Here is a 71306-nt window from a genome sequence, read left to right on the forward strand (position 1 = left end):
TTTGCACAAGCTTAACTTCTCTTTATATCAATATTAGTTGGTGAATGTAGGTGGAGTCGCACAAGCTTCTTTGGGATGAGTTTGCAATAGCTGGTGCTGTGCGTGAGTTTGGTGGGCTGGAAGTTATTTTGGACATGATCCAGGTAAAATTTTTTTTGCAACAGCGAGTCCTGTACTGCAATATCTTCTATTTCCTGCTTACCGAAGATGTCCTTGTGCGGGGATCTGTGAAGTGTAGATATGTGCTTACGGATTTGCATTTTTTAGCAAAATGAAAACTTTCCCTTTTGTGGATATGTACAGAGTGTTTTTTAGATTCTCTGGACATCTGCTGATAATAGTGTGCATTCTGATTTTGTATTCTGCTATTCTATTCATTTCATATTCCAGAACTTGGCTTTGGACATTGAAACATTAGTTTTTTGTTAGCTTACGGAAATAGTGTAGGAATTAGAGTATGGCTGTGGGGAATTTTATGCTTACTTGTGTATTCATATCACTAGAGGACTCTGAGGTACTCCATTTGGTCATCTAAAGTTTCAATTGAATGGTTCTTTGAACCAAAAAATTTGACTTAAGAAAGGAAAGAGCTTCTTGTGCTACAGTTGTTAGCAAGGATCGTTCTGAATGTAGATTTGGCTAAGTTGGCATTCCACATTCTTAAATCCTGCAAAAAGGGTCTCTAGAATCAAATTTTCAGCTAAGCAAGGAGAAGCCCACTTTGCTAGCGATGTATTGTTGTTATCTGCAGTATGGACTACCATTGAAAATTGTTTCATATAAAGATTTGTATGGATGGACAATGGATGAAATAGTAAAGATTATCGGATTGAAGAATAACTGCACATTTTGTGGGGTCTTCCGCCGTCAGGTATAGAAGCCATCTTCTACTCTATCTAGGGGAATGGGGATGTGCACATCCTTTTATTTGCAGCCCTTGGAATATGAATCGCTAAAAAGTTCTGTTGACAACAGCATGTTAAATGGGATACCGTGCCATTGCACACTTCCTACCATCCCCCCAACATTAAAAAGACTACTTCACCTAATCAGGGCCAAATCTAATTATGCCTGCTGAATTGCTTTACCTTTAAGGCTCTTGACCGAGGCGCTGCGCTGCTGAAAGTAGACAAGCTTGCTACTGGACATAATGCCGATGATATTGCTGAAACAGTTCTTTTAAATATTTTGCGGGGTGACATTGCCCGGTAAGTAGTTATTTATCAGAGCTTACCTCTGGTTTCTTTTTTTTTTCTTTCAAGACTTATTGCCCTTCTATTGATATTGTAGATTGAGTAGGTGTACTGCAATTACAACTGGTGAAGACGGACCAATTCCTAGGTGTAAACCTTTTAAGTACACGTACGAGAAAGAGATCGTCATATATCCTAATAGTTAAATTCTTCTGCATTTTACCTTTAAAGAACATATATGAGAAGGAGATTGTGATATGTGTACTGGAGTATTCACAACTGTTACTTTCTTTATTGGTGCCATTGATTGCAACCCTTAACCTACTCAACACGTATGCATATTTCAAGAGGCTGGATTATTTCTCAACTGAATGTAAGTGTCCTCTGCCAACTCCCACTTCCCTACATTGTGCTTGATGTCACTTGTGCAGAACTTATCTGGAATTTCGACCTTCCATTTGTCCTGTATGGGTTCACTTGTTAGTTCATCATGTTTGTGTTATGGTTATATAATCTGCAACCTAGTCACGTGAAGTTCAAGAGCTTTACTTGGGTATGTTGTTTCATATTAGATGAAACATATTGTTGCTGTATTGCGTCCACTCCACAGATCCTCTTTGTTTGCTGATTCACATCAATATATTCCCAGCAGTAGACTGGATGCACTTGATAAATATTTCTGTGCTCACGTGTGAGGTGTCATTCTAGGATATGCACTTTAATGGGGATGTAAAGTTTCAAAGATTTTTCCCTTCTAAATGGTTTGGCTGTATCTTCTAGAGTTTTAGCATACTCTGTGTGCGCTGGGCTAGATGTAGAAGTATTCTCATATTGCACCATGATTATATTATATGATCACTGCTTGGACTTTGCTGAATTAGTTTACCGAAATGGCAGGCATCTATTCTCCTAATGCATATCGGGGTTTTGCTCGTGAGTTTATTAAGGACTTGGAAAGAATAAGGTCTTGTTAACCTCTTTCTTACAATGCTGCAGTATGATGTGATTTATTATTCTTTTGCATTCTTTTGCTTACTACTCGATTTATAAGATTGCAGACCTAGAGCCATACTCGACATTATAAAATCAGGTGAAAATTTCAGAATATCTGCTTCGACAAAAATGCCAGAGCAGGGGACGTGTGAATGCTGTGGTTACATTTCAAGCCAGGTAAAGTGGACTTCTCTTCCTCGGGTCTGACTTTAAAATGTAAGAAAGGAATTGACACAGCTTCTCTCATCAGCTATCTATGCTGAGTAAAATTTGAACTTTAATATATTTTGTTGGTCTTGTTGGAACATAATTCACTTATTGTGTGTTATCTGGCAGAAATGGTGTAAAGCCTGTGTTTTGCTGGAAGGACTGAACAGGGGGTTGCCAAAACTAGGAATAGGGCGGACTCGAGTCTCATATATCCCAAAAGCAGATGCTAAGTTTCGTCTTTACTACTGATTGATGGTAAATCTTCCAGATGCTCCAAATAGAGCAAAAATTTTGAAAGTCATACTGGCAAAGGAAGACTTCTGCAGATGTCGACTTGGACGGAATTGCAAGCATGACAGATGGTAACTCAGGAAGTGACCTAAAGGTGACACCGTAGAATCTTAACTCACACTATTCACTAGTGGAGAATTCACTCTCACCTATTACAGTAAGTTGCAGAATTTATGTGTAATCGAAGCGCACAGGCCAATTAAAGAGATATTGCAAAAGGAGAAAAAGTTCCACATCTTCTCATAATTTGATATGGCTACTTTACTCGTACTTTGATTATGGCTGATAATATGTGCAACTCATGGCAGGAACGCGCTGCAGCTCTAGCAGAAGGCAAACCTGCTCCAGCTTTGAGAGGGAGTGCTGATATACGGTCTCTCAATATGGAAGATTTCAAATATGCACATGAACGGGTAAAAATATTCAAAAATGGCACTTTTTTCTCACCATAGCGTGATTGTCCACAAACCTATAGCTATTTTACAACTTAGTAGCATTTCATTTTCCGTATTGTTGGTGCAGCTTCAATTGATTTCGTATCTGTGTTGTTAACATGGAAACAGGTATGTGCGAGCGTATCATCCGAGTCTATTAACATGACCGAGCTTCTGCAGTGGAATGAACTCTACGGTGAAGGCGGTTCAAGAAGAAAGAAGGCACTCAGCTATTTCATGTGAAGTATCATTGTTCACTAATTCACAATTACAATTTTTGACCCGCTGCTCGTCCTCCGAAAAGCTACTGCATAATTAATCCATTTTGTTTTTGTAACCTGGGAAGCCCCTTGTTTTAGTTTCTCCTTGTAATGTTTTCTTGCCAAGTTTTATTTTTTTTTCCATTTTTCTTGGATTGTTGGTATAAAAGAGAGAGAGAGAGGAAAGCCTTCAATGGCTTTTAATTTGGCTCCGCATCATATCTGTCCTCTTTTGCTTTCTATTATGCTATTACGATTTACTGATTCTCATATAATTTGAACTTTTGTTCATCTCTTTTAGGTGAAGTCCTTACTGTCACTATGTTGATAGTGGTTAGATAAGATCTCTCTCTCTCTCTCTCTCACACACACACACACACACATAAAAGCACACCTGCGCTTGCGCACTTGAAACAATAGAAATGTGCGTTTATTTTGTAGAAGAAAACAAGAATCATCACATATCATGATCTTGAAAAGCAAATCACTGTCTCCATCCGCTTGGCCTGCTTGGTATTCTATTCAAGCTTTTAGGTGGTTATGAACCCACCACAGCCATCAGAATCTTACATACCAAAATCCTCTCTCAACTCGGTTGCCTTCTCTTCTCCTCCTTTTATTTAATTCAACAAAATTCGATCAACTGATTTAATTGATTCAGCAAATTGCCCTTCCCCGTCAAGCTTAATCGTAGCCTTAATTCCATAGCTATGGAAGATGTTCGAGTTCAGAGACAAAAGAAAATAGAATGGTCTTTGTCAAAGTGAACACAAGAATAAAAGGACCCCACGATTCTAATTATTGTTGCGCCAATCATGTACAAATGATTAGCCTCCCTCAAGTAGTATGAGTAATCCTCCACATGTTAGCAAAAAGGAGAATTGGAGTAAACATACTAGGTTTTACATGTAATCGAAAATAAGATTTGGTTGGTGTATTGATTAATTCGGGGTGATGAATAGAAGAAAAACCATGGTGGGGCCCTAGAAATTCCCATGGCTACCATCCTATAAAATTGGATGTTAGAAGAAGCCCTCTTTTGTAATCATTAAATGTTTGGGAATTTCAAAACTGTGCTTAAGTCACTCACTAGGACAGAGAAAGTGCCTCATCCACAATGTTCGTTGAATCTATCGAGCTCGTTCACAAATCAATGCATGCCATGCAACACAGCTAGGGAAGCTAAATGAGGCACATATACAAATAACTACCGCAGGCAAGCATATTGGGCAACCTTATAGTAACACCATCATGGTTTCAACACACACCTACATATACTTGGAGAGACATTAAGATTCACATTGTTAGTCTCTAATCCCCAATTTCAACTGATTAGAAAGACTTCTCAAAAGATGGTTAATGTCCTGAGCACTACAACTAGTACAATACAAGTCTTTTGGCACGGTTGTGGTTACATCTTTTCCCCAACAGGGAACACCCCAAAACTTACAACCTCTATGGAATTGGGAACAAAAACACAAGCTCCCGTTTTAGTACAGTCACTATGTCAAGCTTCCACAGAATGTCCAGGAAACCACGGAAGTCTTGGCTGAATGCATTGTTTCGAGTCAGGAACTGGGACAATTGGTCCGAGGAAAATACACCACAAGTCAAGTATGATTGTCACCAGCATGGCTGCACCCAAAGCATCGACGGCTACTCTTGGCAGGTCCCAAGGACTGCTTCTCATCAATCCTGCAGGCATAAGTTCATTTTCAGCTGACAATGTTGCATGAGCTCCAATGATTGACCAAGTACAAAACGTTTGACTAGAAAAGACAAAGCTACAACTGGCACATATCCTCTTCCATATTCTCCAATTCTTCCACTTTATATCAAAAAGAAAAAAAGGGAAAAAAAGGGTGCAATTGTATTTTTCTAATGAGTAGAAGCATTATTCCTTTTAATTTGGATATATGAAACATAATGTATGAAAAGCAACCACATAATTGAATATATGCTAGAGAACATGAAGAAAATGGCGCGTACAATGCAGATCAACCTTGTCAGAATTTATGGCTCGTTAACCAGATAATGTTTTCATCTGTTTAGATGATTGCATCTACATTTTTCCATTGCCTTCATTCTGGCATATGGTTTCACTATTATGAAAACGCAATACTGGTCAATGTAGTTATTTATCAATGAAATCACTGTCCGAATTGATAAAGTACAGACCGTGCATTTATACAAGCTGGAACCTATAATTCTCTCAGTTACAATTTAAATTCATTCTAAGACAAGTACATCCACATCACTCCACATGATTGCGCAGCCGTGATGTGCGTGTGTTACTGCTGAATCATGCATTTTTTGAAACAAAGAGGATAAGAACCCATAAAATAGGTGTTGGGCACATAAAGTTCTCACCTCAGAAACATCGGAAAGCTCACAATGAAGTATATGGCATAAAACAAGGACCCCACTTTATACATGGATGCCCGGTCTACAAATTCATAATAAGGAAACTGCAAACATTGAACGAAACGAATTAGGTTTGCATAATCCCTGCATATCATATTACTATTTAAGCATCTGTAATTAACTAAATGAAATAGCGACAATTGCAATGTAAAATGTCTTGGGTTTGTTTCACAGCAAAGACCTGCCTGGCATAAAAAGAAAGAACAGATTTCACAAGAAATGCTCCATGCAAAGTCGAAAGCTTGCAAAAAAATGTGACGTGACATGGCAGGCAGAAAGATGTTGAACTGTCATTCTCATTACTGAAACTACAGAAACATGCTGAGGAATATACATTTGAAGAGGAAAAGAATCAGCATTCACCCGGGATATTACAAAACAGATAACAATTGATATTCTTAATCTAACGAAATTTCATTTCAAGCTTGACTGAATATGTCTTGTCACTAATTAACTGATTCTTTTCATGATAAGGCTGTGGATAAAGGAGAATGGCCAGAATAAGCAATCTTTGAGACAATGCATTGACAAATATGCACCACTCCAGTTCAAACAGGCAATAAAATCAGCATGCCATCTATATAAAAAAAAAGTTGGTTATAGTTATGATGGATAGTAGAACAATTGGTCTGGACATACATTAGAAATAGCTACAGTCTCCAGGTATGCTATGAAATAGGAAAGAACCAGAATCCATGCCGCCTCAGTAACCCACTGGATTTTTTCAGGCAAGTCAGCAATGGCATGCCTTAGCCTGCGGAGGGTCATGTTTGACGTAACATGGTAAAACAAAAAGCAAACATGAGTCAGGAGGAAAGTAAAATGTCTGTACCTGCACAAAAAAGTTAACCAGACCACATGATAAGAAACAGACAGATGATTAAGAAAAGCATAACTAGTCAATGTCTCAAATTTATGGCTCACATTATTCATTTTCCACGATGTAAATGTTTCAGAAGCTCCCAAAACTGTGAAGAAGTAGTGTGTCCAGAAGTAGTTCCCAACGTAACTGAAGATTATTATCCAGAGACTCGCTTGCCAAAGCATGGTTAAGTGTTAGGGTGGAAGAGCAGCTCTTCTTTCTGATCCTAATATCTAGCTATATAATGTCCACACAAAGGCCAGCTTCATAACGTAGTGGATGAGTAAAACGTCACATATACAGTCTTCTTTAACTCAAAAGGAGAGATACACAGTGTAGTCAAAATGACTGAAAATGCATAACCATTGGTTTCTAAATGCCAGATAGGAAATGTCATTTCAAGCCCAAGGACCACTACAAGCTAGAGATTTCCACCTATGGCCACATTGCATTGCACGATTTGTCTATCTATTCCACTTATAGGGCAAATAAAATCTAGCAACAAGTTGTCCAAACCAAAATACCAATATATCAATCCAGGCAAACTTACACACTCGAAAATTTTTCCAGCTTTAGCAAGGGGTAACCAAGTAGCTTAATTCGTAACACCAAGTCTAATCACGTATCTTGACGTTCATTTGTGGAAATACCATATCTTGATTACCTAAAAAATTGAAAATGAAGAATAGAAGAAGCCCTTATACACCTTCAAGCATGAAGACTTTGGCCGCAGACAATACCTTCATAGAGAATGTCCCTAGTGGTCCAACAACAGAGTCAATGGCTCACTCCTCCATTGTACCTCGAATCATATTACTTGACAAAGAATTCATGAAAACTGGTTACTTCGGCCAATTGGTATGTGTTCGTTTAGAATCGTTCAACTCATGCACCCTAGGATGCTGAAAAGAGTTTGATGACCCCTGCACAAAAGAATAACTAATTTATTTACATTTTACTAAACAAATGCCAAGATAAATAGATAAATATGTCTCAAATAATCCCATGAGTAAAAAAAGCAAGTTGTACCTGACTTAAAATGGTTCCGTGAGATCTATTATGATACTCCAACATCTATCCAGAAGAAACCAGTAACAATAAATATTACAATCGTAACAATAAGATGCAATAACACTAGGGTCTAAAATGATTTAATAATAAGCACCTGACTTGTGAATGGGGAAATTCCATTCATAATCCCTGGCGGCATGATGTATGGAGATTGCATCTACATATAATAAATTCATCACTAATTTGCTTTCCAAGATTATTCACATTCATGTATATGATAAGTTCAATCCTTTGTATGGTAATACACCAAGCTATTAAATACCTGACTAGGGATAGGGCAAAATCCACTCATAATCCCCGGCGGCATGATGTATGGTGGCTGCTGCATCCAGATTAAAAAAATGACGAAATTAGTAAAATGTAAATTCAAATGGAAGATTAAGAGTGACATACCTGATTATGAAAATTTAGATTTACTGTAGGACCACTATTGTTGCTAGGATAAAAGGCATTTTGAAACTGATTGGAATTATTCGAATAATCCGGGAGATGAGTTTCATCACGTGTTGCTTGAACAACCAACTCTGCATTACAAAGTAATAAATATGTTAATTGGCATCATGTAACATAAGCAAAAAATTTAACTTATCATATTAAGTAGAATAATATGTTACTCACCTCGACTTTCTATTCGCGTTGGAGATGTTCCTTTCTTAGCTTTTTTCTTCCTTTTCTCACTTGAGCTTTTAAGTCTTCCATAACTCATTCCCTTTCCTTTCCTTCGATGGGGGTCCAATACCGGATTCTTGCATAAAGAAGCCCCGTTATCATCATCATCACTAGCATCATCAGTCACAACCAAACCTGATTTGTATGACATAATTTGAGCCTTCGTTTTTTCCATACCCTTCCTCACTATTTTTATAGTATTTTCATCCTCGGCTCCCAAACTATTCAATTCGATGGATTCATGCATTAACGTGGAATATCGATTAAATTTAGATGAATTCGGTGCCATTTCACGAGGTTCATCATTCACAATCCCTTCTTTGGCACCCTTAGTCCATCTTTTCAAAATATAAGCAGATGGAATACCCGTAATCGATGATTTCTGACTCAACACTTTCAAGGCATGGCGACACAACCACCCTTTTAATTCAAATAATTTGCAATCACAAGAAACTGAAGAGTCTGCAGGGTCAAATTTGACAACATATTCACTCCCATTTAACTTCCCCTTTAACTTGAGAGTAAAAAAATAAACCGATCCATCAAATACTTCACTTGAAATATGTTGAGAGACACTTTGCAAGAATTCATGATCGAACCGTTTAAAAATGGTACGCGTATACACTGAACCAGCATGCGTCAAGATGTCATTATCCAAAATGGCATATTTAGGATCGCCTCGACTACTGAAATCATCTTGAGTTTCAATTTCTCTCATGTGCTTCACTTGTTCTTCATAGTGGTGAACAAACTCTACAAGAGTCAATGTCTTCGTCGACATGCGTTGGAAGACATTATTGGTGCTCTCACTCCTTTGGCTGGATCTTATACCACATGTAAAAGTGTCGCGACCAAAAGCTGAACTCCATTTGTGTCTAATGTCATATAATCTCCGAAGCCAAGTGTTATTCGCAGTATCCCACTCCTTTTCCATTTCCCTCCAAGTAGATTCAAATTCTTCCTCCGATGTACATCCATACATAAGCACTAAGAAATATTTATCCTTAAAACTCGGCTTATGGTAAAGATGTGGGATGTTTTGGTTGGCATTTTTCCCGATGTGCCAAGTGCATAAACGGTGTTGTGTATTCGGAAACACCGTTCTAATAGCTTTTTCCATGGCTTGGTCTTGATCAGTGAACATGGTTTTTGGAGCCTTATTTCCCATAGACTTCAAAAAAGCCTCAAACAACCAAATAAATGATTCTGCAGTCTCGTCCAACAAAAATGCACAACCGAACAAAACATTCTTCCAATGGTGATTAATCTCGACAAATGGTGCACATATCATATTATATTTGTTGGTACGATATGTGGTATCAAACACTAGCACATCACCAAAACAGTCGTAATCAAATTTCGACATACTATCTCTCCAAAATAAATTTGTCATTCTACCATCTTGATCTACCTGTACAGCGTATGAAAACATTGGATTTTGCATTTGCATCAAATGAAAATGATTTAGAACACTTTGACAATCTCCCCCACTTATACCATCGGCTCTTTTCGTCTGCAAATAATTTTGACAATCACGGAGGTTGAAACCCAAATTTTTGCTTCCTCCTGCTTCATTTGCTAGAAATTTATATGCTGTTGTTCCCCCAATGCCGGCTTTAATCATATCAACTAATACACCCTTACAAGTTTCAGACATGATTCTTCCACATCTAATCAAATGCTTTTGATCATCCGGAATAAATGCATGATTATGCTCAGAAATATACTCAATGACTTCATAGACACCATTGTCAACCTTAAATTTGATACGAGCAAGACAACCACATCTAACTTCATACCTCTCATATTTCTCTTCTTTATCAGAAGAGCTAAGAGAATGCCCCTCACAATTGCACACAAAAGTCCGTCGAGTTAATTCTCCTTTGCTATTTTTAAACATATGACCCTTCCTCACCCCAAATCCTTTGCCGATTGCATAGGCCACATACTTATGGTATGCTTCGAGTTCATTTGAAAACACCATTCCTACAGCAAACTCATAATCTTTTTCTATATCACGCATTACATGTGCAAGATGGGAAATTTCATGCTGCAACCGAAAGAACAAAAAGTTATCAACATAGTGCTTTTACATGCAAAATAACATTTCATCCATTACTTAAGAAAGAAAAAGATATTTCACATAGTGCGCATGACAAAATTACCTCTGATTCAGCCATTCGAGAGATTTGCACCCAAATTGGGATTAAAATGACACCAAATCAGTCCCGACGAGCAAGCTTCAAACATAATTCCAGCAGGTTTAAGTTTAGTAATGACACTACTTAACGAGAAATAGATATATATCAATTGTTACGGATGTCCATACTCATGTATATGCTCACAAAACTATAATGTGGAGTTCATTATCAGAAAAGATATCCAAAACAGACAAAATTCAGTACCTTTCGAGGCGGACTGTGTCAGCTTTGATGGAGTTCAGCAAGTCTTCGTGTCAATCTCACTCTATAAACTAGAGAATAAGCATACAGTTAACAATAGACATTAGCCAGGCATCAAGCATCACCAATGTAGGCACTAAAAATTTAACCACAATGTAGTTCACATGAAACTCGATTTCAATCTCAACCTAGTTTTAGCACCTCATGGCAGCATCACAGCACCGAAATACTGATATGATGAACTATACAGAGGAGCTTAAATGGAGATTGGAGTGCTGTTCTTCCTAGTTTTTTTCGCTTTGAAAGTTTTGTCTCAAGGTACTTTAGCTTTCATTAATGGTTGACTTTCAACATATTTGTGTCCATTGTGGGCTAATCTCGCCTTCTTTTTTGATGCTCTTCATCTCTTTAGATCTAGATTAGATTACCGAAATCATTTGTTAAGAAGAAAAAGATACGCACGAAAGTGCATGAACCATTCAAAAGTAATAGGACTTCCACCGAATTATATGAAGGTAGACATAGAGTTACATCTGAGTACAGCAAGTCCGTTGCAAATGATAAGACATAAAGTTACGTTTGAGCTCCTTAAGAGTGCACTACTAGAATAGAGCCAAAGTCACAAGAGGAAAGTTTTCTCGGCAGATACAGATTCCTTGGAGAGCTAATTATATAGGAAAAAGCTCTAGTAAGAAAAGAAACAAGTAGGATATTCGTTTTAAAAATTAATTCCATGGACTTGTAGAGAATGCCATTTGATAAGCTTTGTAATTCATGCAAGTGCATGAAGTTTGCGAGAATACAATTATTCAAATATCATTATTAAAAAGGTCTACAAATCTAATACACAAGTATTCAAGAGCATGCTTTTCTTACCACAGGGTGAACAATTCCATTTACAAAGCCAAGGACCATTGTCATAACAAGGAAGAAGACATTAAGGCCATAGTCCTCACCAGAAGGATTAAACCATATGAACAAAATCCCAGAGAGAGTGTAGGCTGCAATATAGCACCCAACTGATATCACCAGCAAAGCAACATACCTAAACAAGTCCAATGAGCCATCAGAACTCAAATATCAAAGAAGCCTAACATACAAAGAAGGAAGAAAGATAGAATAGAATATTTAAAGACTCCAACTAACCATTTCTGTTCATCTTTTGCAACCCATGCATCATTCCACGAATGAGTGAAGTCTAGCAGGATAATTACTTGGACCAACAGAAACAGTCCTGCTCCAAATTTCGATATAGTTTCTGTAGATCCAAGGCATATTCTTGGGTCAATTACAAATCGTGGCAATGTCAATCAATGAGAATTCAGTAAGCAAAGTCAAGATTCCAAATTAAGCAACCCTTTCCTCCTTCCCTCCAACCCTTACACTAGCCACTTGTGACCAAACTTATCCAACTGGTGAGAAAATTACACAAAGGGAAAAAAAAAAGAGAGTAAATTTTAATATAGATATTAAGCAAACAAAATACATCGCTAGCAAAGCGGGCTTCTTCTTGCTTAGCTGAAAATTTGATTCTAGAGACCCTTTTTGCAGGATTTAAGAATGTGGAATGCCAACTTAGCCAAATCTACATTCAGAACGATCCTTGCTAACAACTGTAGCACAAGAAGCTCTTTCCTTTCTTAAGTCAAATTTTTTGGTTCAAAGAACCATTCAATTGAAACTTTAGATGACCAAATGGAGTACCTCAGAGTCCTCTAGTGATATGAATACACAAGTAAGCATAAAATTCCCCACAGCCATACTCTAATTCCTACACTATTTCCGTAAGCTAACAAAAAACTAATGTTTCAATGTCCAAAGCCAAGTTCTGGAATATGAAATGAATAGAATAGCAGAATACAAAATCAGAATGCACACTATTATCAGCAGATGTCCAGAGAATCTAAAAAACACTCTGTACATATCCACAAAAGGGAAAGTTTTCATTTTGCTAAAAAATGCAAATCCGTAAGCACATATCTACACTTCACAGATCCCCGCACAAGGACATCTTCGGTAGATAGGAAATAGAAGATATTGCAGTACAGGACTTGCTGTTGCAAAATTTTTTTTACCTGGATCATGTCCAAAATAACTTCCAGCCCACCAAACTCACGCACAGCACCAGCTATTGCAAACTCATCCCAAAGAAGCTTGTGCGACTCCACCTACATTCACCAACTAATATTGATATAAAGAGAAGTTAAGCTTGTGCAAAACAGCGAACAGAGAAATAGGAGGCCTTTGAAGTACCGGCAAGAGAGAGAACGCCAGAGGAGGTTGTGGTTGGCCAGCCAGTCGTAGAGGACGGGGACGAGGGACTTCCGCCGGGTGTACTTCTCGTCGACCGCGTGCTGCTGCTGCGATCTCTTCTCCCTAGTCGTCCGCCAACGACGACGACGAAGACTTGGCCGCCGCCGCCAGCTGCGGCTGGTGGTGGTGGAGCTCCTCCTTTGGCTACGGCTTCGCCTTCCACCGTCGCTTCTTCGGGGCTTGCGGACGCAGAGCGTCGAGGCAGAGGCTAGGGCTAGGGCATGGCCGACGCGGAGGCGTCGGCATGGGCGTCGGAGGCGGTGTCGGAGGGAGCGCGAGTTCTCAGAGTGCAGAAGGCGTCGGCGTCGGAGGCGGCACGTCTGTGAGAAGAGAGAAGTTGGGAGCGCGAGCGCGTAGAGGAGCGTCGGCGTCGGCGTCGGCATCGGCGTCGGCGGAGGCGGAGGCGCCGGCGTCGGAAGAGTCGGAGGGAGCGCCAAGTTCTGAGCCGGGAGGACAGAGAGGGGTTGGGGCGCGAGAGTGTGAGAGATGAGAGGAGAGAGGCGCTATATCTTCAAAATATTGGAGGTTATCTGACCGGGTGGGGCCTGGCAACACGTGTCGCACGTTGAGATACTCATTTTTTGCCACGGTGGAATGCGAGTCCTACCTAATATTTTCTCATTACATTATAGGTTCCCGTCCAGGGGCGTCAGCCGACACTTGCTCGGAAAAAAAAAAAAAATCTAGGAAGCTACACTTGAGTCTGTGCAAGAGCTATATATCATTGGAAAATACACTCGGAAATGCTCCTTTTGACACCTAGCTTGTAATTTCCTAAGCTCGTTTGGACCTTTAATCAATGAGGGAAATACAAGTCAAAATTGTTAGAGAGACGATTGACCCTAATTGTTAATCAAGGCGGTCGAGGCCAAAATTTAGCCGTCGAGCATGAGGTTCTAATACTATAATGTCTATAATTTAAATATCTAGAAAAAAGATTAGAAGCTAATGAAATACTATTTTTTTTTTAGAAAATCGAGTCTCGCCACGATCGGGGATCTCGAATCTTGAATCTCGAACTTTCTAACTTAAAATGTTGGGAAAATTCGGGTGTCAACAGTCCATTTAAATAATTTTAGGTTCTTAAATGGATTTTGGACCCATTTTGACAGGTCCAGTGACAATAATAAAATGACAGTTCGGAACCCCTATGACTGTGTTTGGGCCCTCGGCGCCCACTCAGGTCTGTCGAGGCTAGGCCCAAAGTCCCGGTGCCCATACTCGATGCCCCGACACCTGAGCCCGGGTCACAAAGGCCATGCCCAGCTATTGACACTTGATTTTGCCGATCATATAAGTTGTCAAAAAAACGAAAATAACAAAAATGAAAATTGGGTAAATTAGAAAATAGTAAAAAAAAAAGAAAAAAGAAAGCAAAACCGGGCCTCCCCTTCCCAGCATCACCTTCCCTGGTAACTTCCTTGTTTTTGCCGTTTGCTTTGATTTAACCCTCTTTCCCAAGGATCCCGATGAGAGGCGACCGGACAAAGTCCAATTGATCGAGCTCGCACTTTATTCACCGCCGCCGAGCCGGGTAGGGACCCGCAGTCGTGCGCTCCAAGCCTACAACGCCTCTATTATGCCTTATCTATGGACCCAGGCCGGCTCCGGTTTTCGCGCATTCTGAGCTCCTCGTGCCTTCTTTTGTTTACGCTGAGCGTCATTTATTGATTATGAATGGATTTTGGCTTGAGCACGCATCCTAAATGTCTGTTGTGGCTCCCCTCAGTCGATGCCCGCCGGGTGTGTAGTGATAGGAGTCACTCGAAAACAATCATTCATTAGCCGCGGCTGCTTATGCTTTTCTCCTTTTTTGTGCTTTGTGCGGTACTTCCGTGATGTTTTCATGGTGAATATCGATGAGGGAATGAACCAAAAACTCTTGATAAGTGCTGACTTCCTGTGATGTTTGACTAAAGTTTTGCTAGTACGTGCCATTCGACATGGTATGCTTCAGCGTGGCACCATAAGTGAGAATAGATCGGCGATCAGAGTGATTGCCGATGGTGGCCGTTAACACGGCGGGGGTGGTACGGTGGCTGGAGGTGGTTGATGTTGAAGTGTATCATTATTGGACTTGGGATAGAATGGGTTTGGATTGCCGTTGAAGTGCCGGCGTTTTATGAGTAATATGTGATCTCGAGTATTCTGGACGTGCTCGAAGAAGACGACGTTGAGGAGCAGTTCTGGGGCTGGAAAGTCGGTGAAGGAGGGGCCGAGAGTAATGAGCTTCGTGGGCTTAGCTAAGTATAGGGGACTTCGGAGCTCGTTTAGGCTTAGTGAACTTTGGGCTTGAAGTGTTTGTTTTTGCATATTTGGGCTTAGTTTTGTTGTAAGGTTAGTGAAAGCCGGGCTTTGCTTAAGTTGTTTGATTTTGGACTTGTTTTGGTTTGGATTGAATGAGGCCCGTTTTATTGGCCCAATCTTTGCTTGTGTCCATGAGTCCAGATTCGTGGCACCAGTTGCAGCCCATTTTCTGGCCCTAGAGCCCAGCTCGAGTCCTTATTTTCGGAATAACAAAATTATTTTTATAATAAAAATTAAAAATTTATTTTTTATAAAAAAAATATAATTTCAAAATTAAAAAAAAAACTTCGGATATTAAAAAATTAGAAGTTGGGTTGGGAAAATGTCTTTTCTCGTCTTTTAGTGCAATTAGTACCCTTGCTTGTTTGCACGATGGTTTTATGTGCCAATTGCATGTCTTACTCGACTTTGTATGTGAATGCCTAGATGAATGTTAGGACCTCGGAGCATGCCGTTCTGCGGGTATATTAAGAGGGTAATTAGTGTTCAATTAGGGGTTGATGACGTTAGTCTACTACCTTGTGAACGCAAGCGGGGGCTAATAATCATCAACGTTATTCAATAAATCCATGGTTCAACAGGAGGGTGCTTGGGAAAAATCAAAACGTGTGTTTCACTTCAAAGCTGACCCCGAGGCAATTAGTGATTGAATGAACTTTGCTGATCGTTTGCTTTGATCGTTGGTATATTTTGATTGATGGTGAATGCAAAGGACGAGAACTGACACCCATGGCGGTCCAAGGTCACTATAGCTTAGCATAATTGAGCTTAGGATAGTTAAACTAGCTAGTCATAACTTTAGGTCCAGATTAGATGAGACTTTAAGCCATAAAATCAGATAGACTTAGAATCACTCTTTTAGGATAATGGTTAGTTTAGCTTAGGTTAGTCTAATCATATTTTAAAATGAGTAAAATTAGGCCTGCCATAGTCTAGCCCAACTTTTGGGATTTTTTTTAATGTTAAGCTCACGAGGGTTGTTATCTTGAGGCTTATAACAAAGTCATGTATATTATTTGCCCGATTTGGATTGGGTTTTCTTTTCCGCATTTACTTTGAAGTCATTTAAATAATTGAGTGTTTATTTCTCGAACCACTTTTCAATAAATTGGATGTTTTCTTTCCTAGAATATGTTAGGATTAGTTTAAACATGGATGAAAAACAACCCTACAAAACAATGGCATGGACACTTAGCGGCTTTAATACCTCTAGGCTCATAATTGATAATCAAGATTGCATGACCACGTTTGATAACACACTCTCAAGTTAGGAATCGAGAGGGTACTAATAGAAATGTTGATGTAAATAAGTTCCCAAACTTAGAATCTCTGGATGTATAGGAATTGGTATGAAATTTCCGCATTTCGATTGGGTGTTCTAGCCTACCCTCAACAATTGCTAGTGGCGACTCTTGGCAAATATATAGGTTGGTTGAGAACTTGAAAGTGATCTTGTATCACGCGAGGTATGGGCTTAGGAGAGTCCGCGTTTGTGATCAATGGCGCTTGTAGTGTTATCAAGTGATAGTCCATTCGAGACCGTTACTTGTACATACCATTCGGACCGTCTCATAAACAATTACCTCAAAACCCATCCGAGAGGGCATGACCCTCGAAGGGTAGGTCACAACACCCTAGTCTTCGACACTCGAGCTCTAGTCTTTGGCACTCGGGCCTATGTCACAAGGCTGCGATCGGTCCTCAACACTTGAGCTTGGGTCCTTGGTGCCCGAACCAAGGTCTATCGAGGCCGAGCTCGGTGCCCACACTTAGGTCCATCTATATTGGGCCTGGGACCCATGTGCCCGTGCCCTGATCCCCAACGCCTGGGTCGGGGTCCATTAAGGCCCGATCCCCCATGACTCTACTGCCCATACTTCGTGCCCATACTCCGTTCCCCAGTTGCCCATTTGTAAGTTACTAGCGTTCAAATAGTATATGTTTATTGAGAAAAATCAAATCAGATTTTTCATACCAAACAACGGAAAATATTTTCCAGTTCGATTTCAAGTTTCAGCCAAACGCCAAAAAATATTGTTGTTTTCTTGGAAAATGAGGAAAATAATTTCTTGGAAAATATTTTTTAGAAATGTCACATTTTTCGTTAAACAAACCTGAAAATCTTATTTGATTTTCTTTGATAAACATATACTCCTTAGGCATTTGTAACTTGCGCATGGGTAACTAGAGAACCGGATTCTAGCATTAGAGTCCCGGGTTCGGCCTCGATGGACCACGACCTAGCTGCAGGGATTTGGGCACAAGCACCTAGGTCCTGGGCCCAGCCTTGTGGACTGAGCCACAGGCGCCAAGGTATCGAGCCCGGCTTGGTGGACCCAAGCACGAGCATGGGGTTCCGAGCTCGGCCTCGATGGACTCGAGCACGAGCACTATGGTCCCGAGCCTCGACCTTAAAGATTGGCTCGGGCACTAAGGAATAAGCCCGAGCGCTAAGGACCCGGGCATAGCCTTTGTGGATTTGCACCTGAGTATTAAGGATCTGAGCTTGAGTATCAGGATCCCACGCTCGACCTTGGTGGACCCAGGCTTGGGCACCGGGGCTTTGGGCCTGAACTTAATAGACCCAAGCAACACCCGGGGCCTAGGTTGACGTCGATGGACTCAGGCGCAGATGCCGGAGTCTTGAGCATGGACATTGAGGTCACGAGCCCGGCCTCAATGGACTTGGGCCCGGGCACCTGAGGCCTAGTCCTAGATGGTGGGGACCCGAAGACTAACGTTGGGGTTTTCGTGCTACAGCGTAGAGTTTCGGGTCCAAGTATCAATACCTAATCATATTTTGGAAAATGATTTTCGATTTTTATAGAGGAAATTAATTTATTGAATTTAAGCATGGGTCTTCCATTGATTAGGAAAACATTTTTCATTGACTTGTCTTCCTAAGCAAACTAAATATTGAGAAAATGAGGAAAATGTTTTCCGTGAAATAAACGGAGTCAAGATTTTTAAAGTTGAAATGCTTTTCATTAGGCATACTCGATAGGTATCCCGAAGACTCGTTAATAAACCGATGAGCCTTGGGATAATTAATTTTAGAAATAGGGCATGAGATTCCTTTGACCGTGCGGGTAGTGCATCATCATAGTATGTGTTAGGGGTGAACATGGTCCGAGTGAGCGGTTCCCACCCTAGAACCGAGAACCGCCCACTAAGGACTGGTTCCTAAAAATTGGAATTGGGAACCATTCGTTGGTTCCATGGATCCACCCAGGAACTAGACTGCCGGTCCGGTTCGATTTCCGGGTGAGTCCATAGAACCGGTTCCACTAGCTAAGGACGGAGACGGAAAGATAGAGACGGAAACGGAGACGGAGATGGAGAGTCGGGGACGGTGAGGTGAGCATCGATTGAGAAGAGTGAGAGAGTGAGAGTGAGCATGAGGTGAAAGCGAAAGAAGGTGTTTCTCGGCTCAATGTGAGGTTGTGAGCGTCGAGCAAGTTAGGTTTAATTTAGGGATTTATGATTTTTCTTTTTTAAAAAAATAAAAAATAAATAAAAATATTATATTATATATTATATTACCAGTCTAATCTGGGTAGGCGGGTGGGCGATTCCACACCTAGAATCGGGAACCGGACCGGTACCCATCGGTTCCCGAAAATTAGAACCGGGAACCGGAATGGTTCCCTTAGGAACCACTGGTTTCGGGCAGTCCCGGGCGGTCTGGATGGTTTTCGGTTCTTTTGCACACCCATAATATGTGTAATTCTAACGCTAATCATCCACCAAGTTACAATCATCTCGTCAATATAAAAAAATTTTGGGATTGTCAGAGGAAACGAGAGAAATGCCTAGGAAAGAACCCAAAACGTGTGCAGCCCCAATAGCCCCAGACATGCAAATCCGCACTTTCCCTAGCTTTGGAAACCCAGCTGAATACCAGCAAAGTTTTATGAAAATTACTAGTTTCCCTAATTCATTTTAAAATCTTAAATCATTATTAGGGAATCATAATAATATATGTATAACTTTTTAGTAATCTTTGATTAACAAATGGAAGGCTCATGACAATAATTTAAATTTTAGAGTAAACATTGAAAATCGACTCCACCCAAATTGAGCTAATCATAAATATCCATAGACATGAATCCAATCAAACTTGAATCCAAAACTACGAGCCACCACCCAAATACTAACTAATTTAGACATGAGCACTCATCAAAAGAGTAGAAATTGAAAGAGGAATTGAATTTGGTATTTAGCTTTAGGAAACTAAATCCCAAATAACTCAAACCCAATAAGCAAGACATGTCGCAACATTTAGTATCGACCCTATAGAGTTCACAGTTTCATGAAGAAAAAAAAAAGAACCCAAATCATTTGAAATTCATGTAAAATTTTAACCTATTATCTAATCAATCCTCGAATGTTCCCTCGGGAAATGAAACCCGGCCCAATCCGGTCCACAAGTTTATTACCTTGATCTGATTGTGGCATTACTTATGCACATTGTCTACTTGTTAGTTTTCAAAATCTTTACTGTCCATTCTCATCTACGAAGCCAGTTGCACAATCAATTGCATGGTGGAGTTGCTTGTGTAAAACATTATTCATGCTCCGCCTTTCGGTCTAAAAGTTAAACTATGCAAGAGATTAGATCGACAGAAGGGTGTAATAATGGCAGATGCGACCCTCCTCTTATACTCTCTTTCCAAGTTCTCGTGATCCCTGGCAATACTTTCATCAGCGAAGCTGCCAAGGAAACCCCCCCATTTAACACCTTCCCACACACTCAAACAGCCCCGGTTCATGAACTTCTCCTCCCTATATATACTCTCTCCTGCTCCTCCATTCTTACTCACTCTCCACACTACAGTTCAAATCGAACTCATACCCTCTCTCTCTCTCTCTCTCTCTCTCTCTCTCTCTCTCTCTCTCTCTCTCTCTCCGTCACATCATCCTCTGACCAATCTCCGAAAATGGGATTTCCTCACTCGCTCCAGTGGCTCGTCCTCTACCTTCTTCTTCTCCAGCTGAGTTTAGCCCATCTCTGTTTGGGATTGAGGAAGCTCGCTGCCCTGTACCAACCGCCTCCCATGGTGGCGAAGTACCACTACGGCCTCTTGCTCGACGGCGACCTCCGCGTCTCCATCCTCTGGTACGGCAAGTTCACGCCCGCCCATAAATCGATCGTCTCCGACTTCCTCCTCTCTCTCACTCCGCAGCAGACCCAACAACAGTCCCCGTCATCGGTCCCCTCCGCCGCCAAGTGGTGGAGCACCATCCAAGTCTACCTGCATAAGGCCGGCAAGCAACAGACCCGCGTCGTGTTGGCGAGCCAGCTCGACGATGAGAGCTGCTCCATGGGCAAATTGCTGAAGCGGGATCAGATCACCGTGTTGGCTCAGAAGCTCAGCTCGAGGCCGGGGGCCGGCGAGCTGGTCCTCGTCCTCACAGCCGAGGACGTCGCCGTCGAGGGGTTCTGCGTCAGCGGCACCCAAGGCTAGGTCGGACAGCAGGCGTATATCTGGGTCAGCAACTCGGCGAGCCAGTGCCCGGGGCAGTGCGCGTGGCCTCTCCACCAGCCAATCTACGACCCGCAGTCGGCGCGCCGAACGGCGATGTGGGGGTCGACGAGATGGTGATCAACGTCGCCAGCCTTCTAGCCGGGATGGTGACGAACCCGTTCGGGGACGGATACACGGTGGGCGCGGCCGAGGCACCGACGGACGTGGCGTCGGCTTGCACGGGGAGCTTCGGGAAGGGGTCGTGCCCGGGTTACGCCGGGGAGCTGCTGGTGGACTCAGGGACGGGCGCCAGCTACAACGCGGAGGGGTTGAACTGGAGGAAGTATCTTTTGCCTGCGCTATTTGACCCGACGACATCGCAGTGTTCTCCGGTTGCGTGAGAGACCCCTCTTGAGCTGACACGTGTCTTCCTGTTGTACATCTGTACACTGTACATAATGATGTCATAACTTGATTTAATTTGACCATATCCAGTTTTCGCCAATATCAGGGAATTGCCAATGCTCATTTGCTATAATTTGCCATTTTACGGTGGGATCATTTGGCGGTGAATTTTGATGAATCGCTAGTTTGGCAAACTAAGGACTGATGGCGTTCTTTCAAGTGGCGGGTTCCGATATCGGAAGTAAATTGACACAAGAGGATCTTTGTTGGATAATAACCATTTTATTCAAAACATTCTACGACCGATTGCTTACATTCAAACGAAAACAAAGATTAGTCGGCAAAAATTTGAACTGCTATTCTAACTTTGGATACTATGAAAAAAATCATTTGATGAAATCTTGAATGAAGGTAAATATATCATATAGATACAAGTTTGAGGTTTTTTATGTCACCAGAAAAAGTTTAGGGTAAATGAGTTACGGTGAGCATAATATGGGATTTTTGATGTAACAAAAAAACTCATGATAATTATGTCACAGTAGACATAATCTGGAGTTTTATGTGACTTTTTTCCTAATAAAAACTTAGAGTTGGAAAAATTCTCAGGTGGTGAATTGGACTTTTGAGAGTTGGTAAAAATTCTGCTATTACACCACCTTTTTCTTGGAGAGTTAAGGCCATTTCTCAAGTCCGAGGTTATTTTTGCCAAGTCCATACGTAATGTCATGGCCCGGGTCAAGACCGTGGCACTCGGCCTTGGCTTGGTCGTGATTCATTTTTGTTCCGGGGATTTATATAGCGGTGTCCCGTTACGTTATTTTTTGGTTACGCACAAGCGGAAACTATTATACTCAACAACAATGACAAGAACAACAACAAGAGCTAGAAAGCATATTATACAAGCACACTTAATTTACATGATAGATGTTTATATTACAGGCCCTATTTCCTACGGGCCTTCTCGATTATTTGTTTGCATCCGGATCACGTCCGGTCCTTCACATACTAGTTGGGGTCTGCATAGTTGGGGTCATCCTAACTTTACTACCACCGTCCCCTTCACAAAAAGCAAAAGTTAGCTTCTTCCCAAGCTCGATCGACTAGCTACGGTCCTCCCGTATTCCCGTTGGGCATGTTATCACTAGTAGCCCCGAGTGGCCCGTTGAAATCAGCAAGGGATCCCAGAAGGTCTCCATCAAACCACACAAACCACGTTTCATAATGACGGGGAACCAGCTCATCAACACTTTCTTGAACCCAAATCATGGTACTACATTTACGGTATGTGATCTCAAACCCGACATCAACTATGTCAGCAACGGAAACATGCATTTCTATTGGAAGACTGTGACGAACAAGGGGTGGCAAGGCCATACCTACAAAGCTGAAAATAAAAAAAGCGAGTCACACAACTCAGTAAGTTAAATTCACTATGTTTCGGCTAAGAGATAGCCTCGCATTGAACAAGAGAACGACCGTTATCGTTGGCTTGTCAATGGTAGATCAATAGCAAATGCTTCTTACCTTACTTATTTGCTAATTATGCCATGCGCACCAAGTAAGAGAACATCAAGCATGGTATTTACACGTTGCATGCGAAGATCGACACACGAGATTCCTTATTTCTCAACCAAAATCCATCGGTTCCTCCGATGTTCACCGGGCATCCGACACTCCATCGGGCATCGCCTCGAAATCCATCGATGGCGGCATTGTCTCGAAATCCATCGATGACGGCATCCCCCCGAAATCCGTTAGCGGCGGCAACGTCCCAAAATCCATCAGTGACGGCGTTAGTCTCTCGTGTGATCATGCAACAAGCAACAAAAAATCCGGTTTCTTATATTGATAACATTAACCCATGCATTCAAGCCTGAAGGCGTGCGGTGCTCGTGTAATCCATGATCTATAGGGCGAAATAGCCATCGTGCGGGGCACGGTCTGGGGCATATGGCTCGGTCCACCATGCTGAGCGCCGGTTTGGAGCCTAACTTGATCCGGGTTTACACGCCTCAATATAAACCTGCACCCGGCCGAGCTCCTCCTGTGACGCCACAACATGAGTACGAGACCATACGACACCCCGTTTCGCACCTCGGTTTTGCCTTGACTCATAGCCATAATGCAAAACAACAAGCACACGTGCAAGCTTCAAGCATCACAAACAAGGTCACCACTCGAGCTCAAACGCGCAACACCACATCCAAAGCAAATGATAGGGAATTCACTTACTACACGGGTGATCCTAGGGTATTCGGTGATGGTGAGACGAGCGAGGGGGAGTGACCGAGAGAGAAGCCGAGAGAATGGCTGAGAGAGAGAAATACCGAGAAAGGAAGAGATACCGAGAGAGTGATGGTGTGTTTGTTTTGAGGAAAGAAAAGGAATGAATGGTGGTCCTCCTATTTATAGGCCAAGTTATAATGATTGACTTGCCAAATGGTCCAATCATCTCCATGGAAGTAGAGCCTATAATTAGAGGAAAATCTTGTCCAATCTTTAGACCCAATTATTGATGATCTAATTGGCTCACAAGTGTCATATTAGTGTTATTATGCCCTAAGTTTAGGGTATATGACTCACCATTTATGACCATAGGGACACATAAATCTCTAATGATGGCTTCCTTCATAATTAGCCTTGACTTGGTCTTCATTCTTATCCTCCAAGCTCCTTGGGCATGTGGCTCTCTTTAGAACACTCAAGATCACCCAATTATTGGAGATCTTATAAGATAAGATGCTCCCTAATGATTAGCCCTCAATTATCGGTTCAATGTTGACTTGGTCTATTTGGCCTCTTGCTCTCCAAGCTTGGCCGTGTAAGGTTTGATCTTGTCCTTCAAGGGCACCAAATAATTCACTAAGGACAACCTAATTATTGTTCGCCTTCTTCATTAAATGCAACCTCCAAAATCAATAATGATACTTAGCAAAGATGCCTAAGTAAATGGGAATTTACGAATCTAAAACGATCGACTAACCTATTTGAATTGAGGTTCGGTGTAAAATATGTCTAAATATGACCAGATATAACCAAGCTAAAGTCTGGGTTAAATGGTGCAAGTTCAGATCAGTCGGATTGACCAGGCGCGCAGCCTGTTTGGTCGGGTTTGACCGGGAGCAGGGCCTGGCACATAGCCGGGCCACACGGGCACAATACTGGGCACACGGCCGGGCACGAAGCCGAGTGCACGGGCGCAGTGCCGGGCCGCACAAGCGGTGCGCCAAGCGCAAGGCTAGGCTGCATGAGCGAGGGGCCAGTTCTTGGACCGAACACATGCATTGGCTCACGAATAGGCACAATGTATGGCTTGTGGCCAAGTCTGTTGGGCACGGAATTAGGTCGGAGCCTAATTTGATGGGTACAAAGTCTAGCACAATGACTAGCACAGGGCCGGTCCGTGACCTAACTGACGGGCACAAGGGCTGGTCCATGACCTGGCACAAGGCCTGGCCGACGCGGCCGGCACAAAGCCTGGTCCACGACCAAGCCACAAGGCTCTTGGCCTAGCACTTGGCATGTCCATGGTCTACCCGACACAATGCAACAATTAATGATCAATTCGTGACCGATCCACTTTCAAGTATCAACGACTCATGGTCGACCCTCAGTTGTCATGTAGCCGCGTGAAATCCAGTACTGCGGAATTAATCCATGGTCACCCGCGACCGACACATGCCCGCATAGCACCGATCCATGGTTGTCCCGAACTGTTCCAGTAGCGGCCATTATGATCGAAATGGTCAATCCATGGTCATATTACTCTAATCGATTTGCGTGATCAGGGAGTCATTCCATTATCGATCCCTAGGCCAATTCATGGACAATCCTACGATCGAGCCATGATCAACCCTCAGTACATTCATTCCGATCATACTGTCCGTTCCATTATCGACTCTCGGATTGGACCGCTTGCCCATTTCCCTTACCATTTAACTTTGGTCGTCTTGGCCCTAAATTGGGGATGTCACACGTAATGAGTGCAAATTGGGGCTTCGATAATGCTTAAGGCCTAATCATGTTTTCTTAATTATTTTGCATGACAGATCCGTTTTTATGAAATGAGTGTATGCTTGACGCTATTGATGCTCTATTGATGCTCCTTATTGTCTAGATTTGGTTTTGTTTTGTAGTATTCTGGGTTTTGTTATGCTTCGATTTTACTTTGTTATGAAAGTCTATGTACTTTTCATAACTCCTTTTGAACAATGAATATATATTTATTTTGACAAAAAATAGAAAAGAAAGAAAGTCAAAATTAATCATAATATCGAGAAAAAAGCTATGTTGCTATGATTAATTTGGATAAACATAAGATTCCCTTAATTGCCATTCACTACTTGATCTATAAATATAAGTCAAGTCGATAAGCATCGATCATCTCGTTCAATCGCAACGGATCTTGAGTCTTGTGGGCTGTTACCGCTTGTCACCAGGTTGCCGCCAGCCCGTGAGCAATGCTAATTAATACACGGACGCCCACATAATTGAAAAAGGCGATGATGTCGCTTTTTCAAAGGTTTGTCGCCGATGCTTTGTTCTTTCAGAAGAGCAAGTGGCCTATTATAAAACATTAGCCGGTTTTCACTAAAGAAAGAGGGCCCCCCATCAACTACTTCCTCAGCTAGCTATGAATCTACCCATTTGATCGTATTAAACTAGGCATAATTAGTTCACGAGCTTAATCGTGTGAGATCGAATAGTTTAATCATCGAGCTTATCTGAAACTCCTAACATTCACGAGACATGCAAGCTCAGATTGTTCTATCCTTGCGTGCGAATCAACTGATACAAGAAATAATTTGGCAAGAAACCCGCATGCAATGACCTAAATACCCGCTCAGAAGGTACTAAACTTAATCTTTTGGGCAACGTTCGTGTTTAGTGGCGTTTTGTTTCACTGGATATGCCTGTCTTGCTTCGCACTAGCAGACAACACAGGACTTGATCATTAGATTGATGTGTGGGACTACGAGAGCTAACTTTTGACTTTGCTTTTGAATGAGGGCACGGATTCTTTCTGTCTAGAGTCTTCATGGCTCATAGCTGTAGTTGTCTCCATGTTTAGTTTGTCTGATAATTGCTGTTTATTTTATGCAAGATAAACCTTATCTTAGTCTCTCTTTTGCGACAGACGAACTTTCACGGGGGTCATCCTAATCTTGAGAACGCATCATTTGTTTGACTTTTTGCCCAAAATGAGAATGATTATTCAACGATAAGCCATGCACGAAGCACCAACGAAGCGTGCCAATCTTTTTTGTTAGGGGTTTTTTCTTTCGTTTTTATGGGTCTTGGCCATCAACTATACCACAATCTCCCCAATAATGCCTTGGGTTAAATGCATCCCTTTGCGGATTCCATCCGATTAATCAAGAAAATAATCAGAATCTCGCGTTGCATTCTCGTGGCTCTTTTCCTCTGTCCGTGTTGATTGATAACGAATGGTTTTCGGCATTGAATATGAATGGGCAGCTCAACTTAATCTTCTTGGGATGCCACTAGAAAATTGAAGTTTGAAGAGATCGAGCAAAGCCAGCCTGGTTTGAGGGTGATGAATGAAGGCTTTTGTAGCAATGCTTGCGGGCATGGTTACCTCCCGCACAGTAGATCGTAGAAATGTTTAAGCTTGCATGAGCGGTATGCTTAAGACATGGTGTCTAACCTCGCCAGCTTTTTGCTTTTCATTTTTGTTCTTTCTGTCTATTTTTCCATCATAGGCGAGAATCGATAAAGTATGTATAGTTCGCATAAGCTTTTACGTAATTTTTAGTTAGGAACTAGCCTAGTTACTCATTTGGTTCGTGTTGGAATTTTTTTTGCCACTTATACATATTGCAATTGGATTACTCGATCGGCGACATAGCTTCTTTTTTTTTAGTACAATTTAAAGATGAACTTAAACTACACCTTAATGCCGTGTAGTATGAGAAAAACAATACCTCAAGGAGGCTTTGGAGAGAGAGGGAGAGAAAGAGAGAGAGAGAGAGAGAGAGAGAGAGAGAGAGAGAGAGAGAGAGTTAAAGGGTTTTGGTGGCGAAATTTTCTCCAAAAGAAGCAATGACATTTTGATAAATTCATAATATTCTTGGGCGACATGTCTTTATAAGGGCCCTAAACTCGATTGTCAAAGGGTCAATCGTTTAAGGAAGTTAAATTTAATATGTTGATAGATACATCCCGTGAATTTAGAGGACCCCAATCGTCGTCCAGTTAGACTTTGCGCGATTTGATTGCAATCGTCTCCCTTTGTAGATGAATTGATGTTTTCGATTTCCCCTCTCGACTAAATAGATCGAACACAAGCACATCTACTATTTCAATGGCTAAGTTGTGGAGATGTGCGATATTATTCTTGGACACGAACTTACACATGCAGAAGTATACCTTGAGTGGCAAATGGCAGAAACATGTACTCTCTCTCTCCCCACACATTCTCGGAACATGAGAGGGATGTGGACATTTCATGTGAGTCTCAGCAGGGGCGGGAGAGGTTTTGTGCTTTGCTTGTGTGTCGGCATGGAAGGAAGGGGAAAAGTGTTTCTTTACGAATCCCATAGACAAGCCAATACAGTGAACTGCCGTCGGGATAAAACCTTTCAAAGCATCCACCACCCCGACCCTCCTGATATGGGCATATCCAGATTCCTTTCACTTCTCCCATCGAACACCCCGAAAGGCAAAGTGAATTAAGACGGGAGGAAAAATGATTCAAATTTGGGGTGTGCTAGTTAGGGTGCATTTGGTAACTGGCCAAATAATAATTGATTATATTTTTTTGTTCCCAGAATCAGTTTTAGAACAGAAATCCGTTTGGTAAATTTTTTGTTCTCGGGCACAAATTTGCACAAATTTGTTCCCATAATCAATTTTGGAACAGAATCGAAAAGCAAAAAAAAGTTATTTCTTGATTCTAGGAACAAGAATGAGAAATATAAAATATTTTTTTCTTTTTCTTCTTTCCTATTCTTCTTTCCTGTTCTTCTTCTTGGTCATGGCCGGGTCACCGACGAGGGCGAGGGCCGCGACGCCCTCGCCGGCCCTGGCCTATGCGGCGGCCGCGAGCCTCGAAGGCTGCCCTTGCCAGCTCGGGCGAGGGTTGGAAATGGCCGGCAAGGGCTGCCCTCACCACTCGCAGCCTGGGTGAGGGCCACCCTCGCCGACCGATCACCGGCCATGGCCAAGAAGGAGAAGAAGAAAAAAAGAAAAAAGAAGAAGGAAATATTAAAATATTTAAAAATATTATTAATAAAAAGAAATTTTGTGTAGTTACCAAACGCATTTCTGTTCTTTTTCTATCCCAGGAATGGAAATTTTGGGCCGTTACCAAACGCCTTCAAATGTCTAGAAATTGTTTCCGAGAACAGAGTAAAAAAAAATTATTTCTTAGCAGAAATTGTTTCCGGGAATAGAACGGTTACCAAACGCACCCTTAGAGTGAAAAATTCTTTCGCGGGAATTAGTTTCCAGGATTTTGACGTATTTAGTTTCTTGTAAATGATCGGTCAACGGAAAATCATTCACAATTGAAGAAAATATGCATGGTTAAAGTTGGAAAAATGAATTCCCTAACCAGAAAGGATCCCCTACACAAAAGGCTAAGAAATTGTTTTCCGACTTTTCCGTCATTTGGATGGCGGAAAATGCTTCACTGAAAACTTTACGACAAAGGAAAACAGATTCCATGCTAAAAGTTTTCATATGTTTGATGGTTTAGGAAAACTAATTTTTTTGTTACTGGAAGGGAAAATCGTTTTCTCCCAATCTAAAATTATTGTTTTTGGTCAATGAAAATAATTTTCTGAAGATCGATTAATTTTCTGTCATCCAAATAGCGATAAATCGGGAACAATTTTTCGTAAATAGTTTTTCTTCAAACAAACAGACCTGATTTTGAAAATCAAAATACTTTTCAATAAGCATAACTCGACAACAAGTGTCCCGAACATTCGTGAACAACCCATGAGCCTTGAGATAATTAATTTGAGAAATAGGGCATGGGATTCCTTCGACCGCTCGGTTAGTGCATCATTATAGTATGGGTAGTTCTCTCGTTAATCATCCAACAAGTTAAAATCACGTCGTCATTCTAATCCTATTCCTTCAAGTATCAATAAAAAAAAAATTGGGATCTGTCGATTTACGTGCTATTTATCTTAGAGGACACGAGAGAAATGTCTAGGAAAGAATCTAAAACACGTGCAGCCCCGATAGCTCCAGCCATGCAAATCGGGGCTTCCCCTAGCTTTGGAAACCGAGCTGAATACCAGCAAAGTTTTATGATAAATTACTACTTTTCCCAGATTCATTTTAAAATCTTAAATCATCAGTGGAGGAATATAATAACATGTTCATGACTTTTTAGTACTCTTGGATTAAGAAACGTGAAGATCATAACAACTCCTCTCGCTTGTTAGTCAGACGAAAGATGTCATAATATATATTAAAGTATAAAATACATTCTGCGTCCTATTCCAATTATTTACATTTTTAGAGTTAACAGTCACGCAATTAATTTCAAAATGGTCTTTACCAAAAAAAAAAAATTTTAATTTCAAAATGGGTTTAGACAATTTTCTGTCTTGACATTAAGAGATAGTAATGCGAAATAAAAGAGTGAAAGTAGAGTTGTTAATGATTTACATGCGAACAGGTTATTGAAAGGTGCTTGAAAGAATGGTATTCGAATTTCAATACCATTTTCTAGGGTCCTTATTACCTTGAAAACCGCGATGTATTTGGGGGAGGAAAAGCACTCGAGATACTAATCTAAAATGATAACAAATAATGGGAAGAACTACCCTAAATGTCTCAATAAGCAATATAGCTTTCGACAAATGTTTTGCATTGTGATTCGAGGTAACAATTTCTAACTCGACTCGATTAACCTACCTAACCTACTTGAAAATTGACTCCACCAAGCTAATTAAAAAATCCCATAGACACGAATCCCATCAAACTTGAATTAGAAACTACAAGCACCACTCGAATACTAACTAATTTGGATATGAGCGCTCGTCAAAAGAACAGAAATGGAAAGGAATTGAATTTGATAATGAGCAGTAGGAAACCAAATCCGAAACAACCCAAACCCAATGAACAAAACATGTTGCGACATTCAATATTCACCCTATTGAATTCACAGTTTCATGAAGAAAAAAACAGCCCGAATCATTCGGAATTCACTTAAAACTAACCTATCATCCAATTCTTCCTCGAATCGTTCCATAAGGAGCTGAACCCCAGCCCAATCCGGTTGACATGCTAATTACCTTGATCTGATTGTGATGGAATCTGATTGTGTCATTACTTATGCACTGTCTACTTATTAGTTTACAAAACCTTTACTGTCCACTGTCTTCTACCAAGCTAGTTACAAAATCCATTCCAATGTGGAGTTGCTTTGTGTAAAACATTTTTCATGCTCCGTCTTTCGGTCTAAAAGTTAAACAATGCAAGAGATTAGATGGAGAGACATGTGTAATAATGGCAGATGCGACCCTCCTCTTATCCTCTCTTTCCAAGTTCTCGTGATCCCTGGAAATACTTTCATCTGCGAAGCTGCCAAGGAAACCTCCACATTTAACACCTTCCCACACACGCTAGCACAGCCCCGATTCATGAACTTCTTCTCCCTATATATACTCTCTCCTCCGCCTTCATTCTTCCTCACTCTCCAAACTACAGTTCATATCAACCTCATACCCTTTCTCTCTCTGTCTCTCGCTCTCTCTCGCTCTCCATCACATCATCCTCTGACCAATCTCCGAAAATGGGATTTCCTCTCTCGCTCCAATGGCTCGTCCTCTACCTTCTTCTTCTCCAGCTGAGCTTAGCCAATCTCTGTTTGGGATCGAGGAAGCTCGCTGCCCTGTACCAACCGCCTCCCATGGTGGCGAAGTACCACAACGGCCTCTTGCTCGACGGCGACCTCCGCGTCTCCATCCTCTGGTACGGCAAGTTCACGCCCGCCCAGAAATCGATCGTCTCCGACTTCCTCCTCTCTCTCACTCCCCAGCAGACCCAACAACAGTCCCCGTTATCAGTCCCCTCCGCCGCCAAGTGGTGGAGCACCGTCCAAGTCTACCTGCAAAAGGCCGGCAAGCAACAGACCCGCGTCGTGTTGGCGAGCCAGCTCGACGACGAGAGCTGCTCCATGGGCAAATTGCTGAAGCGGGATCAGATCACCGTGTTGGCTCAGAAGCTCAGCTCGAGGCCGGGGGCCGGCGAGCTGGTCCTCGTCCTCACAGCCGAGGACGTCGCCGTCGAGGGGTTCTGCGTCAGCGGCACCCAAGGCTAGGTCGGACAGCAGGCGTATATCTGGGTCAGCAACTCGGCGAGCCAGTGCCCGGGGCAGTGCGCGTGGCCTCTCCACCAGCCAATCTACGGCCCGCAGTCGGCGCCGCGGCGCGCCGAACGGCGATGTGGGGGTCGACGGGATGGTGATCAACGTCGCCAGCCTTCTAGCCGGGACGGTGACGAACCCGTTCGGGGACGGATACACGGTGGGCGTGGCCGGCGCGCCGACAGACGTGGCGTCGGCTTGCACAGGGAGCTTCGGGAAGGGGTCGTGTCCAGGTTACGCCGGGGAGCTGCTGGTGGACTCGGGGACGGGCGCGAGCTACAACGCGGAGGGGTTGAACGGGAGGAAGTATCTGTTGCCCGCGCTGTTTGACCCAACAACGTCGCAGTGTTCTCCGGTTGCATGAGAGACCTCTCTCGAGCTGACACGTGTCTTCCTGCTGTACATCTGTACACTGTACATAATGATGTCATAACTTGATTTAATTTGATCATATCCGATTTTCGCCAATATCATGGAATTGTCATTGCCATAATTTGCTATTTTAACTATTTTTTTTCCATTTTGTGAAAATTCTCGAATCTTCTAATTTATTTTATAATTGTGGTACAAAACTGGTAAGTTACGTGATCACCAGTAATAACAAGCTATGTCAGACAATTAAAAGCCACAGTAGACTGCTTATTTCTTAATCTTTCATCGACTTGTTATATTGGTATTTTCCTTTCAAATTTTTATAATTTTTTTTATCGAGGCATTAGATTAAAGTAACAAATTGAGGAGTATTTTATGCATTTTTCTATATTATATAATGAACTTGATAGCAAAAGGACAATCAAATACAAAACATTTCGTGAGTTACATTTCTTTATCTATCCTTAAAAGGGCATGGAAATCTCTATGATGAAGGAGGCCCTCTCGATCACAGTGCTATTGGGCTTTTTTGAAGATAATCGATTTCTCTAGACTACGATAAGGACCCAAACTTCAGAATACGATGTGAGCTTGCTATGAAGGGCCATACCCTATCTAAATCCAAATATTGGTATTTTCTTGGAAAATGACTACCCGGCAAATATTTTTCAGAGATGTCAAATTTTATACGAAACAAACAGAGCTCAAAATTATTTTAGCTTTAAAATGTTAGTCAATGAAAAATATTTTCATCATCAACAACAATTTATGTCTAAACATTTTCATGAAAGATGAAAATATTTTTCGTTTATTTATTTCTAGAAGCGATATAAATGATCATTTTTAAGTTAATGTTTTTCAAATTATTTATTTTCTGCGAAACAAATAGAGTCTAAGTAAAAGCGGTTCTCTGGAACGCAAATATTTTTTAGTCCATTCTAAAGCAACTTTGGGTTAAATAGTGTTTGGAAAAAAAAATTCTTGTTGGAGAAACATCTCAAGGATATTTTTATGATCCCAAAACTATTTTTAGTATAATATTTACTATTATGTTTGCAGATGTTCGTGATAATGTGTAAAGAAGAGAAATGATATCCATAAAGGAAAAAGATTACAAGACTGTTCTGTTCGTAAATAACATTAACAGATCTAAAGATCAGTTGGGTGATGATGTTTCGTTAAAGCTAAAAATATCATGTCACCAGTGATGTTAGAGTAACGAATCTTTTAGTATGACCGTTGGCTCACTATTATAGCCGTTATCAACTAGACATACACAACAGAAGAATTGGAGAATCAGATAACAAGCTATCTGACAAGTGTGTCAAAGCTGCAACAATAGGATAACAGCCCGCAAATGTTCGGGAAAGGAAATGTATGGGCAGCTCCATCCTCGAACAGTAGCACCAACGAATTTCTAATGACTCTCTTACTTCTCCAAGACATCTCGAACGGGAAGATTGAGGATGCTTATATAAGAGGAAATCATTGAAGCCAAGATGTTAGACACGCGTAACACAAAATCCAGAAATCTACTACAAGTTGTGTTCTCAACAAAAAGCTCTCATTTGTTTATAAATCTTGTTGTCTCGTAATTTTGCTAAACGATTAAGTGTATTGATTAATAGTAGCACCTAATTCTTGATAGTGTAATCTATCATCTGAAAGGATTAGTGTCCTGAGTGTAACTTGTTCAGCAAATTACTAGTGTATTCCAACCCAATTTGTGGCCGTTAGTAGTGAAAGTGGACGTAGGCTTAAGGATAGAGCCAAATCACTATATATCTTTGTGTGCTACTATTTGTTTCTCTTTTAATCACATAAGCACACAATCAACTCAGGGTTTTTGAAACATCAACTTACCCTAATCTTTACTTAGCATGTGATGTTTTATGTGAAAGTTCATCAAAACTCTTAAACAACCAATTCACCCTCCTCTAGGTTGTATTGCTAGCCCCAAATGATTTTTCCTATTTTTAGCCAAAAAAAGGAAAATAAAAAAACTCAAACCCCTCACCTGCTCCAGCGAAGGGTTCAAGTTGTCGGCAAGGGTCACACAACCCCAAGCGGCACTCGTCCGGGTCGCTTTACCCAGGTTAAAGACCTTAGGCAACCGCCTGAGGTTGCGTAACTTTAAGTGAAGCTGGCCAATGCCAAATTGGCTTGCCAATAGCCAGATCTGGCCTCACCGGCGGCCTAAACCCTCATCGGTAACGTTGCATGAGGTAGAAGCATTTCCAGAATTATGAAATTTTAGCGAGAGCAAAGTTGGAAGAAAAATATTTATATTTATACTTCGGAAATACCCAAAGCTCAAAATACCTCCGGATCTGCGTTGGGTTAAAGACCTTTGGAAATGCAATTGCATCTTTTCAAAGCTCTTCAAAAAATTTGTCAAACGGTATTTACATTTGGCGCCCAAAGCTCCTCGGGAATACAGTTCCGAAATGGAGCCAATACTTTTGCTTAATTGGTTGCTCGTGGTGGAACCAATCCCTTTACATTGTACTAGGCCGACACCGACAACTTGTTATCTTTGATATGTCGGAACCGGAGCTTGAGGGACTTGATTGAAATATTATCAAATATTCCTGTGAGTTCGAGGATTTGATGACACAGATTACAAAATCGGGAACTTTAAGAAAACAGTGCAAGTTTAGCGATCAACTGTATACATTTCCCTCCTCAGTTTACATTCTTGGTCCATTGCCCAGAAAAATTGAGGATATATCCGAAATGGCTTTTGCTTTATCTTTTCACTTTAATTGATTTCTTCCGGCTCACGCTCTTTACTTTTCTTAAATCCGCAATTACTCAAGCTTTTCAATACGCTTATGTTGTTACGGAAATCCCCATTTGATTTTTTCATAGTTTCCGAAGTTAGGGTAGCAATTTAAATTTTGGTGACTAATCTTTGTTTTCGTTCAAATGTAAACAATCGCTCGTGGAATGTTCCGAATAAAATGGTTATTATCTAACAAAGATCCTGTTGTGTCAATTTACTTCCGAGATCGGAACCCGCCGCTTGAAAGAAAGCCATCGGTCCTTAGTTTGCCAAACTAGTGATTCATCAAAATTCACGGTCAAATGATCCCACCGTAAAATGGCAAATTCTAGCAAATTAGCAATGACAATTCCATGATATTGGCGAAAATTGGATATGGTAAAATTAAATCAAGTTATGACATCATTATGTACATTGTACATATGTACAGTAGGAAGACACGTGTCAGCTCGAGAGGGATCTCTCACACGACCGGAGAACATTGCGACGTCGTCGGGTCAAATAGCGCGGGCAACAGATACTTCCTCCCGTTCAACCCCTCCACGTTGTAGCTCGTGCCCGTTCTCGAGTCCACGAGCAGCTCCCCGGCGTAACCCGGCAACGACCCCTTCCCGAAGCTCCCTGTGCAAGCCGACGCCACATCCGTCGGCGCCCCGGCCGCGCCCACCGTGTATCCATCCCCGAACGGGTTCGTCACCGTCCCGGCTAGAAGGCTGGCGACGTTGATCACCATCCCGTCGACCCCCACATCGCCGTTCGGCGCGCCAAGCGGCGCCGACTGCGGGCCGTAGATCGGCTGGTGGAGAGGCCACGCACACTGCCCCGGGCACTGGCTCGCCGAGTTGCCGACCCAGATATACGCTTGCTGTCTGACCGAGCCGTGGGTGCCGCAGCCGCTGACGCAAAAGCCCTCGACGGCTACATCCCGGGCCGTGAGGACGAGGGCGGCCGCGGCGCGGCCTCGAGCCGAGCTTCGAGCCAACTCGTGATCTCGATCCCGCTTCAAAGACTTTGCCCATGGAGCAGCTCTCATCGTGGAGCTGGCTCGCCAACACGACGCGGGTCTGTTTCTTGCCGGCCTTTTGCATGTAGATTTGGACGGTGCTCCACCACTTGGCGGCAGAGGGGACGGATGACGGTGACTGCTGTTGGGTCTGCTGGGGAGTGAGAGAGAGGAAGAAGTCGGAGACGATCGATTTCTGGGCGGGCATGAACTTGCCGTACCAGAGGATGGAAACGCTAAGGTCGCCTTCGAGCAAGAGGCCGTTGTGGTACTTCGCCACCATGGGAGGCGGTTGGTACAGGGCAGCGAGCTTCCTCGATCCCGAACAGAGATTGGCTAAGCTCAACTGGAGAAGAAGAAGGTAGAGAACGAGCCATTGGAGCGAGAGAGGAAATCCCATTTTCGGAATTGGTCAGAGGATGATGTGGTGGAGAGCGAGAGAGAGAGAAAGGATATGAGTTCGATTTGAACTCGAGTTCAGAGAGTGAGGAAGAGAGGAGGAGGAGAGAGTATATATAGGGAGAAGAAGTTCATGAACTGGCGCTGTTTGAGTGTGTGGGAAGGTGTTAAATGGGGAGGTTTCCTTGGCAGCTTCGCGGATGAAAGTATTGCCAGGGATCGCGAGAACTTGGAAAGAGACGATAAGAGGAGGGTCGCATCTGCCATTATTACGCATGTCTCTCCATCTAATCTCTTGCGTAGTAACTTTTAGACCGAAAGACGGAGCATGAAAAATGTTTTACACAAGCAACTCCAAGATGCAATTGATTGTGCAACAAGCTTAGTAGATGAGAATAGACAGTAAAGATTTTGAAAACTAATGAGTATACATAGTGCATAAGTAATGCCACGGTCGGAATCCATCACAATCAGCTCGAGGTATTAAGCTTGTGGACCGGATTGGGCCAGGTTTCATCTCGTGAGGGAACATTCGAGGATTAGTTAGATGGTATGTTAACATTTTACATGAATTTCCAATGATTCGGGTTCTTTTTTTTTTTGGTCATGAAATTGTGAACTCAATAGGGTCAATATTGAATGTCGCGACATGTATTGTTCATTAGGTTTGTGTTATTTGGGATTTGGTTTCCTGATGCTCAATACCAAATTCAATTCCTCTTTTGATTTCTATTCTTTTGATGAGCGCTCGTATTTAAATTAGTTAGTATCCAGGTGGTGGCCTGTAGTTTCATATTCAAGTTCGATTGGATTTGTGTCTATGGGATATTTTTAGTCAGCTCGATTAGAGTGGAGTTGATTTTCAAGTAGGTTAGGTAGATTCATCGAGTCGAGTCGGAAATTGCTAGCTCGAATCGCAATGTAAAACATTTGTCAAAAGCTATAGTCCTTTTTGTGATATTTAGGGTAGGTCTTCCCACTTTGCATGTGTTATCAGTATAGTGTAGTATCTCAACGCTTTTCCTCCCCTAAATACATTGAGCTTTCCAAGGTAATAATAATCCGATGGACACTATGGAATAATATTGGAATTCGAATATTCTTTCAAGCGCCTTTCAATAACCGGTTCGCATGTAAATCGTTAACGACTCTACTTTCAACAAATTATTTCGCATTACTTACCCTACTATTAAGACATAAAATTGTCTAAACCTATCTTGAAATTAAGTGCGCGACTATTTACTTTAAAAATGTAAATAATTGGAATAAGACGTAGAATGTGTTATATATCTTAATATCTGTTATGACATTGTTTGTCTGACTAACACATGAGAGGAGTTGTTATGATTTTCGGCCTAATTCAAAAAAAAAACATCAACTTTAGGTCGAGAGACAATTTTGGCTCCAACTTTCTTTTGTCCCGTAAAAAAGCACCAACTTTAGGTCGAATGACAATTTTGGACCTAACTTTTTTTTGTCTAGTAAAAAAGCACCAATTTTCACTTAAATCCCAAATGTAGCCCCCATTGACTTAGAACCATTGATTATCCAACTTGACTATTCCACCTTAGCAATAAATCCACGTGGCTTGCTGATTAGGTTTAAAGCACTATTTATTGTCTTATTCTCTTAGCCACAACTTGAAAAATAACGGTGAAACTGTTCATCTCATTTACTTCACCGACAAGTCAAAATATCTCCATATTAAATCTCTTTGGCTAGACGTAATGTGTAGTTGTAGACCACTGCTCGTCGACAGACTCTATGGACGAGATTTGCCAAGCTCACTACCATAACCTTTTTTCTCAAACAATGGGTACTTCAAACGGAAAGTCAACGGGGGGGTCAGATTTGGGATTAGAGTGAAAGTTAGTGATTTTTTATGAGACAAGAAAAAGTTGGGGCCAAAATTGTCACTCGATCTAAAGTTTGTGCTTTTTTATGAGACAAAAAAAAGTCTGTGCCAGAATTGTCACTCGACCTAAAATTTGTGCTTTTTTTTTGGAATTAACCCTGTGATCTTCACATTTCTTAATCAAAGAGTACTAAAAAGTCACGAACATGTTATTATAATCCTCTACTGATGATTTGAGATTTTAAAATGAATTTGGGAAAAGTAGTAATTTTATCATAAAACTTTTGCTGGTATTCAGCTCGGTTTCCAAAGCTACGGGAAGCCCGGATTTGTATGGCTGAAGCTAATGGGGCTGCACGTGTTTTAGGTCCTTGCCAAGACATTTCCCTCGTTTCCTCTAGGATAAATAGCACGTAAATCGGCAAATTTCAATTTTTTAATTGACAATCGAAGGAATAGGATCAGAATGATGACGTGATTTTAACTTGTTGGATGGTTAACGGGAGAATTAGCCATACTATAATGATGCACTAATCGAGCGGTCGAAGGAATCCAATGCCCTATATCCCAAATTAATTATCTCAAGGCTCATCGGTTCACGAGCGTTCGGGACGCTCGTTGTCAAGTGATGCTTGATGAAAAGTATTTCGATTTTCAAAAATAAGGTTCATTTGTTTAAAGGAAAATTGTTTCCAGAAAATTATTTTTCAATTTTGCGATGTTTGGATGACAGAGAACTAATAGATCTACGGAAAATTATTTCCATTGACCGAAAATAATTAGTTTAGATTTAGGGAAAACAATTTTCCCTTCTAGTAACAAAAAAAATCACTTTCCTTAAATCACCAAACATATGCAAACTTTTAGCATGGAAATTATTTTCCTTCATCATAAAGTTTTTAGTGAAGCATTTTCCATCATTCAAACACTAGAAAGTCGGAAAACAATTTCCCGACCTTTTGTTTCGGGGAGCTTTTCCGGTTAGAGAATTCATTTTTCTTAACTTTAAATATGTATATTTTTTTTTACCCTAAATAATTTTCCGATTTTTTCACTCAGAAAAACACACCCCAAATTTGAATCGTTTTCCCTCCCGTCTCAATTCATCTGGCCATTTCGGGTTGTTCGAGGTGTTCGAGGGGAGTAGGGAAAGGAATCTGGATGCCCATACGGAGGGTCGGTGAGGCGGATGCTTTGAATGGTTTTATCCCCCACGGCAGTTCACTGTATTGGCTCGTCTATGGGATTCGTAAAGAGACTTTTTCCCCCTTCCTTCCGTGCCGAGACACAAGCAAAGCACAAAGCCTCTCCCGCCCCTGCTGGGACTTCACGTGACATGTCGACATCCCTCTCGTGTTCCGAGAATGTGTTGGGGAGAGAACGAGAGAGGGAGTACATGTCTCTGCCATTCTCCACTCAAGGTATACTTCTGCATGTGTAAGTGGAATGGACTGCACCGGCATCCAGAATACCATCTCACATCTCGGCAACTTAGCCATTGAAATAGTAGATGTGCTTATGTTCAATCTATATAGTCGAGAGGGTAAATCGAAGACATCGATTCATCTATAAAGGGAGAGGATTGCAATCAAATCACGCAAAGTCTAACTAGACGATGATTGGAGTCATCCAAATTCATGAGATATATCTATCTACATATTAAATTTAACTTCTTTTAATGATCGAACCTTTGACAATTGAGTTTAGGGTCATTATAAAGATACGTCGCCTAAGAATATTATGATTTTATCAAAATGTCCTCTCTTCTTTTGGAGAAAATTTCGCCCCCATGACTGAAACAGTTAAACTCTCTCTCTCTCTCCCTCTCTCTTTGAAGCCTCCTTGAGGTATCATTTTTCTCATACTACATGCATTAAGGTGTAGGTTAAGTTCATCTTTGATAGGTACTCATAAAAAAAGAAGCTATTTACTAGAATTGCAAGATTCGAATTCCTAAAATTAATGTGGCCGATCGAGTAATCCAATTTCAATATGTATAAGTGGCAAAAAAAATTCCAACACGAACCAAATGAGTAACTAGACGAATTCCTAACTGAAACTTACGTAAAAGCTTATACGAACTATACATACATACTGTAATCGATTCTCTTCTATAATGGAAAAATAGTCGGAAAGAACAAAAGAGAGAAGCAAAAAAGCTGCCGAGGATAAACACCATGTCTTAAGCATACCGCTCGTGCAACCTTAAACAATTCCGCGATCTACTTTTCGGGAGGTAATCATGCCCGCAAGCATTGCTACAGAAGCCTTCGTTCATCACCCTCAAGCCAGGCTGGTTTTGCTCGATCTCTTCAAACTTCATTTTTCTATTGGCATCCCAAGAAGATTAAGTTGAGCTGCCCATTCATATTCAATGTCAAAAACCATCTGTGATCAATCGACACGGACAGAGGAAAAGAGCCACGAGAACATGACGCGAGATCCGGATGTTTTTCTTGATTAACCAGATGGAATCCGCGAAGGCATGCATTTAACCTAAGGCGTTGTTGGGGAGATTGTGGTATAGTTGATGGCCAAGGCCCATAAAAACGACAGAACAACCCTAACAAAGAAGCTTGGAAGGCTTCGTTCGTGCTTCATGCATGGCTTATCGTTGAATATTCTTTCTCATCTAGGGCAAATAGTCAAACAAATGATGCATTCTCAAGATTAGGATGACCCCCGTGAAAGTTCCTCTGTCGCAAAAGAGAAACTAAGATAATATTTAGACTAAACACGGAGACAACTACAGCTATGAGCCACGAAGACTCCAGACAGAAAGAATCCATGCCCTCATTCAAAAGCAAAGTCAAAAGCAAGCCCTCGTAGTCGCACGCGTCAATCTAATCGATCGAGTTCTGTGTTGTCTGCTAGTGCAAAGCAAGACAGCATGTCCAGTTAAACAAAATGCCACTAAACACGTACGTTGCCCAAAAGATTATGTTTAATCCCTTCTGAGCGGGCATTTAGGTCATCGCATGCGGCTTTCTTGCCAAATTATTTCTGGTACCAATTGATTCGCACGCAAAAACAGAACAGTCTGAGCTTGTATGTCTCGTGAATGTTAGGAGTCTCGGCTAAGCTCGATAATTAAACTATTCGATCTCACATGATTAAGCTCGTGAACTAATTAGGCCTAGTTTAATATAATCAAATGGTAGATACATAGCTAGCTGCAGAAGTAGTTGATGGGGGGCTCTCTTTCTTTAGTGAAAACCAGCCATTGTTTTATAATTAAAGGCCACTTGCTCTTTTGAAAGCACAAAGCAGTTGCGTCAAACCTTTGAAAAAACAACATCATCGCCTTTTTCAATTATGTGGGCGTCCGTGTATTAATTTAGCATTGCTCACGGGCTGGCGGCAACCTGGTGACAAGCGGTAACAGCCCACAAGACTCAAGATCTGCTGCGATTGAACGAGATGATCGATGTGTATCGACTTGACTTATATTTATAGATCAAGTAGCGAATGGCAATTAAGGGTATCTTATGTTATCCAAATTAATCACAGCAACATAGGTTTTTTCTCGATGTTGTTGATTAATTTTGGCTTACTTTCATGAACCAATGATTAGGCCTTTAGCATTATAGAGGGCAGTTGCACTCATCAGTCATTCCGTATGGACTCGGCAAAATTAAACTCGGACTCGAGAAATCGTCTTAACTCGCCTGGAAAAAGGGTCTGCAATAGCTTAATTTTACCAACTCTCAAAAATCCAGTTCACCACCGGAGAATTTTCCAACTCTCAATTTATAATTAAAAAAAACCACAAAAAATATCAAATTATATTCACCGTGACACATTTACTTTAAATTTTTTTTGTAACATAAAAAATCCCAAATCCTGCCCACTGTGACACATTTACTCAAAAATTTTCTTGTCATATAAAAAATCTCAAACTTATACCTATGTGATACATTTACTTTCCATCAATGTTCCGTAAGATAATTTTTTAGTGAAAATAATGTTGTTTATATTTCACGTAAGCCATGTGATGTCAACAACATTTGCTTTTTAGAGTCAATTTGGCGAGATTTTTTAAGGATATCATTAACGAAACATTGACGGAAGGTAAATGTGTCAAACATGTACAAGTTCGAGTTTTTTGGTGTCATGAAAAAAAAATTTAGGATAGATGTATCACAGTCGACACACTTGGGGATTTTTAGCGATTTTTTCCCTTTATATTATTAGACCTTGACTAACTCTATAATTGAAGATGAGAGTACGGAGGTGTCTTCTTGCAAGGGGGGAGTTATCTTGAACGTACAAGAATCATATTGGTCCTCGCTTACCTATGTCGAAACTTATATGGCTGCCCCCCTATAGACTATTTCGAACGAAAAAGATTCCAAAAGCTTCTCCTTAGCGGTCGATTTTAGCCCTAGAAGCACACGAGCACGATGTCCACATGCCTTGTCCACATCAATCCATTCATACTGAGCTTGGCCAGACCCAATTACCAAATCGAGCTCTTTATGAATTCGTTATATCGACATGCACGATTTCAAATCCTAGCCGTGCCTAGTTCTCGGACAGACCACTTTTACGACATCTCTAGGTCGGACGCCGCCCAATTCAATGGGAACTGGCCCCTCTTAGTACAAGAGTTGACAGAGAAGACAATGTTGTCCTGGATTCGGAAGAGGCCAGGAAATCGAAAGACTTTGCATGTAAAAACAAGGGAAATGGTTGGCATGGGCAATTTATGAGAGATCGCAAAGGAAAGCTCGAATTTGTCTCTATCGTGGAAAAAACAGCCACTCTCTTTAGCTGGGTCCATAAGCTGATTCGAGGAGCCCCCCACAGTAGTACACGTCACCTAGCATGTAATTAAGTAAATTTTGAAGGGTTCGAAAAACTCGCAAGTCCTACTCATACATGATAACTATAGCTCGAGCACATAGTTCAATTCATTAAGTACTTCAACGATTGATAGCGTTTAAAGGGGCACGAGAAATTGAAATGATGAATCACGCGCGAATCTTTTATTGAATCGGATTTCGCGTTACGATATTTTAATGAATTTCGAAGCCAAATGTCAATTTCTTAATTCCTCGGAAGATGGGGCTGCGACATTCATTGCACAAATGACGTGTGAGAAATTGGGCATCGAAAATTTTGGGAAAAAGCAATAGCTCGCAAGGGATTCGAAAGGGGGGACTGAGCAGCTGTGAAGCGTTAGGCCGCGAGCTTGGGGACGGCGTCGTATTGAAGGAGATTCGCCAAAGCGTCACGAGGGTTATGCGGAGGGGAGAGGGGGCGATTGCGAAAGGAGCGCGTCAGCTCACGTGGGCCCCACATCCCACCCTTACCCCCGCCTTGGATACTCTGGGCCACTGGCTGACCGCCAGCTGGTGCCCGTCTTCGGTCCGCGCTTTCCCGTAAATTTAAAGGGATCCCATTTCAAACTTCCAGCCTGGACCGTGTGGACTGTGGACAGTGGACATTACCCACCCACTCTCTAACGTCTCTCGCCCTTTAGCCACTTTCCTTCCCCCTATTTGCCCTTCCCTCCAAGGCTAATGAGAAAGATCGGCGTGATGTCAGTTTCGTCCATTCGGCTGTAGCTAAGCTGGACTGCATTGCCCCCACTTTTTTGTTTAAACCTTCAGCTCACAGCTCACCAATAAAGGAAGCTATTATAATTTAGTCGGGATTAGGAGCGCCACTGAAAGCCGAGTGCTGTCCCGTTTGCCCGCACGTCCACATTGGTCAGTCAAATTTTACACACGCTACTCCTAATCTAATTTGCAATTGAAATGGGTGTTAGAAATATCTGACATCACATTACAATAAGATTTATATATATGGATTCCTTTCAAATATTAGTTTAAAACGGTGTGATTGTAAAAAAAAAAAAACTTTAATAAAATTTGGTATGAATTATCTTGTTGAAGACATCAATAATTACAATAGGTACATTAAGCATTATCATTTTTTGCTGACGGGTTACTTGAAAAGTCGTCTTAAGATCTTATATGATGATTGAACGTGTGTGTAATGGAGCACCAGTAGTCTTTTGTTATCTTGTTGGTGAAGATGCAACTGGGAATTGCAAGACCATCATGAGCTGCCCTCCTTTTATCTCTTTCCAAGCAGGTTCGGGCACTTTAACCCCACTTCTTCTTTCCCCCCTCCTTATTTATTATTATATTATATAGTCGTAGTACACAATAATCAAAAGCATCACCCTCGTCCCACCACCCTTGTATAAATACTCCTCACCACTTCAACGCAACCCACAACTCAAACAAAGCGAAGCTACCTCAGCTTTCAGCTTTCAGCTTTCCTCCTTCTCAGCCCAAACTCAGCTACAATGGCATCGTTCTTCGCTTCTAAGACAGCTCTTCCGAAGCTCTTCCTCGCTCTCTGCCTCCTCCAGATGGCCTCCGCCACGAGGAGGCTGGCCGAACTGGTCCAAGACCAGTCTCCGCCCATGCAGTACCACAATGGCCCTCTCCTCTCCGGCAAGATCTCGGTGAACCTCATCTGGTACGGCCGTTTCAAGCCCTCCCAGCGCACCATCGTCTCCGACTTCGTCACCTCGCTCTCTTCCGACCCTTCGCTGGCTCAGGCCCCTCCTTCCGTCTCTCAGTGGTGGAAGACGGTCGATAAGTACTACAAACTCTCGTCCTCCAAGAGGCGCACGCCTTCGCTCACGCTCTCGCTCGGGAGGCAAGTCCTCGACGAGAGCTACTCGCTCGGGAAGTCCCTCACGAGCAAGCACCTCGTCGAGCTCGCATCCCGGGGAGAACAGCAGAACGCCGTCAACGTCGTGCTCACCTCCTCCGACGTGGCCGTCGAGGGGTTCTGCATGAGCCGGTGCGGCACCCACGGCTCCGCCGTCGGTTCCGTCAAGGTCAACGGCCGGAGCTCGAGGTTCGCGTACATCTGGGTGGGCAACTCGGAGACGCAGTGCCCGGGGCAGTGCGCGTGGCCGTACCACCAGCCCCTGTACGGCCCGCAGAGCCCGCCGCTGGTGGCGCCCAACGGCGACGTCGGCGTCGACGGGATGGTGATCAACCTCGCAGGCCTCATCGCCGGGACAGCCACGAACCCGTTCTCGAACGGGTACTATCAGGGCGAGGCGGGGGCGTCGCTGGAGGTGGCGTCGGCGTGCACCGGGATCTACGCCAATGGGGCGTACCCGGGCTTCGCCGGGAACTTGCTGGTGGATGAGGCGACGGGGGCGAGCTACAACGCGCACGGCGTCGACGGGAGAAAGTACCTGGTCCCGGCCCTCTACGATCCGTCCACGTCGTCCTGTTCGACGTTGGTGTGAGGGACAGATACAAACGATGACGTTTAGGCTACCAGATTGATTCATTCATTTGTTTATCGGTTTTTAGTTATTGTCAATATAGTTAATGGAAGAGGCAAACCACTTTTATTTGCTACAATTATGCGCCAGTGCCAAGCAAGCGGACTAAGCCACTCTTAATATGAGGATTTCGGCTCTTCACTCACACTAATCAATAAACTAAGCGGGCTAATTACACCATTTGTTGAAGAAAAAATCATTACGCAGTGAATGTATGCTCTAATTGCTTATTAAATTATTCGGGAACAAATGGAGGAGCTTAGGTCGAGGGCAGAGAAATCCATCATTAATGAATTTCGACCTTTCTTAGTGACAAGGCTATAACACAGATGTTATATAACTTAACACTAATCCCCATTGATTATCGCTTTATAATATATTGAAATTATTGCTTTTAGGTGCTCAACATCGTGGAAATGGCTAGGTCATTACAAATGATATCGGAGAAAGTTTGTTCAATAGATGGGTAGCTTTTAGATAGATTAACCCATATATGATTTGATGGGGAAAGAGATTGATCGCGGAGTATGAACAAGGTGCGACTCTCCTCACAGACCTCTCGGGAGGTAAATATCACTCATCTAGCAGGCTAGTGTCGCAAGGAGATACGCTCGCTCATATAGTAGGCCAGTGTTGCTGGAAGATATACGCAACCATTAACACATATGTTAATTCTTCAAGTTGGAGAGTTTGTAATATCCTAAAGTCTCACCTAGCATATAAATGCCTTATTAAATGACACATCGGTCAACATTCATCCTCAAAAGACCACCTTCTTGTATGGCTACTCCAAGTATTCCTTTTGGGGAAGTTTAGACATGAATTAAAGAAAATATTCAATAGTTGCAAAGCGCTAACGTGACGTGTATTTTTCACTCATGTTCGTTTATAAGATGACATGTGTCTGCTGAGTTAGAATAAAAAAAATAAGAAACCAATTTATCTCTTCTTCCTCTGCCATCCCTTGTCGTCCGCCATCCCAGCTCGAGTTTTGTTTGCTCCTTCTCTCCATCATCCATGTCTGCAAGATTGGCTTGTCCATGGCTCACGAGATGGCTCGGCCTGGATGCTCAGGGGGCAGCGCCGGCAACTCCATTGGTGGCAACAGAGAGGGGAGGTCTGCAACTCCAATGAAGCAAAGAAGCTTCCGTTGTCGACATTGTTTGTCCATGGATGAGATTTGGAGCTTGTCATCAAAACTCGTGGCCATGGATGAGGTGCCTTGTGAGCCATGGACAAACAAAGCTTGCAACCATGGATGATGGAGGACCCCTTCCCACGTCGGTCGTGATCGGCCCGAGCCACCCTTTGGGATTCGTCTTCTTCTCTTTTGCTCCAACGTCTAGATTTAGCATTGCGTTCCTCGTCCATGGCCGTCGTCCCCTTCGCCGGCGTCACTCTCCAAATCTCCAAATTTGGCCATCTATGGCCGAACACGTTCAAGCGTCGTGTCGCTTGTCCATGGCCGTCATTAGCATCGAGCAACGTCTGAAGGGGTGGCTCGATCTCAAAGTTTGGCCAGATTTGGAGCCATGGCCTCAAGCGATGACGGTTCATTCTAGCCATATTGAAGAGCTGGCCAAGAAGACTCCTGAATGCGGCATGGACGGCCATGGATGACGGCTAGACTGGAAAGAAAAAAGTGAGTGGAGGAGAAAGAAGAGAAAAGTGAAAAGTTATAATTTTATTTCAACTAAGCGAACATGTGTAGGTCTATTATAGGACATAAGTAAAAAACACACACTACATTAACAATTGACGTGGCGCTTTGAAACTATTGAATATTTTCTCGTATCAATTTGACTTGACAACAACAAATTTTCTTATTTTCATATAAATTAATCTTATACTTAACTACACTCGAGGTGGGAGCTTCTATCATACCATAAGTTAAGCAATTAGTCACTTGCATCAATCATTGGATGAAACTCGTCGTTACATCATACTCCTTCAATTCACTGTTGATCCACCGGTAGAAACAACCATTAACAATGTCTACAATCCATAGGAAAATTTGTGCCGTTTGATGATAGAAATTGAAGTTTGGACATGAGATACATGGCATACTCAAAAGAGCTGCATTGCCAACTAACATAAAATGTGGATCAACACTTAGCTAACATGCCCATTCTCGACAATTAGCTCCACCACCGCCACCAACTGGCACGTCCTCTTCTTGCGACCCAAACGAAGAGCACTGAATGGTTTTCTCCTTGTTCTCTCAGTCAAAACAATAGTCTTTTTCTTCCCTTAGTTGTCTCAATGCCCTGTAATGAAATGCATAATTGCTGGACTGAGACCTTTGACCTTGTGCCAACGAAAGCAATTCATTAACAAGCAAACGCGTCAACTCACACTGGCCTCTCTTGCGTTTACTTCACCACTCTCTCCTCACTACCATCCTATCACCTTCCCCCTTTCCTTCATCGTCATCACTCAAATCGAACTTCGTTTCTCTCGCTCAGCTACGTCCTAAGGGCTCCTCCAATCGACCTTCTCTTTCTCACTCCCACCCATCAGATTGATCAGATCCGTGTGTTCTATCTTGGGTAATCTTATCAATGGGGTTTTTGTATGTGCATATATTTTGTTTGTATAGAAATATTCACTTTGTGGCCTTTCTACGATCCATTGTCTTGGATTGTTAGACTAAAGAGGTGAATCATGAAAACTGAATTCGGGCATAAATTCAGTTGGATCTTGGTTCGGGAAAATTATATAAATTGACCTTGATGGAGGACACTGTTTTGATTTTGATTATTGAGCATAACAAAATCTCAATTGGATCATGGATTGAGTTAAACACTTTTTTGGGTCCAAAGTCTAGAAGTTTCCTAGTGTAATTCAAGCCGATTTGAACACAATTACTTCTAAAAAGTTTCCTCAAATTCAACTATCTAACATTTTGATATTCTGCTAGGCGCGGGCCGAGGCTGGTGCGCGTGTTCGGTCCGATCTTTCAAACTTCCAGCCTGGACTGTGGACAATGGACAGTGGACACTACCCACCCTCTAACGTCTCTCCCTTAGCCACTTTCCTTTCCCCTATTTGCCCTTCTCCAGGGCTAATGGGAGAGATCAGCGTAAGGTCACTTTCGTCCATTCAGCTGTAGCTAAGCTGGACTGCATTGCCCTCTTTTTGTTTGAATTTCAGCTCACAGCTAACAAAAAAGAAAGCTATTACTTTTAGTCAAGATTATGAGCCCGACTCAGTATCAGATTCTGTCTCTTTCGCAAGTGCGTCCACAGCCGCAAATCAATAGGATTTATATGTTCTTTTTATACGTACGATTTCTTTCTACCTGTTAGTTTAAATTTTTAAAAATCTGATTGTATATAAAAAGATAAACTTTAATAAACTTTGGTATGAATTATCTTGTTGAGGACATCAATAATTACAATAGGTACATTAAGCATTATCAATTTTTTCTGATATTTTACTTAAAAAGTCGTCTTAAGATCGTAAATGAGGATTGAACGTGTGTAATGGAGCACCGGTAGTCTTTTGCTATCTTGCAAGACCATCATGAGCTGCCCTCCTTTTGTCTCTTTCCAAGCAGGTTCGGGCACTTTAACCCCACTTCTTCGTTCCCCTCTCCGAATTTATTATTATATTGTATAGTCATAATATAAAATAATCAAAGCATCACTCTCGTCCCACCCTCGTATAAATACTCCTCACCACTTCAACACAACCCACAACTCAAACAAAGCGAAGCTACCTCAGCTTTCACCTTTCCTCCCTCTCAGCCCAAACTCGGCTACAATGGCATCGTTCTTCGCTTCGAAGACAGCTCTTCCAAAGCTCTTCCTCGCCCTCTGCCTCCTCCATATGGCCTCCGCCACGAGGAGGCTGGCCGAGCTGGTCCAAGACCAGTCTCCGCCCATGCAGTACCACAATGGCCCTCTCCTCTCCGGCAAGATCTCCGTCAACCTCATCTGGTACGGCCGCTTCAAGCCCTCCCAGCGCACCATCATCTCCGACTTCGTCACCTCACTCTCTTTCGACCCTTCGCTGGCTCAGGCCCCTCCTTCCGTCTCTCAGTGGTGGAAGACGGTCGATAAGTACTACAAACTCTCGTCCTCCAAGAGGCGCACGCCTTCGCTCACGCTCTCGCTCGGGAGGCAAGTCCTCGACGAGAGCTACTCGCTCGGGAAGTCCCTCACGAGCAAGCACCTCGTCGAGCTCGCATCCCGGGGAGAACAGCAGAACGCCGTCAACGTCGTGCTCACCTCCTCCGACGTGGCCGTCGAGGGGTTCTGCATGAGCCGGTGCGGCACCCACGGCTCCGCCGTCGGTTCCGTCAAGGTCAACGGCCGGAGCTCGAGGTTCGCGTACATCTGGGTGGGCAACTCGGAGACGCAGTGCCCGGGGCAGTGCGCGTGGCCGTACCACCAGCCCCTGTACGGCCCGCAGAGCCCGCCGCTGGTGGCGCCCAACGGCGACGTCGGCGTCGACGGGATGGTGATCAACCTCGCAGGCCTCATCGCCGGGACAGCCACGAACCCGTTCTCGAACGGGTACTATCAGGGCGAGGCGGGGGCGTCGCTGGAGGTGGCGTCGGCGTGCACCGGGATCTACGCCAATGGGGCGTACCCGGGCTTCGCCGGGAACTTGCTGGTGGATGAGGCGACGGGGGCGAGCTACAACGCGCACGGCGTCGACGGGAGAAAGTACCTGGTCCCGGCCCTCTACGATCCGTCCACGTCGTCCTGTTCGACGTTGGTGTGAGGGACAGATACAAACGATGACGTTTAGACTACCAGATTGATTCATTCATTTGTTTATCGGTTTTTAGTTATTGTCAATATAGTTAACGGAAGAGGCAAACCACTTTTATTTGCTACAATTATGCGCCAGTGCAAAGCAAGCGGACTAAGCCACTCTTAATACGAGGATTTCAACTCTTCACTCACACTAATCAATAAACTAAGCGGACTAATTACACCTTTTGTGGATGAAAAAATCATTACGTAGTGAAATTATGCTATAATTACTTATTAAATTATTGGGGAACAAATAGAGGAGCTTAGGTCGATTGCGCTAAAGAAATCCATTATTAATACTAGTCTAGTCATTGGTTATGGCAAAAGGCATGTGGGATGAGAATTTTGACCTTTCTTAGTGACAAGTTTGTATATCTCACACAAACAAATGTTATATAACTTCACACTAATCCCGATTGATTATCGCTTTATAATATATTGAAATTATTGCTTTTAGGTGCTCAACATCGAGAAAATTTTTAGGTCGTTACAAATAATATCGGAAACTGTTTGTTCAATAAATGTATAGTTTTTGGATAGATTAGCCTATATATGATTTGATGGGGAAAGAGACTGATCGCGGAATTTGGACAAGGTGTGACTCTCCTCACAGATCTCTCAAGAGGTAAAGATCACTCATCTAGTAGGCTAGTGTTGCAGGGAGATATGCTCACTCATCTAGTAGGCCAGTGTTGCTAGGAGATACGTGTAACCATTAACACATATGTTAATTCTTCAAGTTGGAGAGTTTGTAATATCCTAAAGTCTCACATCGCATATAATTGCCCTATTAAATGACACATTAGTCAACATTCATCCCCAAAAGACCACCTTCTTGTATGGTTACTCCAAGTATTCTTTTGGGGGAGTTTAGACGTGAATTGGAGAAAATATTCCGTGATTGCAAAGCATTGACGTGGCGTGCATTTTTTACTCATGTCCTTTTATAAGATGACATGTGTCCACTAAGTTAGAATAAAAATTAGAAACCAATTTATGTCTTCTTCCTCTTGCATCCTTTGTCCTCCGCCATCCCGGTTCGAGTTTTCTTCGCTCCTTCTCTCCATCATCCATGGCTGCAAGATTGGCTTGTCCATGGCTCGCGAGGTGGCTCGGCTTGAATGTTCAGCGGGCAGCGCCGGCAACTCCGTTGGTGGCGACAGAGAGGGGAGGTCTGCAACTCCAATGAAGAAAATAAGCTTCCGTTGTCGACGTTGTTTGTCCGTGGATGAGATTTGAAGCTCGTCGTCAAAACTCGCGGCCATGGACAATCCGTGGTTGCCAAATCTGTGGATGAGGCGCCTCGCGAGCCATAGACAAACAAAGCTTGTAGCCTTGGATGATGGAGGACCCCTTCCCGTATCGGTCGCGATCGGTTTGAGCTGCCCTTCAAGATTCATCTTCTTCTCTTTTGCTCCAACGTCCATATCTAGCAATGCGTCCCTTGTCCATGGCCGTCGTCACCTTCGCCGGTGTCGCTCTCCAAATCTCCATATCTGGCCATCCATGGCCGAACGAGTTCAAACGTTGTGTCGCCTGTCCATGGCCATCATTAGCATCGAGCTACGTTGGAAGGGGTGGCTCGATCTAAAAGTTTGGCCAGATCTGGAGCCATGGCCATGAGCGACGACGGTTCATGCCAGCAGTATTGAAGAGCCGATCGAGAAGACTCCTGAACGCGACATGGACGGCCATGGATAACGGCTAGAGAGGAAAGAAAAAAGTGAGTGCAAGAGAAAGAAGAGAAAAGTGAAAAGTTATTATTTTATTTCAACTAAGCGAACATGTGTTTGTCTATTATAAGACATGAGTAAAAAACGCACACTACATCAACAATTGACGTGGCCCTTTGGAACCACTGAATATTTTCCCACGTCAATTTGGCTTGAGAACAACAAATTTTCTTATTTTAAAATAAATTAATATTATACTTAACTACACTCAAGATAGGAGCTTCTATCATACCATGAGTTAAGCATTTAGTCACTTACATCAATCATTGGATGAAGCCCGTTGCTACATCATACTCCTTCAATTCACCGTTGATCCACTGGTAGAAACAACCGTTAACAATGTCTACAATCCATAGGGAAATTCGTGTCGTTTGATGATAGAAATTGAAGTTTGGACATGAGATACATGGCATACTCAAGAGAGCTGCATTGCCAACCAACATAAAATGTGGATCAACACTTAGCTAACGTGCCCATTCACGACAATTAGCTCCACCACCATCACCACCACCACCACCACCACCACCACCACCACCAACTGGCACGTCCTCTTCTTGCGACCCAAACGAAGAGCACTGAATGGTTTTCTCCTTGTTCTCTCAGTCAAAACAATAGTCTTTTTCTTCCCTTAGTTGTCTCGATGTCCTGTAATGAAATGCATAATTGCTGGACCGAGACCTTCGACTTTGTGCCAACGAAAGCAATTCATTAACAAGCAAACACGTCAACTCACACTGGCCTCTCTTGCATTTACTTCACCACTCTCTCCTCACTGCCATCCTATCACCTTCCCCCTTTCCTTCATCATCATCACTCAAATCTAACGTCGTTTCTCTCGCTCAGCTACATCCTAAGGGCTCCAATCGACCTTCTCTTTCTCACTCCCACCCATCAGATTGATCAGATCCGCGTGTTCTGTCTTGGGTAATCTTCTCAATGGGGTTTTTGTATGTGCATATATTTTTTTTGTATAGAAATATTCAATTTGTGGTCTTTCTACGATCCATTGGCTTGGATTGTTGGACTAAAGAGGTAAATCAAGAAAACTGAATTCAGGCATAAATGCAGTTGGACCTTAATTCAGGAAAATGATATAAGTTGACCTTGATGGACGACATTGTTTTGATTTTGAATATTGAGCGTAATAAAATCTCAATTGGATCATGAATTGAGCTAAGCACATTATTGGGTCCAAAGTCTTGAAGTTTCCTAGTGTAATTCAAGCCGATTTGAACACAATTACTTCTAAAAAGTTTCCTCATATTCAACTATCGAACATTTTGTTTATTCTGCTGGGTGCGGGCCGGGGCTGGTGCGCGCGTTCGGTCTGCTCTTTCAAACTTCCAGCTAGGGGTGTCAAAACCAAACACAATACCCGAACCGAAACACGAACCGACCCGACCCGAACACGAAATTTTCTTATTGGGTCGGGTTGGGTCTCAACTTGTTTGGGTAACAATAAAAAAAATTGGGTATTGTTTGGATCTATTAGGCTTGGGTACCCAAACCCAACCCAAACAATAAGCCAACCCAAACAATAACCAAAATTCTTAAGATCCCTCCTCCTCCTAGGACCCTGTCGCCGACTTCTTCTTCCCCGGGTTCCGCCGCGCCGCCGTCGCCGGCAACATCACCCTCAGCGGTGTCGCCGAGATCGATGGCCGCGGCGTCCTCAAGCTCACCAACGAGACGACCGGTTTCTACCTCAGCCTTAGCAATCGGATGGAGCTCTTGTCAACACCAGCCCACATCCCCACTTGGCGCGCGGCGGAGACGAGGCGAAATGGAGGACGCAAGCTGATGGCGGCAATGGAATCCGAAAGGTGGCGATGGAGTGGAAGAGAACGGAGCAAGGTAGAAATCGACGAGCATGTTTTGGAACGAATCGAAAATTAACTCGAAACTTCAATCTGGAGAGGGACAGTCCGAGATGCCTTCGATTGCAGCTTAGAGAAAGAGCTTGACGATAGTGATGGTGGAGCCGGCGAGCTTGAGAGAAGAAAATAAAATGAAGATGGACAGAGAGATGAAGATCACCTTCCCACCGCATCGTCTATCTTCGAAAGGATCGTCCTTCATTGTTTAGCCGCCGCCACGACGGTCGAATTTGACCACTGGAGTTTCCTGGTCGTCGAACGTGCTGCGTCCTCTGAGCAGAAGGTGCTCGGTGAATTGCGCAAGAGAGAAACACACGGTGTGACGATTTTGAAACAACAAACAGAGAGGAAGATACGCCTAGAGATATCTTTACAGTTCCTCACGATCGAGCTGATGCCCATCACCCTCTCGCTTTTCCTCCTTGACGCCGTCGAATTTCGACGAACCTCCGCAGCAGCAGCACCCGACCCACTCGACGGACCTGCGGAGAGTTTCACCCAGAATCGGAAACAGCAAGAGGGCGAGAGAGATCGAAAGAGGAGGAGACATCGCTCATCCGTTCATAGAATCGGGAAACAGGGGGTGGGAGCGCGAGGGGGAGGGTCGGGAGGGAGGTACGCGGAGGGGTGGTCGCCGAGCTTCCAGACGACGGCGTAGTCCCAGGCCAGGGAGTCGACGACGGGCCTCAGCCATTCCACGGATCTCTGAAGAGCTCTCATGGCGGAAGTACTGCCGACGCCTGCGGCGGCGGCGGTTCCCAGGACAACGAGGCCGAAGCCGACGCCTGCGGCGGCGGCGGGCTCGTCGACGACGCGGAGTCCTCCTGCTGCAGCAGCAACGATGCCGGGACGGCGGGCGCAGAAGGCGGTGATGCCGCGGCGGCGGTTGAATCGCTGAGGCCGGGGCGGTGATGCACGGGGTGTTGCTGGGAAGATGATGAATTCGGGATCCACAACAATGGCATCTCTCTCTATCTCTATCTTTGAATTCATTGTTCGAAACACAAAATCCGCTCCGACCCGACCCGACATGACCCGATCCGATCATGTAGCTTTATCTTATTTGGGTCTTGTCTCGGGTCGGGTCAAACACATATGTCTAATATTTGGGTCGGGTCGGGTATCATGAAAACCCGACCCGACCCGACCCATTGACACCCCTACTTCCAGCCTGGACCGTGGACAATGGACAGTGGACGCTACCCACCCTCTAACGTCTCTCCCTTAGCAACTATCCTTTCCCCTATTTGCCCTTCTCCAGGGCTAATGGGAGAGATCAGCGTAAGGTCACTTTCGTCCATTCAGCTGTTGCTAAGTTGGCCTGCATTGCCCACTTTTTGTTTGAATTTCAGCCCACAGCTAACAAAAAAGAAAGCTATTACTTTTAGTCAAGATTATGAGCCCGACTCAGTATCAGATTCTGTCTCTTTGCAAGCGCGTCCACATCTGCAAATCAATAGGGTTTATATGATCTTTTTATACATATGATTTATTTATGCCTGTTAGTTTAAATTTTTAAGTTGGACTTTTTAAAGATCTGATTGTAAATAAAAAATAAACTTTAATAAAATTTGATATGAATTATCTTGTTGAGGACATCAATAATTACAATAGGTACATTAAGCATTATCGATTTTTGCTGATTTGTTACTTAAAAAGTCGTCTTAAGATCGTAAATGAGGATTGAACGTGTGTAATGGAGCACCGGTAGTCTTTTGCTATCTTGCAGGTGAAGATGCAACTGGGAATTGCAAGACCATCATGAGCTGCCTTGCAAGACCATCATGAGCTGCCCTCCTTTTGTCTATTTCCAAGCAGGTTCGGGCACTTTTAACCCCACTTCTTCGTTCCCCTCTCCGAATTTATTATTATATTATATAGTCGTTATATAAAATAATCAAAGCATCACTCTCGTCCCACCCTTGTATAAATACTCCTCACCACTTCAACACAACCCACAACTCAAACAAAGCGAAGCTACCTCAGCTTTCACCTTTCCTCCCTCTCAGCCCAAACTCAGCTACAATGGCATCGTTCTTCGCTTCGAAGACAGCTCTTCCAAAGCTCTTCCTCGCCCTCTGCCTCCTCCAGATGGCCTCCGCCACGAGGAGGCTGGCCGAGCTGGTCCAAGACCAGTCTCCGCCCATGCAGTACCACAATGGCCCTCTCCTCTCCGGCAAGATCTCCGTCAACCTCATCTGGTACGGCCGCTTCAAGCCCTCCCAGCGCACCATCATGTCCGACTTCGTCAACTCGCTCTCTTCCGACCCTTCGCTGGCTCAGGCCCCTCCTTCCGTCTCTCAGTGGTGGAAGACGGTGGATAAGTACTACAAACTCTCGTCCTCCAAGAGGCGCACTCCTTCGCTCACGCTCTCGCTCGGGAGGCAAGTCCTCGACGAGAGCTACTCGCTCGGCAAGTCCCTCACGAGCAAGCACCTCGTCGAGCTCGCGTCCCGGGGGGAGCAGCGGAACGCCGTCAACGTCGTGCTGACCTCCTTCGACGTGGCCGTCGAGGGGTTCTGCATGAGCCGGTGCGGCACCCACGGCTCCGCCGTCGGTTCTGTCAAGGTAAACGGCCGGAGCTCGAGGTTCGCGTACATCTGGGTGGGCAACTCGGAGACGCAGTGCCCGGGGCAGTGCGCGTGGCCGTACCACCAGCCCCTGTACGGCCCGCAGAGTCCGCCGCTGGTGGCGCCCAACGGCGACGTCGGCGTCGACGGGATGGTGATCAACCTCGCGGGGCTCCTCGCCGGGACCGCCACGAACCCGTTCTCGAACGGGTACTACCAGGGCGAGGCGGGGGCGTCGCTGGAGGTGGCGTCGGCATGCACCGGGATCTACGCCAATGGGGCGTACCCGGGGTTCGCCGGGAACTTGCTGGTGGATGAGGCGACGGGGGCGAGCTACAACGCGCACGGCGTCCACGGGAGAAAGTACCTGGTCCCGGCCCTCTACGATCCGTCCACGTCGTCCTGTACGACGTTGGTGTGAGGGACAGATTGAAACGATGACGTTTAGGCTAGCAGATTGATTCATTCATTTGTTCATTTGTTTTTAGTTGCTCTGTATTATTGTTAATATAGTTAATGGAAGAGGCAAACCGCTTTTATTTGCTACAATTATGCGCCAGTGCAAAGCAAGCGGACTAAGCCACTCTTAATATGAGGATTTCAGCTCTTCACTCAAACTAATCAATAAACTATGCCGGCTAATTACACCTTTTGTGGAAGAAAAAATCAGTACGTAGTGAATATATGCTCTAATTACTTATTAAATTATTGGGGAACAAATGGAGGAGCTTAATCGAGGCCAGAGAAATCCATTATTAATACTAGTCTAGTCATTGGTTATGGCAAAAGGCACGTGGGATGAGAATTCTGACCTTTCTTAGTGAAAATGTTGTACATTACACAAATGTTATATAACTTGACACTAATACCAATTGATTATAGCTTTATGGTTTTTTTTTTTGGTCGGGGCTTTATGGTTTATTGAAATTATTGCTTTTTGGTGCTCAGCGTTGTGGAAATGGTCAGGTTGTTAGAAATGATATCGGAGGCCATTCCTTTAACAGATGTGTAGCTTGTAGATAGATTGGGCTATATATGATTCGTATTAGATGAGGAAAGAGACTGATTGCGGAGTTTGGACAAGGTGTGATGCTCCTCGAAGACCTCTAGGGAGGTGCACATCACTCATCTAGTAGGCTAGTGTTGCAGGGAGATTCGCACAACCAATGGAAAATTGTCAAAACAGTCTTAAATCTATTGCACTTTTATCAATTCAGTTAGGGAAAATACTACCAAAAATTCTAAATTATACCACTTGTGACAAATCTACCCTGAACTTTTTTTTGTAACACGAAAAACTCCAAACTACGCTACTTGTGATAAATTTATCTTGAATTTTTTTTTGTGACACGAAAAACCCCAAACTACACCACTTGTGACACATTTACCCCACAATACTTTGGTCCACGGGCATTTTTTGTCTTTTTCCTTTTTCTTTTTTTTTTCTTTTCTTCTCTCTCTTCCCTCCGCCGGTCATGGCGGAGGGAAGCCGGCGAAGGTTGCCCTCGCCGGCGGCAGGCGAGGGTCGCCCTCGCCGGCGGCAGGCGAGGGTCGCCCTCGCCAGATCCGACGACGGGCGAAGGAGGCCCACCCTCACCCGACGCCGGCGAGGGCAGCCCTCGCCGGCTTCCCTCCGCCATGGCCGGCGGAAGGAAGAGAGAGAAGAAAAGAAAAGAAAAAACAGAAAGAGGAAAAATACGAAAATGCCCATGAATCAAAGTATTGTGGGGTAAATGTGTCACAAGTTGCGTAGTTTGGGGTTTTTCGTGTCACAAAAAAAATTTCAGGGTAAATTTGTCACAAGTGGTATAGTTTGGGATTTTTCGTGTCACAAAAAAAAGTTCAGAGTAAATTTGTCACAAGTGGCATAGTTTGGGATTTTTGGTGGTATTTTCTCATTCAGTTATAAACCTTTTAATTATGCCAATTAAGTCTTAAACCTTCCCACGTTTTGTCAATTAAATCCATTCGGCCAATTATGGCTTGAAATTGTTGACGTGGATGCTAGCAATCGTACGTGGCACAGCTGGAGCTTACATAGATAATTTTTAATAATTTTATTTCGAATTTTTTAAATTAGATTTCCCTTTTTCTTTTCTTCTCTTTTCCTTCTTTACTTTTCTTTTTCTTTTTCTTCCTTTTCTCTTCTTTTTTTTCTTTTCTTTTTTCTTTTTTCCCTCTGTAGGCCATGGCGAGGCTTGGTGGAGGGAAAAGAGAAAAAAAGAAAAAGAAAAGAAGAGAAAAGGAAAAAAAGAAAAAAAAAAGTAAAGATGGAAAAGAAAAGAAAAGAAAAATGGGGAAAAATAAAAAATTATTAAAAAATCGAAAATATTAAAATATTATTAAAAATTATTCACGTTAGTGCTAGTTGACCATACTGGATGTGTTACATAAGACGATCGGCATCCACGTCAGTCAACATTCATCCCCAAAAAGACCACCTTCTTGTATGGCTACACCAAGTATTCCTTTTGGGGGATTTTAGACGTGAATTGGAAAAAAATTTCAGAGGTTGCAAAGGGCTACATCAATTGCTAACATGGCGTGCTTTTTTTACTTATGTCCTATAATAAGATGATATGTGCCCGCTGCATTAGAATAAAAAAAATAGAAAACCAATTTCTCTCTCTTCCTCCTCCATCCTTTGTTCTCGTCCATCCCAACCTGAGTTTTCTTTGCTCCTTCTCTCTATCATCCATGGCTGCAAGATTTGCTTGTCCATGGCTAGCGAGGTGGCTCGGCTCGGTTGCTCAGGGGGTTGCGTTGGCGACTTTGCTGGTGGCGATAGCGAGGAGAGGTTTGCAACTCCAACGAAGCAAAGAAGCTTCCGTCGTCAACATCATTCGTCCATGGACGAGACTTGGAGCTCACCGTCAAAACTCGTGGCTATGGACAATCCGCGATCGCCAGACCTGTCAATGAGGCACCTCGCGAGCCATGGACAGCAAAAGCTTGCAGCCATGGATGATGGAGTATCCCTTTCGGCATCACCCACAGTCGGCCCGAGCCACCCCTTCGGCTCCGTCTTTTTTCTATTGTTCTCTAACCTCCAGATTTGGCATCGCGTCCCTCGTCCATGGCCATCGTCATCTTCACCGGCGTTGCTCTCCAAACCTCCAAATTTGGCCATCCATGGTCGAACGCATTCAGGCTTTGTGTCGCTTGTCCATAAATGTCGTTAGCGTCAAGCAATGCCGGATTGGGCTCCTCTGTGACATTCCTGAATTAACTCGCTGTGGTATTGTGTGTTTTGGCTAGTCCCATACCGAGCTTCACGACTTTGTCATTTGACATATAGGTGGGCACCTTTCCAAGAGGTCACCCATCCTAAGTATGCTCCCACATGAGCATGCTTAATTTTGGAGTTTCAATGCCAAGAATTGCCATTACGTCAAAAGGTGCATTCGTCAGTTAATTCCAGTTTTCACACACACACATATATATATATATATATATATATATATATCATAATCACTCTCCTCCTGTTCGATGCACAATTCAGTTCATTCATGCCCCCTTCGCCATCCTGGAATCCTATTATGAGCCGCTCCTTATCCAGACCCATTGGGCCCGGTGACCACTCCCCTCCCTCATTGGATCGGGTCGTTACAGGCTCTAGATTTAGCCTCGATCTAAAAGTTCAGCCAAATTTGGAGCCATGGCCGCAAGCAACTACGGCTCGTACGGTGCTGGCGCTAGCGGCATTAAACGACAACTAGACTAGAAAGAAAAAAGTGGGTAGAGGAGAAAGAAGAGAAAAGTATAAAGTTATTCTTTTATTTCAACTAATTGAACACATGTGAGTCTATCATTGGACATGAGTAAAAAATGCATGCCACGCCAGCAATTAAGGTGGTGCTTTGCAACCATTGAATATTTTCTCCTTGAATTGAGCCATTTGTTACAAATGTGGCTTGACAACAACAAACTTTCTTAAAATAATCTTATACTTAACAATACTTGATGTGGGAGCTTCTATCATACCATAAGTTAAGCAATTAATCACTTGCATCGATCATTGGATGAAGCCTGTCGTTACATCATACTCCTTCGATTCACCATTGATCCACCGGTAGAAACAACCATTAACAATATCTACAATTCATAGAAACATTCGTGTCATTTGATGATAGACATCGAAGTTTGGGTATGAGATACATGGCATACTCAAGAGAGCTGCATTGCCAGCCAACATAAAATGTGTGTCAACACTTAGCTAACACGCCCATTCTCGACAATTAGCTCCACCACCACCACCACCAACGTGGACCCTCTTCTTGCGACCCAAACAAAGGGCGCTGACCGGTTTTGTCCTTTGTTCTCTCAGTCAAAACAAGGGTCTTGTTCTTCCCTTAGATGTCCAATGCCCTGTAATGAAATGCATAATTGCTGGACAGAGAGCTTTGACCTTGCGCCAACGAAAGCAACTCATTAACAAGCAAACGCGTCAGTCACGCTGGCCTCTCTTGCCTTTACTGCACCACTCTCCTCACTACCATCCTCTCCTTCCTCTCACCTTCCCCCTTTCCTTCATCGTTATCACTCAAATTTATGATTATATTATATAGTCGTAAAATAAAATAATCAAAAGCATCACCCTCATCCCACCCTTGTATAAATACTCATCCTGGCTTCAACACAACCCACAACTTAAACAAAGCGAAGCTACCTCAGCTTTCACCTTTCCTCAGTCTCAGCCCAAACTCAGCTACAATGGCATCGTTCTTGGCTTCTAGGACAGCTCTGCCCAAGCTCTTCCTCGCCCTCTGCCTCCTCCAAATGGCCTCCGCCACGAGGAGGCTGGCCGAGCTGGTCCAAGACCAGTCTCCGCCTATGCTGTACCACAATGGCCCTCTCCTCTCCGGCAAGATCTCCGTCAACCTCATCTGGTACGGCCGCTTCAAGCCCTCCCAGCGCACCATCATGTCCGACTTCGTCAACTCGCTCTCTTCCGACCCTTCGCTGGCTCAGGCCCCTCCTTCCGTCTCTCAGTGGTGGAAGACGGTGGATAAGTATTACCAACTCTCGTCCTCCAAGAGGCGCACGCCTTCGCTCACGCTCTCGCTCGGGAGGCAAGTCCTCGACGAGAGCTATTCGCTCGGGAAGTCCCTCACGAGCAAGCACCTCGTCGAGCTCGCGTCCCGGGGGGAGCAGCGGAACGCCGTCAACGTCGTGCTCACCTCCTCCGACGTGGCCGTCGAGGGGTTCTGCATGAGCCGGTGCGGCTCCCACGGCTCCGCCGTGGGTTCCGTCGAGGTCAACGGCCGGAGCTCGAGGTTCGCGTACATCTGGGTGGGCAACTCGGAGACGCAGTGCCCGGGGCAGTGCGCGTGGCCATACCACCAGCCCCTGTACGGCCCGCAGAGCCCGCCGCTGGTGGCGCCCAATGGCGACGTCGGTGTCGACGGGATGGTGATCAACCTCGCAGGCCTCCTCGCCGGGACAGCGACGAACCCGTTCTCGAACGGGTACTACCAGGGCGAGGCGGGGGCGTCGCTGGAGGTGGCGTCGGCGTGCACCGGGATCTACGCCAATGGGGCGTACCCGGGCTTCGCCGGGAACTTGCTGGTGGATGAGGCGACGGGGGCGAGCTACAACGCGCACGGCGTCGACGGGAGAAAGTACCTGGTCCCGGCTCTCTACGATCCGTCCACGTCGTCCTGTTCGACGTTGGTGTGAGGGAAGTGGAGACAGATAGAAAACGATGACGTTTAGGCTACCAGATTGATTCATTCATTTGTTCATTGGTTTTTAGTTGCTCTATGCTATTGTCAATATAGTTAATGGAAGAGGCAAATCCACTTTTATTTGCTACAATTATGCGCCAGTGCAAAGTAAGCAGACTAATCCACTCTTAATATGAGGATTTCAGCTCTTCACTCAAACTAATCAATAAACTGAGCCGGCTAATTACATCTTTTGTGGAAGAAAAAATCATTACGTAGTGAATGTTTGCTCTAATTATTTATTGAAGTACTGGGGAACAAATGGAGGAGCTTAGGTCGAGGACGCCAGAGAAATCCATTATTAATACTAGTCTAGTCATTGGTTATGGCAAAAGGCACGTGAGATGAGAATTCAGACTTTTCTTAGTGAAAATGCTGTGTATAACACAGATGTTATATAACTTAACACTAATCCCAATTGATTATCGCTTTATGGTTTGTTGAAATTATTGGTTTTAGGGGCTTAGTATTGTGGAAATGGTTAAGTCGTTACAAATGATATCGAAAACAGTTCCTTCGATAAATGTGTAGCTTACGGATAGATTTGCACATATATGATTCAATAGAGAAAGAGACTGATCGAGGAGTTTGGACAAGGTGTGACTCACCTCACAGACCTTTAGGGAGGTGAAGATCCCTCATCTAGTAGGCTAATGTTGAAAGGAGATACGTGCAACTAGAGGTCTAGATCCCTCATCTAGTAGGCTAATGTTGAAAGGAGATACGTGCAACCATTGACGCGCATGTTAATTCTTCAAGTTGGAGAGTATGTAACATCCTAAAGTCTCACATGGCATATAAATGCCCTGTTAAATGACACATCAATTAACATTCATCTCAAAAGATCACCTTCTTATGTGGCTACTCCGAGTATTCCTTTTTGGGGATTTTAGACGTGAATTGGAGAAAATTTTCGTAATTGCAAAGCGTCACGTCAATTGATGACGTGATGTGCATTTTTGACTCATGTCCTATAATAAGATGACATGTGTCCGTTAAGTTGGAATAAAAAAATAAAATAAAAAACCAATTTATCTCTTTTTCCTCCTTATTGACACCTAAATTTTGACACTCCTTCAGTAATTCATTGCATAGAAAAATTAGGGATCGACATCGGCCCCTAGATAAAAAAAAATTAGTTAAATTGCATATAGATATTATGATCATTTGCATTAGTAGTTAGGCTCATATAATTTCATTTGCATTGGACCGGTGATGGACTTACTTAAATGGTTCTAAGCTTAATTTATGCTAACTGGACTAAGCCCATAGTGTGAGAAAATTCTGTCCAACCCATGAGTATTACAAGAGCTGAAATTTTCCCATTGGATAATTGAGCAATTAATCTTGATTATAATTCAAATCTTGAAAGATAATTGTTCGATTTGATTTGATATTATCTGGATTCTAAGAGATAATAAAAGTTTCATATCAGTAAAGTGTATCTCTTAGAATTTAAAATTGGAAATTTTAATCTAAACCTAGTACTATATAAAGGGACATCCATTCACGTTTGGAGAAGGCCGCGCATATTGAATACATGGCCACAGAAGTGAGAGGGAGTGAGAGCAAGAATAAGAGGGAGAGAGTTGGTCGTGCACGTGCCCGCCTCACAGTCGCGCCGCCTCGTGACCGCGCCGCCGTCACCGCGCTGCCTCGCTGCCACATCGGCGCGCTACCTCATGCCTACCGCGGTTCACGCCGCTGTTCCCGCACCAACGTCGTGCTGCCAGCGGCTCCTCCCGCCATGCCCATGCCCGTGCTTAGCCGTTGCCCCCGGTGTTGTCCCTCTGCTGCGCCACACCTGCTGCCGCCCCGCTCCGCGACGTCCAACTACGCTTGTGACGACGAAGTTGCCCTTGATTCTGCACCGAGAAATTTGCAGCTACTCCGTCCCGTGATCGACGACGTTGCTGCGCTAGCGTCACACTGACCACCCCTTTGTGCTCTCCGTGATAAATTTGTTCTTGTGCCTGTGCAGATTAAAGGAAAATTCCAAGCGGTGGTCAAGAGGGCTTTAATGAAGTTGGATTAAAAAAATAGTAATTGTCACTTGGAGATTTCTGGTCGTGTCCGAAAATACCAACGTAGCCCCCACCGAGCATGGAGTCCACGCAACTAGGGCACCATCACGATCAGCCTGGCCGTGTCGCCTCCGTGAACCTTCCACACCACGAACTGTTGCAAGCTAGCTGAGGCCGAGAATCATGAGCACCACCGCGAGCCAAGCCGGTCCTTGTCGAGCTGCCGTCGACTGCCCGCCGTCGGTCACCGTCCCGATCCGCTGCGAATTCAAATTTGGAAATGTTATCCGCAAAATAGATAATAAACTTTATCCGATTTGATTTGAATATTTAATTTCTAATCACGAATTGATTTTATTGGGATCCTAGGCATTATCCAATTAGGGTGTTATCGATATGAGTTGATTTAATTACTAATTTGATCTGTAAAGATATCGGATCATTTTTTTAATTATTTCAACTTAATATTGGATAACTGTTTTTTTTTGGTAAGTTAATATTGGATAACTGTTGTGTCTAAAGATTACAATAATCTTTAATTTAACCCGTGAGACGATGGGTTATTTTTTAGATTAACGTAATTTTTATTTGAAATTTTCGTGGATTGCACATGTGGATTAGGTAAGGCTTTATCTTTGGTTTGGATAACTGTTATGTTTTAAAAATGTCAAAAAAAATACAAAAAAATTACTTGCTAGGTTTAATAAGATTGTTAGAAAACATTACTTGTTTAAATAGGATTGCAAATTAGGGTAAATTCTAGAATTAGAATAGATTTTAGATATGCTTTTCCATAATATATAGGTTTTTAGATAATGCTTGCATGTTTAATAATATTGCATGTTTTGAATAGTTTTCCAAGATGGGATAGGGTTTAGTTCGAATTAATCCCTAAACTAGATTAGATAATTATTTTTTTTAGATAGTTCAATTGGGGTATTTATTAATTCAAAATTTTAATAAAAATACCAAAAATATCATATGCATGTTAGGAAATCGCATGTCATGTAGATTAGACTTCATATCAAGATAAAAGAAAACCTCAAAAATATTTGATTGTTTTAGTGTGATCGATTTCTTTACTTTCTTGCAATTTGCTTGCTTTGTTATTTTAGTGTTAATTTCATTGATTGTGCACCCGCATAATCACCTATTGCATGTTAGTGGATAAGTTAAAATCAATTCAAGTTGCCCGTTAAAATATTTTTTAAAAATAAAAGAGAAAAGGTACCGAAAGGGCATTAGATTAATCTAGTGTAACCAAATCTCCGAATCCATAATCTCTGGTTCATAGAAGTAAAGTAGAACTCCCGATACTTTACTTGGGTTTTTAATCGACCCACCAAAAATAGATTAGTGGCGACTCCTAATTAAAATGATCTTGCATGTTAAGAACTTAAATCATAAGTTGCAAATTAGTATGGGCTTGGGAAAGCCCGAGTTAGGTTTAAACTTAGTAATCCATTAATCGAACCCCTAGGTGATGCACCCGAGGTTAGGTCGCGACATGCCTCCATCATTTGTTCTCCTCCATCCCAGCCTAAGTTTTCTTTGCTCCATGTCTCCATCATCCATGGCTACAAGATTGGCTCGTCCATGGCTCGCGAGGTGACTCGAGTTAAATGCTCAAGGGGCAGTGCCGGCGACTTCGTTGGTGGCGACAGCGAGGGGAGGTCTGCAACTCCAACAAAGCAAAAAAGCTTCAATTGTCGACATCATTCGTTCATGTATGAGATTTGGAACTAACTATCAAAACTTGCGGCCATGGACAATCCGTAGTCGCCAGCTAAGTAGCATCGACACGCTTGGTAGGCGTCCGTGTCGGTGTTCGACACGTGTCGCGTGTCCGACACGCTTCGACACGCTCGGACGCGCGATCGACACGCTCGGACACGCGGTCAACGAGTGTTGGAGATCCGACACGCGGTCAAAGAGAGAGAAAATATTTGGTGAGATTGCAAAGAGAGAGATGATGGTGCCCATTTATCTATGCTATCGTTCAGATGCAGCACAGCAAGAATAACACTAAAAGTAGGTTGTGGAAGCATTTATCTTAGAGACTGAGACCACTGGGAGTTTTCTCGGAGGGCTTTCCGCTTTGTGAATGTTGAATTCCTTGTCGAGAGCTATGTATGGTGAGAGTCGATTTGTTTGCTGTCGCCGCTATCTTTGTCGAATCGCACGATTGGTTTTTGGGCCGCTATTTGGGCTTTTCAGTTTTCACTTTTCACAGCATGTTGTCTGTTAATTGCTTTGCCGAGGCGGCTCGCTGTCTGACTTTAGCTTTGATATCTGCTTGTTTCGTGTTTATATTCGTCTTGGGAGTTCGAAATTACTTTTAGTTTGCGATGATTCTACTTGTTTATTGACCTAATTTGAATAATGTGCCTAATGTCCTGTGTTTTGATGAATGACTAGTTGTGATTTGCATTGCAATATCTTTTATTTAAGAATTTGATATAGTTTTTTCAGTCTATGGATATGCTCGAACTTCTCTATCTTGCTTTCTCTTGCCCTTTGTTGAAATGTTGGCCCTTCACTCGCAAATTTGATAGAATAATTATTATATCAATATGTGTTTATTTGTAGTATATATTTACCTTAGAAATGCAATTATTGCAAAAAGGATTTTAGGAGTTCATACACGAGAGTGAGGGCCCATTTGTTGATGATAAGTGGAAAAGGAATTGGAAGATGTAGAAAAGTAGAAAAAAAAGATCTTTTAGAGATGGAAAGATTAGATGAAGAGGTCAATACTAGAATAGCGAATCTTGCGCCTAAAAATGTACCTTTGCCCTCTTCGAGTTTATCAATTAGTGGTGGTGGTGGTGGTGGGATGAATTCATCCTTTGACCCCGAAAAAAGGAAGATTGGAAGTAGTAGTGGTAGTGAAGGGTCGCTTGAGAAGGCATTCAACATGACTCAATGGAAACATTTAGATTATGAGATTCCTAGGATGTTTTATTCGGGGGTATTGCCGTTTAACCTAGCAAGGAACCCTTACTTTCAATCCGCTTTTACTTATGCCGCTAATCATAATATTGTCGGGTATGTACCACCGAAATATAATTTGTTAAGGACCACTTTGTTGCAAAAAGAGAAGGCAAATATTAATAGGTTGTGTGCACCTATTAGAGATATGTAGAGGGAGAAGGGTGTAAGTGTTGTGAGTGATGAATGGATTGACTCACAAAGGAGACCACTTATTAATTTTATGGCGGTATCGGATGGAAAACCTATGTTTATAAAATCGGTTGATTGTTCGGGAGAAAGAAAGGATATGCATTTCATTTTTAACTTGTTGAAAGAAGTAATCAATGAGATTGGCCATGAGAATGTGGCTCAAGTAATTACGGATAATGCGTCAAATTGTAAGGGTGCGGAACAACTCATTGAGTAAGAATTTCCATCTATTGTTTGGACGCCTTGTGTGGTGCACACCCTTAATCTAGCTTTGAAGAACATTTGTGCCGCAAAGAATGTGGAGAGTAATCAAGTAATTTATGATGAATGTAGTTGGATTTTAGAGATTGTTGATGAAGTTATGAAAATCAAACATTTCATCATAAACCATTCCATGAGATTAGCAATATACAATGAATTTGTTAACTTGAAGTTGCTTTCCGTAGCGGATACACGTTTTGTTTTGATGATTGTGATGCTTAGAAGGTTTAAGTTGATAAAAAGTGGTCTTCAAAGCAAGGTCATTTGTGACAAATGGAATATCTATCGAGATGATAATCAAGGGAGGGCTAAGTTTATCAAGGAGAAGGTGTTGGATGATTTTTGGTAGGATTCAATTAATTATATACTTTCCTTTACGGCTCCTATTTATGACATGCTTAGAATTTGTGACACCGACAAGCCTTGTCTTCACTTAGTTTATGACATGTGGGATTCAATGATTAAAAAAGTGAAGAAAGCTATATATGAGCATGAAGTGAAAAGGCTAAATGAGGAGTCTACATTTTATGAGGTGGTTCATACAATTCTTGTGGATCGTTGGACTAGAAACAACACTCCATTTTATTACTTGGCACATGCCTTGAATCTTAGGTAAGTTCTACAATTGTATGAAATTAGTACTTTATTAGTTATTCTTTCTTTGACATGATAATATAATACCCCTCTTACTTATTATGGTCTTCTATTTTTATTTTAAATAAGGTACTATAGTAATCAATGGCTTAATGAAGATCCTTCTCGAGTTTCTCCATACAAGGATAACAAGGTCATCCAAGAGAGGAAAAAATGCTTTAGGAAATACTTTCCTAACTTGGATGAGCGAACCAAGGTGAATTTGGAGTATGTAGATTTTGCGTACAAAAATGGGGAGTTCAGAGAATTTAATTCCATTCAAAGTCGGTATTCTATGGATCCTAAAGCTTGGTGGGTTATTCATGGTGGAAGTGCACCTATGCTTCAAAGCATAGCCTTAAAGCTTCTTTATGCAGTCGGTGAAGAGAAATAAGATGACCCCAAAACGTGCAGAAGATTTGGTTTTCATTCATAATAATCTCCGTTTTCTATCATGAAAAAGCTCACAATATACACAAGGATAGACCAAGATGTGAAATATCGGTGGAGATGCATTTGACATGTTTGAAGATGTTGGAGTGCTTGAAGTTGCGAGTCTTTCACTTGATGAACCGGAGATGGAGTCCGATGTATTTTTAGAAGAAGTGGATGATGTAGATGAATAACTTCTTGTTATATTTGATGATGAAATGTGGATTGTTTTTTTGTTTTTGACTTCTTTTTCATTTGCCTTGTTGGTTGGGTCAATGAAGTGTTCTGGGGAAGGTGCTGATGCAGAAAGATTGGGTTCGGTGGTATCAATGCTTTCACTTTGTAAGACTTTGCTGCTGCTTCTTAACTTTGTGAATTCATGAATCTAGGGTGGATATTTGCTCTTTGGAAATGACCTGTTACTTTCTGCTGTGGAAGCTAACTGTGCCAATGTATGGAACTTTGTCATGAGCAAATGATTCAACACTTGTTCGGCCTTCGATTCGACCACTGACCCTTGTTTCAGCCTTTGACAAGGATTGGCACAATGCCTCTTAGCCTACTACATCATGGTCTTGTCTTATTATTTATTTATTTATGGATTTGAATCAAATTAATTTATCATGTATATATAAAAATATACTTTTAATATACAACGTGTCCGAACGTGTCGGAATTCTGTAATTTTTGAGAAATAACGTATCGTGTCGTGTCGTGTCGTGTGTCGCGTGTCGGTGCTACTTAGGTCGCCAGATCTGTGAATGAGGCGCCTCGCGAGCCTTGGACAAGTAAAGGTGGTAGCCATGGATGATGGAGGACCCCTTCCGGCATCGCTTGCAATCAGCCCAAGCCACCCTTCCAGCTCCATCTTTTTTTGTTTTATTTTAACCTCCATATCTGGCATCGCATCCCTTGTCCATGGCCGTCGTCACCTTCGCCTGCGTCGCTCTCCAAATCTCTAGATCTTGCCATCCATGGCTGAATGCGTTCAGGTGTCGTGCCACTTGTCTATGGTTGTCGTTAGTGTCGAGCAATGCCGGCCAAGAAGACTCCTGAACGCGGCACTGGTGGCCATGGATGACGGCTAGACTGGAAAGAAAAAAGTGGGTGGAGGAGAAAGAAGAGAAAAGTGAATAGCTATTTTTTTATTCCAACTCAGAGAACATGTGTCAGTCTATTATTGGACATAAGTAAAAACGCATACCGCATCAGCAATTGATGTGACGCTTTGCAACCACTGAATATTTTCTTGCGTGAACTGAGTCATTTGTTACAAATGTGGCTTGACAACAACAAACTTTCTTATTTTTGAATAAATTAATCTGAAACTTAACTACACTCGAGGTGGGAACTTCTATCATACCTTAAGCTAAGCATTTAGTCACTTATATCAATCATTGGATGAAGCCCATTGTTGCATCATACTCGTTCAATGCACCATTGATCCATTGGTAGAAATAACCGTTAACAATGTCTACAATTCATAGGAAATTTCGTGTCGTTTGATGATGATAGGCATTGAAGTTTGGACCCGAGATACATGGCTTACTCAAGAGTGCTGCATTGCCAATCATCATAAAATGTGGATTAGTACTTAGCTAACACGGCCATTCTCGACATTTAGCTCCACCACAACCACCAACTGGCATGTCCTCCTCTTGCGACCCAAATGAAGAGCACTTACTGGTTTTGTCCTTGTTCTCTTAGTCAAAACAAGAGTCTTGTTCTTCCCTTGGCTGTCTAAATGCCCTATAATGAAATGCATAATTGCTGGACCGAGAGATTCGACGTTGCGCCAACGAAAGCAATTTATAAACAGGCAAACGCGTCAACTCACGCTGCCCTCTCTTGCCTTTACTTCACCACTCTCTCCTCACTACCATCCTATCACCTTCCCCCTTTCCTTCATCCTCGTCACTCAAATCTAACTTCATTTCTCTCGCTCAGGTACATTCTAAGGGCTCTAATCGACCTTCTCTTTCTCCCTCCCGCCCATCACATTGATCGCATCAGTGTGTTCTATTTTGGGTAATCTTCTTAAAGAGGTTTTTGTATGTGCATGTTATTTTTTTTGTATAGACATATTCACTTTGTGGTCTTTCTACGATCCATTGCCGTGGATTGTTAGACTAAAGAGGTGAATCACGAAAACTGAATCTAGGTGTAAACCCAGTTGGATCTTCGTTCAAGAAAATGATATAAGTTGACCTTGAGGGGATCCTGTTTTTATTTTGACTATTGAGTGTAACAAAATCTCAATTGGATCATGGATTGAGTTAAGCACTTTTTTGGGTCCAAAGTCTTGAAGTTTCCTAGTGTAATTCGAGCAGATTTCAACACAATTACTTCTAAAAATTTTCCTCTAGTTCAACTATCTAACACGTTCACACTGCACAAAAAAGAAGAAGCAAAACTAAGCTCTCTCTATCAGTTTGCCCAAGCCTAACAATGCCATGCCACCAACGCCTTCAACCAACACCCGATATCATCTGCCTCTAGTCATCACCACCTAGAAAAACTCCCGTGTGCACCGGAATCATATAGGCCCATTCGATCTCATCCTTTGAAAGTTGCGAGTCACGCTTAAGATCAAGTGGCCTCATGTCAATTCTGGTGCTCTTTGGAATGGCTCCACCCCCTCGATTTTGAATTATATTGATGAGATGCGTTATCTGTCAATGTGATTTACATATTCTTTATATATATATGA

At 42.8% G+C, this 71306-nt stretch overlaps 6 protein-coding genes and 4 pseudogenes across 11 annotated transcripts in view; 7 read left to right on the top strand and 3 right to left on the bottom strand.

Annotated features, from left to right (window-relative positions):
- LOC115666364 (cytoplasmic tRNA 2-thiolation protein 1-like) overlaps nt 1–3707 on the top strand; it is a 4346-nt gene extending 639 nt beyond the window's left edge. The window contains exons 1-9 of one of the 6 annotated variants that reach the window (XM_056317471.1): nt 1–143; nt 1096–1208; nt 1291–1383; nt 1526–1566; nt 2091–2157; nt 2252–2363; nt 2523–2781; nt 2856–3100; nt 3251–3707. The exon at nt 1–143 is cut by the window's left edge and continues 639 nt beyond it. In XM_056317471.1, coding sequence (XP_056173446.1) covers nt 135–143; nt 1096–1208; nt 1291–1383; nt 1526–1566; nt 2091–2157; nt 2252–2363; nt 2523–2645 — 558 coding nt within the window. In that variant the 5' untranslated portion in view covers nt 1–134 and the 3' untranslated portion in view covers nt 2646–2781; nt 2856–3100; nt 3251–3707. The other 5 variants (XM_056317472.1, XM_056317473.1, XM_056317470.1 and 2 more) reach the window with 5 other exon arrangements.
- A 1181-nt stretch (nt 3708–4888) lies between these two features.
- Nucleotides 4889–6973, bottom strand: LOC115666365 (cycloeucalenol cycloisomerase-like; annotated as a pseudogene).
- Nucleotides 6974–7113: 140 nt separating this feature from the next.
- LOC115662509 (protein FAR1-RELATED SEQUENCE 5-like) lies at nt 7114–13034 on the bottom strand. The gene is made up of 11 exons (XM_056317465.1): nt 12885–13034; nt 11956–12067; nt 11686–11854; nt 10813–10880; nt 10573–10647; nt 8357–10457; nt 8132–8262; nt 8001–8057; nt 7833–7895; nt 7697–7741; nt 7114–7590 (listed from the first exon to the last, which is right to left on the bottom strand). The coding sequence occupies exons 5-11, from the start codon at nt 10585–10587 to the stop codon at nt 7510–7512; spliced, it is 2493 nt and encodes an 830-aa protein (XP_056173440.1). The 5' UTR covers nt 10588–10647; nt 10813–10880; nt 11686–11854; nt 11956–12067; nt 12885–13034; the 3' UTR covers nt 7114–7509.
- A 7243-nt stretch (nt 13035–20277) lies between these two features.
- On the top strand, nt 20278–21402 carry LOC115675846 (protein PHOSPHATE-INDUCED 1-like; annotated as a pseudogene).
- A 9500-nt stretch (nt 21403–30902) lies between these two features.
- On the top strand, nt 30903–32121 carry LOC115675842 (protein PHOSPHATE-INDUCED 1-like; annotated as a pseudogene).
- Nucleotides 32122–35146: 3025 nt separating this feature from the next.
- Nucleotides 35147–36303, bottom strand: LOC115675844 (protein PHOSPHATE-INDUCED 1-like; annotated as a pseudogene).
- An 8027-nt stretch (nt 36304–44330) lies between these two features.
- On the top strand, nt 44331–45470 carry LOC130139599 (protein PHOSPHATE-INDUCED 1-like). Its single transcript, XM_056316884.1, has one exon. The coding sequence runs from the start codon at nt 44387–44389 to the stop codon at nt 45350–45352; it is 966 nt and encodes a 321-aa protein (XP_056172859.1). The 5' UTR covers nt 44331–44386; the 3' UTR covers nt 45353–45470.
- Nucleotides 45471–49082: 3612 nt separating this feature from the next.
- LOC115667709 (protein PHOSPHATE-INDUCED 1-like) lies at nt 49083–50240 on the top strand. The gene has a single exon (XM_030589265.2). It carries the CDS (start codon nt 49157–49159, stop codon nt 50120–50122), a length of 966 nt encoding a protein of 321 aa, XP_030445125.2. The 5' UTR covers nt 49083–49156; the 3' UTR covers nt 50123–50240.
- Nucleotides 50241–55683: 5443 nt separating this feature from the next.
- LOC115667710 (protein PHOSPHATE-INDUCED 1-like) lies at nt 55684–56886 on the top strand. The gene has a single exon (XM_056316973.1). The coding sequence runs from the start codon at nt 55793–55795 to the stop codon at nt 56756–56758; it is 966 nt and encodes a 321-aa protein (XP_056172948.1). The 5' UTR covers nt 55684–55792; the 3' UTR covers nt 56759–56886.
- Nucleotides 56887–60996: 4110 nt separating this feature from the next.
- LOC115668206 (protein PHOSPHATE-INDUCED 1-like) lies at nt 60997–62195 on the top strand. The gene has a single exon (XM_030589693.2). It carries the CDS (start codon nt 61051–61053, stop codon nt 62014–62016), a length of 966 nt encoding a protein of 321 aa, XP_030445553.2. The 5' UTR covers nt 60997–61050; the 3' UTR covers nt 62017–62195.
- The last annotated feature ends 9111 nt before the right edge of the window (nt 62196–71306 follow it).

The sequence above is a fragment of the Syzygium oleosum genome, unplaced genomic scaffold, assembly GCF_021117445.2.
Source record: "Syzygium oleosum isolate NSW1041296 unplaced genomic scaffold, Sole_v2.1 Sole_v2.13, whole genome shotgun sequence".
Taxonomy (NCBI): Eukaryota; Viridiplantae; Streptophyta; class Magnoliopsida; order Myrtales; family Myrtaceae; genus Syzygium; species Syzygium oleosum.

Bases quoted from the DNA above. Each gene is read 5' to 3' on its own strand.
- LOC115662509 (XM_056317465.1), bottom strand. The intron at 7,896-8,000 runs GTATTTAATAGC...TATTATATGTAG, and splicing joins TTTGCCCTATCCCTAGTCAG to ATGCAATCTCCATACATCAT. The intron at 7,742-7,832 runs GTGCTTATTATT...TCTTCTGGATAG, and splicing joins TTTCCCCATTCACAAGTCAG to ATGTTGGAGTATCATAATAG.
- LOC130139599 (XM_056316884.1), top strand. From the start codon at position 44,387: ATGGCATCGTTCTTCGCTTCTAAGACAGCTCTTCCGAAGCTCTTCCTC.
- LOC115667709 (XM_030589265.2), top strand. From the start codon at position 49,157: ATGGCATCGTTCTTCGCTTCGAAGACAGCTCTTCCAAAGCTCTTCCTC.
- LOC115667710 (XM_056316973.1), top strand. From the start codon at position 55,793: ATGGCATCGTTCTTCGCTTCGAAGACAGCTCTTCCAAAGCTCTTCCTC.
- LOC115668206 (XM_030589693.2), top strand. From the start codon at position 61,051: ATGGCATCGTTCTTGGCTTCTAGGACAGCTCTGCCCAAGCTCTTCCTC.